At 35.0% G+C, this 72,089-nt stretch overlaps 5 protein-coding genes across 5 annotated transcripts in view; 1 reads left to right on the top strand and 4 right to left on the bottom strand.

Moving 5' to 3' along the window:
- LOC112031852 (uncharacterized) overlaps positions 1-631 on the top strand; it is a 1,841-nt gene extending 1,210 nt beyond the window's left edge. Inside the window, exon 3 of the mRNA XM_065762311.1 lies at positions 1-631. This exon is cut by the window's left edge and continues 167 nt beyond it. Coding sequence (XP_065618383.1) covers positions 1-424 — 424 coding nt within the window. The 3' untranslated portion in view covers positions 425-631.
- A 419-nt stretch (positions 632-1,050) lies between these two features.
- Positions 1,051-9,946, bottom strand: LOC112008793 (putative GTP diphosphokinase RSH1, chloroplastic). The gene is made up of 24 exons (XM_065762312.1): positions 9,577-9,946; positions 9,063-9,253; positions 8,021-8,200; positions 7,847-7,912; positions 7,657-7,749; positions 7,438-7,569; positions 7,220-7,321; positions 7,067-7,135; positions 6,906-6,977; positions 5,992-6,099; positions 5,722-5,819; positions 5,208-5,268; positions 5,038-5,100; positions 4,887-4,943; positions 4,695-4,796; positions 4,314-4,472; positions 4,054-4,185; positions 3,818-3,904; positions 3,616-3,687; positions 2,772-2,858; positions 2,249-2,681; positions 1,859-1,920; positions 1,684-1,752; positions 1,051-1,579 (listed from the first exon to the last, which is right to left on the bottom strand). The coding sequence occupies exons 1-24, from the start codon at positions 9,599-9,601 to the stop codon at positions 1,475-1,477; spliced, it is 2,625 nt and encodes an 874-aa protein (XP_065618384.1). The 5' UTR covers positions 9,602-9,946; the 3' UTR covers positions 1,051-1,474.
- Positions 9,947-16,549: 6,603 nt separating this feature from the next.
- On the bottom strand, positions 16,550-18,366 carry LOC112018940 (uncharacterized). Its single transcript, XM_065762303.1, has 5 exons — positions 17,733-18,366; positions 17,501-17,623; positions 17,294-17,358; positions 16,767-16,850; positions 16,550-16,612 (listed from the first exon to the last, which is right to left on the bottom strand). The coding sequence occupies exons 1-5, from the start codon at positions 18,364-18,366 to the stop codon at positions 16,550-16,552; spliced, it is 969 nt and encodes a 322-aa protein (XP_065618375.1).
- Positions 18,367-23,424: 5,058 nt separating this feature from the next.
- On the bottom strand, positions 23,425-27,205 carry LOC112018938 (exopolygalacturonase clone GBGE184). The gene is made up of 5 exons (XM_024051474.2): positions 26,984-27,205; positions 24,858-25,169; positions 24,402-24,691; positions 24,047-24,263; positions 23,425-23,943 (listed from the first exon to the last, which is right to left on the bottom strand). Exons 1-5 carry the CDS (start codon positions 27,155-27,157, stop codon positions 23,713-23,715), a joined length of 1,224 nt encoding a protein of 407 aa, XP_023907242.1. The 5' UTR covers positions 27,158-27,205; the 3' UTR covers positions 23,425-23,712.
- Positions 27,206-58,460: 31,255 nt separating this feature from the next.
- Positions 58,461-59,182, bottom strand: LOC112025499 (succinate dehydrogenase [ubiquinone] iron-sulfur subunit 2, mitochondrial; the record flags this gene model as incomplete). Its single annotated transcript, XM_065762302.1, has 1 exon — positions 58,461-59,182. A coding segment is annotated over one exon (621 nt), but the record flags the coding sequence as incomplete, so codon positions are not given.
- Positions 59,183-72,089: the final 12,907 nt, after the last annotated feature.

The following is a 72,089-nucleotide window of genomic DNA, read 5'->3' as shown; positions in this document are numbered from 1 at the left end:
ATGTGCCATGGAGAAAGGCGAGGAAAGCTTCAAAGGTACAGGAGACTCTTCCATGGAATCAAATGATGAAGTTTGGCCAGCAGAGTTGATAATAGAAGAATTAAACAAAGCAAATAGGAGTATAATTTTTCAAAATCGTAAAGAGACTAATGAGGAAGAAGATAACACAGCCAAAACAGAAGAATATAGCTCCTCTTGTAGCTGCGATGACTGTGATATCTTCGACGATAGTTGTGACGAGAATGAAACCACTGAAGAACTAGTTATGGTGAACAAGCAGCCACCACGCTCATCAAAGATGAGATTTTGGATTTTCTCAATGTTATTGCTCGTGCTGCTGATGCTGTTACTTTCTCTCAACCATCATAAAGCCATTTCTTATTATCGGCTTTATCTTGATTCTTCCGTTATCCGTGGAGTTTAGAAAAGCACTAAATATTGCTTTTAGTTTTTTACCATTAAACTAAAAAAACTGCAGTATGTAAAGTCTGTCAAGTGTGGCATGAAACACAATCAAGCCAGAGAGCATTAAAAAAAATTCCATATATAGTATTACACATCACTGAAGAACTAGTTATGGTGAACAAGCAACCCCCACGCTCATCAAAGATGAGATTTTGGATTTTCTCAATGTTATTGCTCGTGCTGCTGATGCTGTTACTTTCTCTCAACCATCATAAAGCCATTTCTTATTATCGGCTTTATCTTGATTCTTCCATTATCCGTGGAGTTTAGAAGAGCACTAAATATTGTTTTTAGTTTTTTACCATTAAACTAAAAAAACTGCAGTATGTAAAGTCTGTCAAGTGTGGCACGAAACACAATCAAGCCAGAGAGCATTAAAAAAAAAAATTCTATATATAGTATAACACATCACATGAGACGAAGCAGCACCCCATATCACCAATGGATGTCTCAGGGCTTTGGTTAAAGATTTGAAGGAAACAGGTTTATCTCAGGTCATAGAAGATAAACAGAAAGCTATCAGTTGATGTATGAAATTTAGTTGTTTCAATTACTGCTTTCTGCTTTTGCATAAAAAATTATATATTAAAAGAAAAAGAAAAACTATTTATTTTTCCAGTAACACATTAAAAAAAATAGAATATATCCATAGGAGAAGAAACTAGAGTCGTAGATCAAGGAGAAAGAATTTACATCGCAAGATATTCTTACAGATCTTCCTATAATTGTTTTACTGTCCTGTCCTGTCCTCTCAATTATCTTTACAAAGTGTATAATTTCTTAACCTATCACTCTTGTTTCTATATACAGTGCCCTCAATCCACAGACTAAGCTCTTTGGCTGCTGCTGGTTTATTTGGTAATACGTGTCGAACAAATAGATGAGAACTAAGGAATTAAATGCCCAAAATCTAGGATGTAATACCCTGAATCAGAACTTTCTGAGGACAAAACTTCGTACCCAGGCCTGTATAACCGGGTGAACCAGGCTTGTTTGCGTCGCTTATCATTTAGCACTCAAGAAATTGGCTGGTTTCTATTGAGCTTGGCCAGCTGCAACCCGTAGACCATCCCAAAACACCAAGAATTAGATCTATGCTTGAGCAAGCATTTACCTGAGGGAGAAGCAATATCTTACATCAGGAATACATAAATTTAACAACAAAATAGAAACTAGACAGAGAAATATGTAGTGATAATATCAGGTTTGGTTCACTACCAAACATTCCAGGTTCCCTTCAACATGAAATAACATGACAGCCATTCCCCTTCCTCCATCAATCTCAGCCTAGTCAACAAAAGTTAAAGGATTAGAGTTGCATAATAAAATAGCATTGTTTATAGACATCAAGATATGAATTCAACCATCCATTGAATTAGTTTCAACCACTTACCACACAAGAACATATAGTAATGCCTGCAACTGACAATACTGTTGTGACCTCGGCCAGCATGCCTGAAATAATTGTTTAACCATGCAATCTAGGTTAAGCAATATATTCATGACAGGAAATCTAAACTTATTGATCAAAATAGTGGCTAGAAATTTAGGTGGCTGGTGGAGTCACCACAAGATGTCAGACTAAAAATTAACAGGAGAATTTCACTTTATAGCATGATCTCCATCAGATCTACTTGATGGCATGGCAAGTATAAATAGGAAAGAGTTGAGAAGGAGCCATGCATGCCTACTCTGCTACTCACATCATATGCTACCAATGTTTCAAAGCTACTGAAAGGAAAAAGAAAAGTTAACATGGTTTTATTTACAAAGTAGAACTTACCTTTTCGATCTATACACACCACACAAAACCATTGGACTGAGTGCCCTTCATGATTGTGCCAAGAGGCAATCTTGCTGGCTTGCCAACTTTCCAATCCAGGCAAGACTTCTTTGTACATTGGAATGTTCGCTTGTATTATCTTGGCAACACCATTTCCCTCTGAGAATAACTCCCCTTTAACCTTCAAACTTGCATGCTGCACATGCTTACTATGTTTTCCATTGACCTTGGGGACCCAAATACTTCCATTTTTTCCCTCTGGGGATGACACTCCCACAACATTCATAAGGATTTTCTCCCACATTGGTTTGCTTGCCTTGGAAGGAACTGGGAGCTCTTCTGCTTCACTCTCCTCTTCAGAATCAGCAATGAAATCAATTACAGTATCTGCTGTTATCTCAGCAGCAGATAGTGCAGCTTGCTCCCTTAAAAACTACACACAAGATAAATTTATAATTATTCAAGTAAAGGTTAGTATAAATAGGAACCAAGAGCCATCCATATTCCACACAACAATGCCTACTTTCATAATTTTGTGTCTGGCACTACGTGTCTTAGCATGCTGCAACCATTGCTTATGCCTCTGGAAAGCTGATTTGCTCGAGAGCGCCTGGAAAATCAAAAAAAAATTGAGCCTTTAAAAAGCAGTTTCTCTAACTGAGTATTGCACGTACTGCTCCAAATAGGTCAGCATGCTACTTGTTATGCATTTGAGATTTCTCTACTGGACAAGTTACATAATACACAATACAAGACTGGAAAAATTTACCAATATATTTCAAAATAAAGAATCATACAATAATGATGAAAGCATATGTTCATAATAAAGGAAAACTACTGAGCTAGCGCTTGACATTGGTTTATCCAGCATACACATGGACATTTGTTGATAGTTTCAAACATCTATTCACAAACAGTGACACTCACAACAGATTCATTATTTTTATTGGTAATTACACTGAACCCACAACCTCACCCTCTCCACCTTGCTCTTGCAAAGGGAGGAGGTGCGGTGCTATTTGAGTTACTCTCATAGGTTCTCTTGATGACTCCAGCAAAGGCAATGCCTTGCCAACTTTGCTTGACCAGACAATGCACAAACTATTTGGATGACAAAATTCTGATTATGGTGATATTAATCGTAAATTTAAGTGAAAAATCATGGCATCTTTACACTTACTGCAAAGTAAATAATTAAAATAACAGTTAGCTAAATCATATTGAAGGAACTCTCTCTCTCTCTCTCTCTCCCTTTCTCCCCCTCCTAATTTCTTTCTGAAAGTAATGATACTAAAGGAATTACGCACATCCCATAAGTTATGTTCAATGAAAAGGAAATTGCAATAAGAGAATTTATAAATACTTACATCATATGTGATTATCTCCACAACTTCCGCATTTGCAAGCACATGCATAGGAGAAACAAGATTACCATTGACCTGCACAAAGTCATGCACCACAACTCAGATTGCCAAGTTTAGTTTTTGTTTTCTTATTGCTTTGTTTTTTTCAGGAGTAATACTCAAATTGACAGAAGAATATCATACTAATCAAAATTGAGAAAAATACCTTTGCAGCCACCATCTTGTTGCCAATATCAGTGTGTATCATATAAGCATAGTCAATAACAGTTGCCCCCTTAGGCAGGTTTTTAATCTGCACATAATGTCAACTGTCAAGAAACTTGAGCACTATGATCTCCTATTTGAATATATATTCTGTCTTTTCTCATCAATATTCAAAAGATGAAACCAAAATAATAATCAGGAAAAAAAACTAGTATGTTAAAGAATCCACTGTGTTACCTCTCCCCTTGGTGTAAACACAAAGACACGGCTACCTAACAGATCTCTAGTGATAGTGTCAACAAATTCCCTAGAGCTCATGTTGCCCACAAACTCCTCTTGCCATTCTCTGATTGCATTGAGCCAGCCAATCTGGAGGAAACAGAGGACTTCATATTTGAAATTAGCATTGAAATCAGGGACTTGAAAGGATTTTCCCTGAAATCCCTTCAGGAAGGATTGCTAATTATCACAGATTTTAAAAGAAATTAATAAATTACCCTGAGAGCAATGTTTGCATTGGAAAGAGAGACAGTCTTTCCTCTAGAGCTTCTACCATTAGGCATCGCTCGTCCAACTAAACCATTAACAAATACTCTCCCACTATAATGAGCAGCAATGCCTCTTTCAGCTATAAGGTTCATCTCTTCGGTTCTTATCTGCCAAAAATAGGTAACCCCAAAGATTAGGAAACATCCCACAAGAAATTATATAAATAATTATAAAGATAAAAATTAGAACTGAGACTTCTGGGTAATAATAAAATCTTAGAAAGGTTTTTGAAAAGAGACTCAAATAAAAGAAATTAACAACTTCTTAAAAGCCTTATTTCCAACTACGCAGAAAAAGGGAACTAGTCAATAATGATCATCCAAGACTACCTGAACTTCTATCCTAAACATGCTCTCATACAGAAAAGGAATCACTGTTGTGTGGAGACTTTGATAACCATTAGGTTTTGGGGTTGCTATATAGTCTTTGACCTGTTACCAAAAAAAAAAAAAATGTCATATATAATAGATTTTTAAACTCTTATCAATTACTCTTCACAGTGAAGGCAGCAGCATACGCACAGCTCGAGGAATAGGGGTCCAGACTCCATGGACCAACCCAAGAACATGGTAGCAAATCTGTGGGAAATACAACAATCAGAAAAATCAGTGGCAAACCAAGTACTGAGTGCAGCAAAGACACCTGGATCCTTTGGCATGGTTGAGGATTTACCTGCTGTGGACTGCATAAAGGCCCAACTCCAACACACGACTTTGGTTTTATGATAATACGAAGCTGGTTATGACAGAGTTAGAAATATGTGAATATGAAGATATCAAACATCATGTAAATTTTCTCGTCACAGTTTCAATTCAGTGTACAGATAAGATATCACAACAAACCTGTGCAATTTGATTAATCTCATTGATAGAGCCTTTAGATTTGAGGACAGCTCTATAGATACTGCAATTTAAGAATGAAAATCCCATTTTCAGGGCTTGTAAGAGAACGCTTTACAACAAACTTAAAATAGGCCATCAGAAAAGATAGTAAATTCATCTCAAACGGGAAATGCTTTATCCCATAGTAAATAAGGGCAAAACATCTACACAAGTCAGAGGCCATCTCCTTTAAACCTCTTAAACACCCAATAGGGATCTTGTGTAATACATCCACGCGTATAACTAATATTACAGCCGATAAGGCATTAGTTGAAGTATGTGATTAATTTGCATGTTGAGATTCTCCACGTAGAAATAGACCACCTAATCAGCTACTTGATCACAAATGATAGATATAAAACTTGCCAACTTAAAGCATATAATGATATCAGACATGACACGGATAATGGATTAAAAATATAACAAGAAGGCAACTAAGTAAACTAACAAATGGAAGTAAGATTCATGGTCTGACCTGTATGGCTCCTTACACACAGAACGAACTTCAGTTTTCACAGTCATAAGGTTTAAGAACTGATCATCCTCAATCTTCTCCATCAAAATTTTGTTGGCCTGATTCAAAGAGAGAAGGCTTGATAAGTAAATCCCTTCAAGACAAGAACACCTGAAAGCTCCTGACTTGAGATTATCCACGAGTTAAATTCTAACATCATATGTTATCAAAGACATGATGCAGTTAAATTCTCTAATCAAGAAATTTCGTTTAAAAAGAGAGGAGCATTACCTCCACAAGTTCTTTCTCGTGATCTTTATAGAGGTCTGCAACTCTTCTCTTAACTTTAGCATAATCTTCAGCATTTGTGTACATGAAGGATAGATTTTCAAGTTCTGACTGCAACACATTACCATTATGTTATTGGAATAAGCAGTAACTGGGCCAACAATTGCCAAAGAGACAAAAAATGGGACATGAATTTTCACTTTAACACAAAAAAGGTTGAGACATTGCGTAAGAAAGGCATGCAGGGATCATCATTGCTAGTTAACTACACTTAATCAAGCATAGGTAAAACAGCCCAAACACCCCCTGAGAATCTATCCTTCATGATTTTTTTTTTTTTTTTGGAGGGGGGGGGGGGGGGGGGGGTTGGGGGTTGTACATAACAAAACAAAAAAAGGTTGGCGTATTTCCAACTTCAGACAAAAGATCATGCATCTTCAGTTGAATACCACACCTCAAAATCAAGATAGCACAAATTAGCTCTTGGTGAAAATGAGATAATTAAATGTCCTTCTCAAAGATGCCTTAGCAATGGTATGTTAGCTTAGGGACCATAAAATATGCTATGTCTCAGTCACTGTGAAATAGATTTGTGGAACTTTCAACCCATATAACCAGATTTTTTTGGTCTCACCTCAAACCAACCTTCAGCAAATTAAGATATCACTTGGTTCAAAGAACCAAACCTACCTGGCTACCCGTACAACTTTATCATATTTCATCATTTTAAACTTTGACAACATATATAGACAGAAAATTATGAGAGAAATTGGCCATAAAAAATAAATAAAATAAAATAAAAAAACTAATGCCAGCATTATAATGTAATGGAAGAATGTGAAGTGTGAACAGAAAAGTGTCTAGAACTCCAAAGCATTAACAGAAATAAAAGTGTGTAATGAAACATAAGGATCTACCTTGATTTGGTACATCCCAAGCAACTTCGCTAGAGGAGCAAAGACCTGCAAAGTTTCCACTGCGATGCTGGACTGCATGCAAAATTACAATGTCAATAAGAATATAAACAACAGGGTCAACAGCCAACTAATATAACACCAACGACACACTACCTGCTTACGTGGGGCATGTGAGAAAGAGTTCGCATGTTATGTAATCTGTCAGCTAGTTTGACAATGATAACACGGACCTGAAATAGCAGTTCTTTCATTCTCAAATGGATTTAACTATAGGCAAGACAGAGCATTGACAAACATTATAAAGAATATGTCACCTCCTCTGTCATGGCAAGAAACATCTGATGCAGGTCATCAGCTTTCACATCTTGTACGGAATCACTTTCATTCTTGTACTTCAGTTTTCCCAATTTAGATACCTAATTAGGAAAAGAAAAGAATGAAACCAATGCTCAACCAATGTAATCTGGAGTTTTGTCAAAATGACAGAAGAACAAAGGTTTCCAAAGTTAGCACCCACAAATATATGAAGTACCTTAGTCTCTCCTTCTACAATGCGACGCACGGTAGTACCAAACTCCTCCTCTATCCTTTCAAAAGTAACAACATTTGTATCCTCAACTGTGTCATGCAATAATCCAGCAGCAACAGACTCCCAATCCAATTCCTAAAAGACCAATTCGAGTAAATTTTTATTTCAGATTGCAACAAAGATATCATTCTAAAAGAGGGCCTTTAACTTTGTATGACTCACAAGTTCTCCTAGTATACGAGCAACTTCAACGGGATGAATGATGAAGGGCTCTCCACTGCGTCTTTTTTGGCCATCATGAGCCTCAAAAGCCAGCTGCACCAACAGGAAGGCTTCATTTAGATATGAACACCACTTCAAAAGGATTACTTTGCAAGAACGAGAATGCTAGGATTGCATGCAGAGAGCTAACCTTGAGAGCCTTATGGACCAATTCTAGTTCTTTAGGTGAAAGGTATGAAATACTAGGTTTAAGATCCTGAGGCATTAACAGGATCAGGTTAAGTCTATAACTAAAAACATGAGAAACAATATTTTATATAAAATAATATCATCGTTCTCATTACTGCGAGATGTTGGACTATACCTCCCACAACCTTTCTGGAGAAAACTCACTGAACGCATCTGAAGAGTGGGGTGAAGAACAACACATGTGCCACCTTTTACAAGCAGTATGAAGCATGCTTGGTTTTATGAGTTTTCGAAGAAGAACAAATTCCGAAGCTTCACTAGAATAACAACCTCTAGTATCACAGAATTCACATCTCTGGAAGAGGAAGATTGAACAGGTTTTGTGATTACTAATTATGCAAGCTAGTTTGGACAACCAATGGCCAGTAAATACAAATTACAAACTAAAGTTTCATCAAACCTTGAGCAAGTCACACTTCCAATGTATTTTCCATTTGATACTTTTGTATTTTTTGTAACACTTTGTGTTCATCATCGTGAACATAAAGCATTATTCTTTATCAATAAATTTGTACTACTTTCTTATAAAAAATGTCACACTTTCAATGTGAAACATTGCAAATTTGTTGTGATATAACCATGAACTTACTTGTGAGAATTTGTGCTCCACAAAACAGAAATCTTATTACAAATTAATAAAAAAAATTGTAAACATATTTTGCATTTTGACAAGGCACCAAGTGGTTTTGGGGGGGGGGGGGGGGAGTGTCCGAAAGTTATAGTAAGAAAGGGGGGTAAGTATAACGATCCTTGTTTTCCTTAGTTGCTCAATGCTCAAATCTTGAAAGTACATGTGATATCTAATACAAAATCAACTACACTTCTCATTCTCATTGATGATTATTGATTAAGATTTCTAATCGTGTTCCAATTTTGTTATAATCCTATATTAATACACTGCAAAAACTTTAACCAAATATAAGCATAAGATAATTGGATGCTTCCTACACATTAAACCACCATCTCAACTTTAACTTAAATTCTAACATCAGTTAAAATTTCAAACTTGCATATAGAAATAATCGTCTTGCAACAAAATCCATATGGTTCCAAAGCTATGAACACCATAACATATAATAGATAAAATGATAAATATCTGGGTTGCAGAAACCAAATTCAAATGCTAAATATCCTTAAGAAAAATCAAGAAACTTTACAGAATTATTCCGGCTTCTTCTTCCATTTCGACAGTGAGACAACAAGGAACACTGAGGTGGATGAGCTGTACTTGCAAGGAACCCGGTCAAGACCCTTGGCGCTTTCCACGCACACGATAGAAAGCTACAATCATATCTTCCACTCCCATCCCACTTTGAAAACTTACACAAGTTTACGCATTCTACTGAAACTACAAGATTCACAACAAGTACACATTTATTCCAATATCAAAACCCCAAATTCACCAACAAAAACAATCAATCAAAAACCCAAAATCGAAAAATTGTAAAAGACTGTCTCTTCATGCTCCGTTTGGTTGCTAAGAAAACTATAAGGTTAGCTAAAAACAAAAATTCAACTCAACCAAGTAACATAGCAGTACTAAAGTTTACATCTTCTGCATCGTTTAGTGCTTCAAAGTACCAAACAATGAAAACCCAATACTCAAAATTTCAAATTTAATTCAATTTTCCCACATTTTCTCAGCAACCAAACAGAGTAGGCTTAACATACCTGACATGGAAGAAGCAGAGGCCATTTATAAAGGGCCAGAGCAATCTCATTGAATCAAGCTCAGCATTAAACAAAGCCCACAAAATACACACACCCAGAAAGGCAAAAGCTCTTCCAATGAAATTTTCACCAAGACAAAACCATCAAAAGCTCATTGCTTATTAGAGCTTCAAGAGCTGAGCTTAGAAGAAATCAGCAAATAAAGGGCGTTTCGTGTGGTAACCGAAACGTTGGGTTTTGGACAAGTATGTATGAGAGGGATTGAAACCAAAGAAGAGGGCGAAGAGATAATTTAGAGAGAGAGAAAGCTGAGCCAAAGCCACACAAATACAGTTTGATAAAGATTTTTCTGTTTCGTTTTTATTTTTATTTTTTTAATTTTCTCTTTGGGGGCTATTTATATTTGAGAACGTAGAAAATTTGGGAAATTTGTGTGAGGTTGATTTTTTTTTTTTTTTTTTTTTTTGGGTGTGTGTGTGTGGAGTGGGTTATTGTAGAGAGTGTCCAAAATGGAACTTTGTACACCGTCAGTAACAAATAATGACACGTAGGCAAATTTGTAAATTGGGGTGTTATTATACTTTATAGGGCAAAAAAAAAAAAAAAAAAGAAGAAAAACAGTTTTTCTTATTGTTGATGAATATGTTTTCTGTTTTCTTTTTTCTTATTTTTGTTTGTATATATTCCTATAAAATAGGATTTTGCTTTTAGTTAACTTGTCTTAAAAAGTGCCACAATCAAGAGTATTAAACAATGTAAGTAAAATGATGTTTTAATATGGAGCCCAAAAATAAATAAATAAATAAATAAATAAAGAGAGAAAATTATTGGACATAACAAAATTTCATAATACTTACACACCTTATTTTGAATTGCTGAGTTTGTGTATAATTTTATTTTATTTTGACTTATGTTCGGCTAACAACTTAGCTTGTTGTAGTGTGTTCATTGAAGAACTCAAAAAACAAAAACAAAAAACAAAAAAAGTTTCAATGATGTTTGCCAAATCAATAAAGCTATGAATGCAACGAAAATTAACAACCATTTCATAATATTCATAAATTAATCTACCACCTTGCTAATGGGTTCACCATAATATGTAGTTAATATTTTTTAATAGTCAATATGTGAGGTGGTAAAATAATTTGAAAATATTATAAAATTGTTGAGATTTTTTATTTTGTCTCTTCTAAAAGGATTCTTGCCAAATATTGTGTTTGTACAACATCATAAATTGCGGATTTTTTTTTTTTTGGGGATAATTTCATAGTAAGAAGTGAGAGAATTTAAACTTTTGATGTCTTTGATTAGATACACTAGATGATACTTAAATAATTGAACTACAAGGATGAAGGGAAAAAATTTGTTATCCTTATTTTAATGAAAAAAAAAAAAGGTTTACTTTGTCGAATATCCATAGTTCATCAAAAAAAATTTGGAAGTTATTGTTGTTGCTGTATTTTTTTATTCAACTTAATTAACTAATTAATTAGACCTTTCTCCCTCCGTTTGAAGACATAAGTAGATTCTTATTTATTGTCTAATTAAACAATACTTTTTTTTGAGATTGTTACAAGGAAGCCAAAAGCCAAATCTAGTTTATGGAAGCTAAAAGATACCAAATCCCAAAAAAAGACAAAAAATTAAGTTGACAGCGTGGAGTCGTTGGAGCTTAATAAGGAAGTCTGGGTGGATTCAATTAAAAACCAAGGCACATTGAGCACACTGAAAGGGGCTTAATAAGAGTTAGGATTACGAGCTTTACCAAGATTGAGAAAATGATGTTAGGTAGGAGAGACGAGGGTCCCATTTAGATATTATCATTGAGCTTGTGTCCCAAATCTCAGTAGGGTCCTGTATTATTTTCTTTCATCTTTTCAAGTCTTTTCGCTTGAAAATCTATGGTTAATTAATGATTATATATCGAACAAAAGATTATTTATACACAAATAGTATGAAAGCACTGGCAAGGTGTGACTAGGTAGTAAGAATTCTCGTATTGTTTCATGTGATATTTGGCAGAAGTTTACACAGTGATGTTTCAATAAATATGTTATGCCCATAACAATAGTCTCATTAAGTCTCTGACGGTACACGTGGTATTATCCTTATCACGTGACATGAGTTAATGAATCCACGCCGAAGACCATTTTTTTCATTCATTTAAAAAAAAAAAAAAAAAAAAAAAAAAACAACCACAACAAGAAGTAGTATAAAAGCGTTGCTTTAATTTTTGTTGGGAAAATATCACGTCAGTGATCACGTAAGACTAAAGAGCGCTTAATTTGGAATGCCATGCGCTGCATTCTTTATGTTAGTACATATCTTTTAATGCCTATTCAGTAATGTCCTAAGGCTAAATAACCCATGATCCAGAAAAATCATACATATATTAGCACTGACATAATTTTGTCATCTTCAGCAATGTTCCAATAGCAATGCATGACCAAACAAAGTGCACAGCGGCAGCTAATTTGTATTTTTGGTTGTGGTTGGAATTTTGAGAGTCTAGATTATAATAAAATTGTTGAATAATGGGAAAGTGTAAAATGGAAAAAGTGTAATAAACGATAATGCTGCACTTTTATTTTTGTAGCTGGCCGGGGTAGGCACAAACACAATATTAACCTTTGGTTGCACTTGGGGAAAAAGTCCACCAAAAAGGAAAGGAACAAGGTTCAGCACTGGTCACCTTTCAATTCATTTTCTGGCTGCTACAGTATCAGTAGGTATATGCCTTTGTGCAAAAAAAGCATCTGAGGTCTTTTCTGTCTGCTGGGAAATGGAATATATCAGTTTCTCAATGTGCAATGTCAAATGGGATTTGTGCTACTATTCATTTAGAAAATTTTGTCATCTTTATCATCTATGTGTGGCTCTTGGGGCTTCAAGTGAGTCGTAACGGCAACAAAGACCAGCCACTACTTCTTCGCAGGGACTCGGCAAAGTCGAGAAAAGAAAGAGATAAACTAGGATTGAATTTTATTAAGTGCTTATGTAAACGTGTCAAACAAAGTCTGATTGAAATCCATGCTGAAACCGAAGACGGTTTCCTAGAAAATGATTCCTAAGAGTTTCCTAGAAAATGTTTCCCAAGGAATACGTATGCACAGCGTAAACACGTTATGGCTTTGGGGGTAATGAGCTATCTATGGCTATTTCCATCGTTGATTTTTTTAAATGTCCCAATTCTTTTATATTCTAAAAGGACAAATTGTTAGCAAAGCATGTTGGTGATCCCTTATTTATCTCACATTGGTATGCTCCTCTCAAATCTAAAGTATGTACAATCTCCAATGCTTAGATTAACTTAGATTATCACCCCCCACCCCCATCTCTTCCCAAAAAAAAAAAAACCCTCCAATGCTAAAACCAAAAATTATATATAGTTTCACCCGTACATACTTTCAATTAAGTTTTTTTTTTTTTAATAATAATTCAAGAGTAATAAAAATGGGGAGGGAGACTTAGAACTTGATTCTCTTTATAAGAAAACAAAAAAAGGAAAAAAAATCAATATTACTAATTTACAAGACTCTAGACAAACGAGTAATCTAGACCTACGGTACTAAACTATTAGTAATTCATTGTTTATATCAATGATGTTATAATAAACATGGCACATGTGCAAAGTGGGGGAAATTATATGGTAAAAGCATTTCAATTCTTTCAAAGGGGTGATAAGCTTGAATCTTACAATGCATTTAATGTCTGGAGAAATGATTTTCACAATTCACCAGTCATAGACTTGTGGTATGCGCAGAAAAATTTTGACAATATTTTTTTTTGGTTTAGTGAAAAATGAAAATAATAGATAAGACTTATAAGTGATTATTTTTTAACAAAGTATAGTTGATACAATACATTAGATTCTATAAATTAAACTATTTATATTTGTTATTTGAAAGTGTCTTAAATTTTGTAAGTTTTTTTTTTTTTTTAAGGAAACATAATGCATTTTACATTCGATTATTATGTAAAGCGAGATATTTTGTAAATAATGTAATATGTGGTTAGAATTTGTTTCTAGTACTCCTTATAAATAGTTCATCCTCTATATGTTTTGAATAATCTAAACAGGAAGCATATATAAGTAAATCCATCACTTATATTAGGAAAAAAATTTAAGACTTTAATAATATAATAAAAATATAATTTTATCAAAAACTTACAAACATTATGCTAAAAATGTGACATAATTGTCAATGAAACAATTCTTCTTTCTACACAAACCTCTCCTCCCAAAGTATCTCCAAAGTGGACTGAATTGGATTAAAATAGACCGATGTGGACCAAAATGAACTAGAAGGATCAAATTGACTAAACTAACCGAAGTGGAATGGAATGGACTGAAGTACCAGGGGTGGAGCCAGGGGGGTCGAGGGGGGGCAGCTGCCCCCCTTGGCTTGCCTAAAAAAAACCCTTAGTTCTTAGTTAATACTTATTAAAAACCCAAGTGTACTTTTTTCTTTTGATAGAAATAGCAATCTAGATCAAAATAATATATCAACTTGGATTATCTTTCTTAAGCTGGGAGGCATATCATCTAACCAAAAGCTTTACTTAGTCACATTTAATGATAATTAAGCCAACTAAAACTCCACTTTGTTTCTTTGATCTTGAAATAGAGCATAACTCTACCTTCTAAATGAACCAATAAGCAACTACAAGTCCTCCACTAGCTAACATGCCTTACAAATATATCATATACAAAATTTGCCCCCCTTCAACTCAAATCCTAACTTCGCCCCGAGCAAACCGAAGTTAACTAAATAGATAGAAATTGACTGAATTGGACCGATTTGGACCAAAAATTTAACAAAGCTGATAGGTTTCTAGGCTCCTTAAAACACAACAATTGAATTAACCTAGTTTATTAGCCAAGTGATTAACTTAGTGAAATAATCATATCAAGATATAAAGCAGCGGAAATATAAAGAACACAAAGATATGATCACTCAAGAAAACCAAACCAGTAAAAAACCTGGGGAGGATTTAACTTAACTATCTAGGTTAACACAATCAAATAATCATATCAAGATATAAAACAGCGGAAATATAAAGAACACAAAGATATGATCACCCAGGAAAACCAAACTAGTAAAAAACTTGGAGAGGATTTAACCTAGCTATCCTCAAGATAAACTTGAATCCACTATATGAAAGAATCGAAGTTTATACAAAAGGACTTACAAGCACCCACGCTCGACTTCCTAATGCTACCCCACCAGTAGAACTTACTGACATGACCACGTGCAAGTTCCGAATCCACGGACTCTTTCTTTCTTGGATTCTCCACAAGATACAAACACTCCCGCTTGTGTTTCTTTAAGCTCCAATGGCAGCAATTGAGTTGATCATCAAGGTGTTGATAATATCTCTACCTTGAAAACCCTAAGTTTATGTGAAGGAAAGTTCCTTAAGGATCTCACAAGAGATTCACACAAACCGCAAATATGAGCAACAAGAGCATCCAGAGCTACTCTCAAAACGTGGCTAGGGTTTCCTTTATATAGTGGGAGAAGTAGATCTGAAACCCTAATCCTTAATGGGCTTGGGTTGAGTTGAAAATTCTGCAGAAAAAACATTCTGGCCATCTTTCGATCGATCGAGTCTATCCTTCGATTGATCGAGCCAGACCAAAATGTACCAATACATCTGCAGCCACTCGATTCCAACTTTACATGAATTACACAACTTTGAGCAAGCCTAAATAAAACTAAACATATTATTTTGATCATAGTTTGCCAATATTACAATCATAGTTCTAAATAAATCAAATCCTAAGTCTTTAGAACCTAACAAAAGCGGACCATGACCGAATGGACCGAAGTAGACTAAAATGGACTAAATAGACCAAAGTAGACCGAAAGACAGAAATTGACTGAATTAGACCAAAATAGATCGATGTAGACCGAAATTGACCGAAGGCACCAAATGGACTAAAATAGACTGAACAAACAGAAATGGACTGAAGTGGATTAGACAAAAATGTTATGTGATTCAACCGGAACTTAACAACAATAAATATTACATGTCAACTTTTAGATATTACATAGATTATGAAATCACCCAATACCCTCCAAATGATGAATTCATAATTAGGACTCAGTAAAATTTCTCTCTTTCTCTTGCATATTTACAAGTGACAATTATGGGGATATATAGGGGAGATAGATGCCTCGTAGACTACAGACTGGTACACGACTTGTACCCATGACTTGTACCCAGGGTGCTTTACAATTTATTGAGGTAAATAGAAGCTTTGAAGAAATTGATCATTTCATTTATGCAGAATTACAAGCACTCATAGTAAAATAAATCTTTTATATATATATATATATATTCAAGTGTAAATTATGGGGATTTAGATGCACTGCGCTCTTGATTTGTACCTAAGGTGCTTAACAAACAGTTGAGGAAAATAGAAGCATCCAAGAAAATGATCATTTCATGGCTTAAGGTGGAAAAACCTAAAAGGCATATCAGCATCAGAGACTAGATATTAACGTGAGTGAGGCAATGGCCAATGGATAGTCCTTGCTCTACCCCAGTCCCATTCCTCCCCTCCTAATCGACAGAGAGATAGGTTACTGAAGTTGACATACTTTGGAAATCCATTGCAATTGGCTATGAGAAAGATAATTTCGACAAAATCACAAAAGATAGTCTCAACGTTTTGAATAATGAAAACGTGTCACAAATTAGCATTATCTGCTTCTTTGGCTTAAGCAAAGCAAGTACATGATGCATTTTTGTTGTTCTCTATGTGTTTCTTCTGCCTAGCAATATTAAATATTACATGATCTCTGAGATGCTTTCTACTTTTACTCTTTTCTATAATTTATTCCTCAAATCCGCTTGATACTTCTATTTTCCATCGTAGCATGATGGCATCCTCATTAAGGTTGACGTCATGAATGTAAAGAGAGTTGAGCTAGGGGTGCAAGCATTTCAGCTTCCTTTTTGTAGACTATTCTGATATTGGAGATGATTGCATATCACAAAATTTTTCTTCTTTAAGGATGGCACTTACCTGAATACAAAGAAAAAAAAATTGACTTTACCATATAGCCCCAAAGCAGGAAGGTTCATATTGGCTAGGCATGGCTAGGCAAGTTAACTACCTCACTCATACATGGTCTTGAATCTGGACAAGTCCTTGTGCATATATATGCAGAATACATTACCCTATAAATTCCGCGTACATCAGCATCCACCGAGCCCTCATCCAGTAACTCAGGCAATGCTCTTTCCAGCAACAATGGCTGAGCCTGCCACAAATACATGCAGACAAATAGGCATGTGAAACAAGAATGGTCTACTTGAAGTTTATGAATAGAGAGACCATGTCACATTGATGATCAAGAGAAATAAAAAAAATAAAAAAAAAACTCATCAGGCATATCATGATAGTAATAGACTAATAGTATACTAACCCACTTAATCAAAGTTCTATCATCATCTGGTGCAGATCTTCGGAAAAATAGCCTTAACAGCAAAACTCCAAAAGATAAGACGTCAGATTTTACTAGTTTCATAGTTTCTTGGTCTAAGAAATCCTAAAGCCGGCAACTTTTGTCACCAAAAATAACTAGTGAACAAAAATACTTTATTTGGAACTTATAACAAAGACCTGCAATGTTCAAGATGTAGACCTCTTCCATGCATTATTAACTGAAACTTCAAAAACATAGTTTGTAGGTTAGATGCAAACCTGTTGTGGGTTATGTGCAATGGTTTTCATAGATGAAGCCATTGAGCTTGTCCAAAACCAGAGATCTAGTAAATTAAACAGCAAATAAGAAAGAGAGACACATAATTAGCTTATAAACCTGAAATCCCCAATTGACTTTTGATTTTGAGATTTTCACCAATAGTCGTAAGTCGTATCTCAGAAAAATGTTGCTTGGCACTAATTCACCATGAACCACAGGGCCTCTTGGACATTCTTCATGCATATATCTAACACCTTCAACAATTCCTATGGCAATCTTTAGTTTATCTTGAAATGTAAGTTCCAACTGTTTCCCCCTAGAGCCTGTTCCTGTAATACATAAACAGCAGCCAGTATGGTCCATATAAATCAATATAGAAATGAAAAATAGAGAGAAGCCAAAAAAGATCCACCAAGAGTAGATATATCGTCATCTAACCCAGAGAGAGCTTGAAATTACTGCAAAGAAGTTCGTCCAGGCTCCCTCTTTCCACAGAGGGAAAAACCAGAATCATAGTATTTTCAGTCTTGTGACATCCTATCAACCTTAGTATATTTTTATGGTACATAGAAATGGCTGATGTTTTTTCTGCTTTGAGTAGGCCACTCGAAATTCTTGTGAATTTCTTTACCAATACTCGGGACTGACGACATCTGTCACATGGAAAGTTACATCTCCCAAATGTCATGTCTTTAATTTCTTCCTGGATTAACTGCAATGGTGATGTTAGCATGTAATTGGCCGGACAAGATTTTATTGAAGACGCATTATCATGTAGAGAAGTCTCCTTCTTGGCTAGCTTCACTTCTTTAGGATTTTTACTTTCTTTGCTTGTAGTTGCAACAAGTGATGCAGGAAAAGGTTGAGAAACTGGCAATAAACTATATATAGGCACATCCGCTAAGGATATTGATTCGGGAATGAGCGTCGGAATTTTTGGATTTGGCTTTACTTCCATGATAATTGAAATCTCCGATTGATTATTTATAAACCAGGAACGTCTGAAAGTGACTTCCTGATCACTAGTCACCAAATTAACCTTGAAACCTGTTTTGCTCTCTTGAAATGACATGTTTTTTAGCAAATCACTTATAGCCTGCAACAACTAGAAAGTTTCTTCAATATAAACTATAGCCCCTATAAAAAAAAATAAAAAAAAAAAAAATTATTGAGAGTAAGCAATTCTAGTTGTTTAGACCGTTCATTTCTAGACTCCTGTTAAGTGTCCTCGTAGCTTCTTTTGATTACTCTTATGAAATTTAAAATGATCTCATTTTGCCAGCTATTGTTACTTAATTCTCTTTTACTTGTAATTCTCAAGAAACAGAAAAAGTTTGTTGATATATCAAACAAATATACCATAGGGCTTATAACAGTTTTTTTTTTTTTCCGGGTAAGTCATAGACTCATAGCATCCACAAGAGAAAGAAGAGAAAAAGAGACCTTTATCCACTAGAATCCCAAGTGGCCTAAGTTTTGTTTGTCTTGTGAAAGTATGATATTTTTTTTGACTCTGGCTTAAACTTCACCTGTAAATTTACAAGTCACAAGAGTTGGTGGTTGTGATTAAAAAACTGAGTCAAATTTTGCTCCGATTACATAAAACATTGATTTATCTTTCTTAACAAAAGGGAAACGTATTACAGCCTATTGACTTGCCAAGCCAAGCAGCTCAACTTAGTCACCGGTTTTTGTATTGGTGGGAATAGTATCAACTAACAAGAATTACTCCATAGCTTTTGCATCCAAATAGCTAGAAAGACTTAAAAAATATGGATGTACCTTTTTTCTTTGACTGATCACTTGGTGTATGAACTTGATCTGCGGATTCTCTTCTCATGGATTATTATCCACACAACAAAGGGAACAAACACCAGCATATTAGATTAGTAACAGAGAAGGGTAAGAACCATAACCATGTTCCAACCACATCATACAGCCTTGAAAAGAGGTCCAATACCTGTCTTCTACATATATGCAAAGGCCTTTTATAGTTTATATTCCCTCCAAAACATCAAACTATGGCGGCTTTCCCCGCAGTTTCCTAATCAGGAAATGAGCTTTTTATTGATTGGTTTGCTATTGGGCGCTCGATACATATCTATTTCATTGTATATTGTTTTATACATGTAGAAAGGGTAGCTCTGCCTTGCGTATTGCTCCTTGCTTTAACCATAGTGACTAACATCTAACTTTGATTGGACCGATGAAATTGCTGTTTTTTTTCTACCACGATTTGCCACTTCGCAGGGCATTCAGATTTTCAACCATGATTCCATATGAATATTCTCTACTTCTGTCAGAAATATATTCAAGAACAATCTTGGTGTACAAGCAAAGTCTTATACTTGTAATGCAACTCTGTTAACCTTAATTAATGTATGATTAGTCTATGGTTTAGCCTTCTATAATACTCACAACGGGTTCAATGTGATATAAAAATTGAGTTTATTGTAAAGATGTAACCCTAAAAGTTTTTCTCTAAGAATGTAGGTCACATAATTCTTCATAAACATGTTCTGGTGTTACTTTTTTAAACTTCCATATCTATTGTCAATATCCTCCAATTTATTTAACATAATATCAAAGCGAACGTAAATCCAAAATCCACCGGTGGCGGTACCACGCCCTCTCTCTGTAAAAAAAAAAAAAAAAAAAACCCTTGAATTATTAACTTTCTTCTTTGTACTCTCAAAGACATTCAGCTAATTAAATTTTCTGTGCCAAGATCTGTCTACAAATTCAAGCTTGGATTTTACAAAGCAGACAACATACATGGGAGGAAACGTTTAGCTAATGGTGAAACAGAAAATACAAATTTAAGAAGACTAAATGCTTACTCTTGAGTCTTGACTGAATTAAATCAACGAGGCTGGCATTTACTGAGCCTATAAATGACTTCTTCTCTTTACCTTTTTTGACAATGAATTTACACCATATATGAGGCAAGTTCAAAGATATTTACATACTAGATCATTTCTTTGGTTAAATACATGATTCCAGTTCATGGGTTGTGACTTGTGAGGAAGTACATATCTTTGATTCTTCTTTATGCTTGCAGATCCCTGTTCATACTAACTTCATGCATATAATAACATTGATACATTTGGCTAGTCCCAATTCCCAAGGCCAAGGGTGCTTTGCTTACGCATTAAAAAAATCACGTGGTGATATTCTCCAATAAAAATGGGGATAGAGGCCTTATTTGTGATTCAAACTAATATTTTTATGAGTACAGTAAGGGCACACATTAAGCCATTCATTTTGGAAAATATTTTTTCAAAAATTAAAAAAGTTGTCAATACTTTTTTAATTCTCGAGAAAAACTTTTCCAAAAATAAAAAATAATGTGTGCCCTTCAGGCACACATTAACAAAATCCTATTTTTATTTAGATGAGGAATTACAGTACTAAATGTTAAAACTGCTGACTAGCTGCTGGGCTCAGACGTTCAATGAGTCCACCTCCAAAAAAAAAATATATATATATATATATATATATATAGCTTTTCCATTTTCAAACAAAAAAAAAATTGTTATTTCAATTTATTTTGTTTTAAATTGAAATTGTGATTTCAAGTCATAATTTCAATTAAATATAAGTTTTTTTTATATAGAAAATTTTAATTTATGGTTTTGCTTATAATAATTATTTTTTATTATCAAATTTAAAATACCAATACGCTTCAAAATAAGTTGTACATGGTCCGTGTGTAAAATAACCATTGCAATTTGTCATATTCTGGCCACTGTAGCCTGTAGGCAATACCTTGGCAAGGCCACAGGGGAATAGTGTACGGCATGAGAAAGTGTGTTGGCATTGGGCCTTTCTTGGGCCCAATGTTGGCATCCCATTATGAAGACCCTAACCCTAAAAGCACATTATATAACTTCAATAATTTATTCAACAATAATATATTGTGTGTGTATAAAAGCACAATATATTTTATTCAATAATAAACTCCCAAGAAAAACCTAGCATAGTGTTCCTGTCTTTAAATTTCAAAATACAAAATAAGAAAGGAGTTTTGTGTTTGGAAAAGAAATGAGACTTCTAATAAGAAATTGATCTATTACTCATTTTTGTAAATGTATTTTTTTAATAATAATAAATCTAGGGGCCATTATTTAAATTTTGACTAGAATATACTTTTGGCTCCTAAAGTTTGGGATTTTTAATTTTAATATTTTTTTTTAATTCTGGTTGTTTCTGTTTCAAAATTTTCATTTTAATTAACTCTTTATATTTGATTTCATTTTCATATCGACCCTATCGTCTATTATTATTAGTATTATAACTGTTAACTGATAAGTGGCATCTATTAAAACAGGATACCTAGGCTCACTCGAATCTATAATATAATCCATTAAGTGGCATCCATTATTCAAAGGCTTTCCAACTTCTATTATGGATTTTTTTTTTGGATCAAAATGCGTGAAAGAAGAGTGTAAATATCTTTTCCCCCATAGGCCATAGGCTAGTGTTTTTAAATGGTGCCATCGTTTATGGTCAATTATTTATGAATATAATCAGCTAATTAGTCCCATATATATACTATACTAAGTTTACATTTGGATTTTTTTTTTTTAATCTTATTTTCTTATTTGAAAAAAATTAGTAAAAGTATATTTATATCTATAAAAAAAAATGAGGCTTAAAAAAAAACTTTATATAAGAAAATAAACTAATTAAAAATTTAGAAGGAAAATCTAATCCAAAATCAGCTTAGGTATCATCACTTTTAAGTAATGAAAGTGTACATTAATTAGTTTAACAAAGTTTCCAAACTTTTGGTGGAGGTTTCTTAATCATAATGATAATCAACAATTAATCAATTAATTCACCACCATGCATTTGGCTGATAACAAACGCTTACCTCTCTTTATATGATGAACATGATCAAGAACACACACACACACTGCAGCGATTCCAGAGAATTAATTTTTTTCAAGGTTGGCTGAAGGCAGGGGCGGCGCCATGCCACCCTAACCTGATTTATATATGTATATATATATATATACACCTTAAAAAAATTGAATTTTAAATTAATATGGGTTAATGACCACCCTAGAAAACAAACTTGACCACCCTAAAAAAAATTAAACACTCTAAATAAAAATTGGACCTCTCCAAAATTTTAATCCATTAAAGGTCGAACCAAAAAAAATTGTAAAAAAATGCTATGTTCACACTATTGTTACAAGTAGACAAAAAAGAAATTTTAGTAGTATGATTAAATTAGAACCTATAACAACTTGTCATTTAGACTTCATTATGAAAGCGTTGCAAAAATGTAGTGGATGTAACACTTATAAAAAAAATTAGCCAAACAAACAAATTAGCCTAAAAGCCCAAATTAAATGTTTAATTTTGATTTTTTAAATTGTGTTTTCTAAAGGCATATTTTAAAATCAATATTTTTTTAAAATGAATATTTCAAATAGCTAGTCTATTAATGCATGTTTTATTCTTTAGTTGAGTTTGTTGGATTTATGTGATACATTTTGTACATATGCATATGCATTAAAACAAATACTTGGATACGATATTGAACAATATAATGGTCGAATGCCTAAATTGAATATGTTGAACAGATTTATAGTTTATCATTTATTCTTTTGCTAGTACTATGACAAATTTCTTATAAAGAAATCACTTATATTGCAAGATTTATCTTCTAAGCAAATTCGTATTTACTTAAATAATTTTTTTTTAGATCTTAGGCTATAAGAAAATGTCTCATTTTTTCATATTAATGATTAGGATGAAATAAAAATAGTATATTTACAAAGAGACTTAATTTTTTCAACCTTTTGACCATAATTTCCCTAAAAAAGAAATTAGTGGAGTATTGCATTGACTTAATCCTGAACATTATGTATTTACACTTTTTTTGTGTGAAGTCAATATATTCAAGTTTTATTTTATTAAATTTTGTTTAATTTAAGACTTCTAATGACCACTTTGGATAAATTTCCTAAAGCTACCACTACCTGAAGGTGCACCATTTTACCCAAGTCTTTCAATAGAGCTTTACAATCCACATATTAGATTTCATACTTTCATAGATTATTAATGTTTTTCTTCCGCAATATAAATTCTTGTGCAAAAAAAATTAAATTTTCTCCGTTTAATGAAAGCTAATCTTAAAAAAATCCAGAGCAGCTTGAGCAGCTTACTACACGGGGTATGCTACATTTCCCATTACATATATGTGTGCAACTTACAAGTTTCAAGGGATCAAGATGTCTCCTAAAAGAAGCGCCAATTCTTTAACTCAGGCTCTTCTATTACAATGACAACTAGTTCCCTGCTAGCTGTAACACGAAAATAAGCTTACTTGTACACATAAAATACTGTGACAGTAAGCTAAGCTCAATCGTTAAAAAAAAAAAAATTTTGTTGGTGCATGAAGAAGCTATCGACAAGCCGGTGGATTCAGTTTGCCTCCGGTCTTAACCTTTGCATTCAAGCATGAGGATGAAGCTGATTTTCCTTTGTTACTACTGCCCTGGAACTTCAAATCAATGTCTACCAATTCAACTTCACAAGGCACTTGTGAACTGCATAATAATGACACTGCAACATCTGAAGTCGAGGTGCCAACAATGTTCTTGAAATGAACGTTGCTAATCTGCACTTTGGATGCCTATGCAAAGCAAAGCCGAGTTCAAATCAAGCTTCTTGACAAGCAAGCAAGTTGTGCTAGTAAATGGATTAGCAAAAAATAGTAAGAAATTTAGATGAATTACCGCACTCTTATGTGAACCATATTTCTGATCAATGATGATGGGATTTTTAACCACATCCATAATTATATCTCGAAAAGTGATGCCTGAAGCTTTGCTTGGGGGTGAACCTGAATAGGTTTTGATCCTCACACCATTGGCTGTGTTTCTTAATGTGCAATTACTCACAACAACCCCACTCACATCTTTCTCATCATCATACTTGCCAAGGCTGCCAACACTGCAGGTATAGAATTTTGTGGATGAATTGAAGAACAGTAACAAAATCATTGCCTTAACTATATATGCGTCTTTAAATTTTTAATATTATTTAATCTGAACTATGAAATATATTCATTTTAACTGCAGAAAAATGTACCTTATGCCGTGTCCTGGGCCACAGATAATATTAGTGACACCGAGATTGGTAACCCCTTGTCCAATAGAAATGCAATCATCACCGGTTCCAATTACGCTGTTTGATACATTGACGAGATTGGACGAGCTTATATGCATGCCATCGGTGTTGGGGCTATTAGATGGAGCAGTTATGGTGAGATCGTAGGCTTTAAAGTTTTGGCACATATAAACATGCGTGTGGAACGATTTGCTATTTAGAGAAGTGATCCCATGAACTACGGTATTGGTCAGTTTGGAAAATTTGATTGACTGCACAAAATCAAGAAATTAATCGTGCACATAATCATTTCAATACATGCAGTACCATGTTCAAACATGATAACTGAAAATTTGAAAAATTAAATTGTAATAAGATAAAACGAAGCAGGTAAAATGTAATTTTTTTCTCCAAACTTAAAATATAGTGGATGCTTACAGATGGGAGGAGTTGGCAACCGGAATTCTGATCACAGTCATTGTACTTCCAGACAGTCTCACCTCGACCATCAAAAGTACCACCGGTAAGTGTCAAACCGCTGATCGATTCGAACAAAATCCACTCAGGAGAGGTATATTCACTAATATCAGTTGTAGCTTTAATAGTTCCCTGAACTTCAACAGTTATTTTTGAGGCCTTGCATGGCCCTGCAAACACGAGAGGCCCTGTCACATACGTCCCTTTGGGAAAGACAAGCCTTGCCGGACTACCACCAGATTTACATGCAGCAACCCACGCTTTCATAAATGCCTGTATGAAACCATAGCAGCAAAAATTATAATAGAGGTTATTTGGATCCAATATTGTGAAACCTTGTTTACGAGTTACTATTTGAAATTTGATCTATTCTATTCATTGCCACGTAGTTTAAAATATAAACGGAATAGCAGTACGTGAATCGCAAAATAAAATCTTAATAATGGAAAGGACTTTCTCTATTTTAAGAAAAATCTGATTGATAGTTGCCTATTTATAGGTTTTCTGGGATTGGTTATGACCAGGGGCGGAGTCAGAAATTTTGGTTTGGGGGGGCCAAATTGTGATGCAAATATGTTAGTTAAGACAAACCTTTACACACACATATATAAATTAATTTACTAAGGAAATTTATCATCTTCTAAATTTTAATGAGTATATAAAAGTTATGTATTTTTTCTATTATACATGTACAAAAATTTATCATTTTCTACATAGCTTAATTTGTTAAACCTCTTAAATTATATGATTTTAGTATACTTTCTCTTTCTTTTAAGAGCACCATTAAAATGACTCAAAATTTAGGGGGCTAACTTCAATTTTTACATGCTACATTTTTTAAAATGTAAATAATATACATACTATAAATTAATTTTTTAAAATTTTGGGAGGGCCTTGGCCCCCCCCACCCTTGTGTGTGGCTCCGCCACTGGTTATGACCCACTGGAATTGGTTACAAGAACACCCTGACTTGCAAAAAAATGTATATATACACTTACCAAAAAAATATTATATGTTAAACTAATTTATTGTGACCACCTTAATAAAAATGTTAAATATCCTAACTTGAGAATTACAAAAAATTGGGTTCAACAAAAATAAGAGTAATGCTACATTCACATTATTTTCACAATAATTTTACAACAAATCCAATGTGGTAAACTGTTACTAATTCTGATTTGGGTCCTATAATGATATTATTTTTTTTTACTTACCAATAATAATTTTTTATATAAGATTTATTGTAAAAATGTTATAAACATAGCATTACTCCAAAATTAATTTTGCCCCCCCCCCCCCAAAAAACATAATCCTTAATCCCATACATACATACATACATACATACATATATACACGCACACACACATATATAAGATTAAATATCATCAATAAATATTACCAAAATAAAAATAAAAAAATAAACTAAACAAAAACAAGACAAGACCAAACAACAAGTGAATAGATTATTCAATAAAAAAACCTATTATAAAACAAAAAGATAAAAGTCACTAATAATTCAAATTTGTAGCTCATTTAATTTGTTCAATAAAAATAATCTTTGATTTCATTTTTCCTTAAAAAAAATGGTATTAAGAAAAATATTGTAATTGTGAGTTCTCCTTGATAATGACGACAATTATAACTTTTTTGGCTTTGCAGTCACAACAATTTTGCTTTCCTTATCAACTCCCAGTTGTAGCAAATATTCAAATATCACTTTATTATATTTTGTATAATTTAAATTTCTTAGTGACCACCTTAAAAAAACTTTTTAGAGCCACCACTATAATGACCTCCATAGTGTTCCTACACAATTATACATGTGCTTACAATATCCATAGTGTTTCCAGCTCTTACCAAAAAAATGAAGCACATTTGTTATAACAATGAGTTTTGTTATGTGAACGTTTGCATGCATGCAAAAGATAAAAGTAGAAGTTAAAGAATTGGTTTAAGAAATATTTCTAGAAACTTATTATGAAAAAAAAAAAGACTTCTTTTATGGTTTTTAAAATTTTTCATAAAAGTGATATTAAATTTTTTTTAAAATGGTCTATTAACAAGCGTGCACTTGTCTCTTAACTCACCTCTACATTATCGGTCTTGCCATCGGCCTTAGCACCATAAGAGTTAACATTGAAATCTGTAGGACCAGCAGCATCGACAAGGCCACGACGGAGTGTAGATTCGGCTACACAACAGGAAAATGCTAAGCCTAGAACAAGAACGGCTCTTACTTCAAATCTTCCTGCAATTGTCATGATGGCCTTAGGAATTGGTCTTACAGATTTTTTTTTTTTTTTTTGGTTTTCGTTTTAAATTGAAGAAACTAAAGCTGATGGCTTTCGAATTTATAACACAAGTTAGTTTAGTTAGTTGCCTGAAATTTGTGACCACTTAACTATCTTTAGTAGCCTTTAACAGAAACGAGAATCAAGAAATAACAATTTGGTTAATTATCTCTGATTTAGTAATAATTTTCCAATATTAGTGCTGCGTAAATCTCCTGAATGGGGATCACCTAGCTTATAGGAATTCTATCACCACTAAATAAAGAATGGCGACTCCTGAACCTTCCGTTCGCCCTCATTCGGGTGGAGTTCCTCACCCAAAGATTTAAAGGGGAAAAAATTGATGATGTAGAATTGAAATTTGTTATAAACTTATATATTTAGCAATAATAAAACTAGGGACACAATTTTTCTGAAAATATTTTTCTTTAAATATTAATGTTGTAAGTTGTGATTGACACTCCACTTTCACTTAGACTTACTTTTATTATCTATAAATTATAACGTACTATGTTAGAAGTTAAAGTATTTTTAATCCAACTTTCATTAATAAATATGAATTTTATAAATTAAAATAGATTGGAGAATACATGAAAGGAATTAATTTCTTGAAGTTTTAGGTGGTAGTTTAGAAAATAAATGAGGTTGCATGGTATAGTATGTACTAGACAATAGCCCAAGCTATGTATTTGGATTAACAATTAAATAATTCTGAAAAATTCTACTTAGTGTAATTTTAAATAAAAAAAAATCATGTCACTATATATACTAAATGCAATTATATTATGCCATGATAAACAATGTCAAAATTGGTAATTAAGGCGTTGCACAATTGTGTTCAAATTAAGTCCCACATCAATAGTTTAGAATATTACAACAAAGAAAAAAATAAGGTTTGGATATTGACTTGGAAACTACCAAGTTTTAAATTATCCTAAGTTATCGGGATCTTATATTCTACTTTTCGTGTTCTACTTTATATTTTACAAATCATTACATACTACATATAGTTGATTTTTTCCCCATTTTAAACTGAGAAATAGTACCATATCCAAAATATTGATAAGAACTCATCAACTTCAGAATATTACGACCAAAAAAGAAAAAGAAAAAAAGAGGTTTGGATATACTGACTTCGAAACTACTAAGTTCTAAATTATCTTGAGTTACCAGAATCTTATATTCCACTTTTTGTGTTTCACTTTATATTTTACCAATTATGATATGCTATATATAGTTAATTTGTCCCATTTTAAATTGAGAAATGCTATGTCTATGAAATTTTCTCAGCACTTTCATAATAAATCATAAGTAGCAGGTCATTGTAAGTTGTTAGTGAAATGTTCAAATTATAACTAATAACAACTAACCACTGATAATTTGTTGTGAAAATATTATGAATGTAACACTTCTCTTTAAATATTGGTTATTTTATAATAAAAGAAGTCAAATGGATACATGACAACTACTTTCTCAAAAAAATAAAATAAAATAATACATGACAACTTATAATTGGAGTATAAGAAGAATACGAAAAATAAAACAGAGAATTTGTACCATTCAGTTATTGGTTCCAATACTTTAAAATTTAAGGACTATAAATATTCTTCTAATAAAAAAAAAGAAAAAAAAAAAAGAGGATTATTTGAGCTTTGGCTAATTTGTAATGGTTATTAATGAAGTGATTTTTCATCTCTATTGGAAAAGTAATTAAGAACCAATAACAATGTGAGATGCATTATTTATACAAAAGAAAAAACTCCTTCAGAGAAGGTTGTGTAAGGTTTTAGATCCCTGTAAACTAGATTGTTTAACATAATTAATTAACCAAGTGAATGCTTAGACTTATTATTCAAATCTAGATTAAAACAAAAGAATCATATCATGCAAGAGCAGCGGAAAAATAAATAATAAAATGATATAATGACTCAGGAAAACTAAACCGGTAAAAAACCTGGAGAAGATTTAACATAATTATTCTCAAGGTAAAAAGCAAATTCACTATAGAGAATCAAAGTTTACAATAAGATTTAGACCACTAACATCCTATTGCTATCACATGTAGAACTTACTGACACGACCACATGCAAACTCCGAATCTACGGACTGTTTCTCTATTATGCCTTTGCAACACTAGCACCCACACTTGTGACTTTAAAACTCCATTAAAAGGTTTTGGATCTCCTTAGACGTTGATCTCGTATGCATCAACTTCTACAACACCAGATCTTGAGATTCTTCAAGGAATAACACCAGTAGAAGACTTTAGAGAGTTTTTGGGTACAAAACCCTAAATCTATAAAAGAGACACAATATGCACTCTAATCTCTCTAAAAAACTTTGAAAAACCTCCCTAAGAATAGCTTATAATGTCCTTTAAATACTGGAAAAGCGGCTTGCAATTAGGGCTTTAAACGGTCAAGTTATGGGTTTTTTCCGTTTGCTGATTTTTTGCTGATATGTGACTTTCGATCAATCGAGTACCAATCGAACGAAATAGATTATAACTCTTTTTTTTTTCATCCCGAACTTGAGTTTTTTGTCTTGGACTTCAATGTAGACCATTCTAAACCAATAAGACTTAGTTTTTGTCATGATTTGCCAACATTACAAACTCAAAACCTAACAGGTTGTATTGAATTTGATACATATATGGATCAAATTCAATGCAACCTTCTCTAAATGAGTATAAATATATATTTATACTCTACTTCTTTTTCTTTTCTTTTCTTTTTCTTTTTTTTTTTTTTTTTTTTTTTTAAGAAGAAAGACTAAACCTTTTTATTAAACTGAATTCGGAAAATCAAATAGAACAAAAGAAAAAATATATGGTGGAATAGACTCCATCCAGACCTCTAAAGGAAAAAATAATCTTGCTCTCTGAGCTAAGGCGTGTGCAACTACATTACCTTTCTTAATAACAAGTTAGCGTAAGACACAATGTCTTTTATGATATGACCTCCTTGAGAGTTTGACATGTCCCTATCCTTCAAGGAATTAATAACAGATGCGGAGTCACCCTCAAAAACTGAGTTTTAGAAACCAATTTCAAGAGAGAAAGCCACTGGACCACGAGCTGCCAATAACTCCACGGTCTCCACAACTGGTGGTTTCATAATTTTCTCGGAGAGAGTAGCCATAACCTCCCCTTATGAGTTACGAATCACCACTCTAAGCCCCGCTTCATCAGACTCTCCAAACAATGCACCATCAAAATTAATCTTCACAAAATCCACACTAGGCGGCCTCCATTTTCTGCAACTACTCTATGATGTTTTTGCTTTTGCCGAAGCCTGGCTAAATAACCCTGAAGATATTCTTCAGCAAAAACATTCTATCTAAAGGTATTGAATGCTCCTACATACGTGACTTATTACGATAATGTCAGACTGACCAAGTCGTGAATGCAAAAAGAGGAAATAAATTTGGTTTCTTCTGAACTAGTTGCACTAGATTCGAAAAAGAACCTGAAGCAACTTGATTACTGTCTAGCCAACCAAACTTCCTTTACCAAACCTAATGGACCTTCTCACACCCCCACAAAGCATGGAGAACATCTTCTAAATTTTTGGAACAAAGGTGACAAACATCTTCTTGTTGAATGGTTCTCTTCAACAGATTAACTTTTGTGGGCAAAGAGTTTGTACAAGATTTCCATAGAAAATGTTTAATCTTACCTAGAACCTTTAGCTTCCAAAAATTTATATGTGCCTCTAAATTATTCATTTCATCCTCAACAACCTGCGGTTCTTCACAGAAAGCTTTGTAATAGGGGTGTGTAGCCAACCCACCAACTCGCCAAAATCAACCCAACCTAACCCAACCAGCCAGGTTGGGTCCGTTTTTAGGGCTTGGTGGGTTGGGTTGGGTTACAAAATTTTTTTTGATAACGGGTCATGTTGGATTTGGGTCATAAAATTCCAAACCTGCCAAACCTAACCTAACCCACCCATATATTTAATATATATATATTTAAAATATATTAAATAATTAATAAATTTTTTTAAAATAACTATCTCTTCCTATCATATATAAAAGTCAATTAGTTTACAAAAACTCTAGTAAATTATTATTGTTATTTAGTCATTAGTGTTGTTTGCCTTTAAGGAGTCACATTGATACTAATTTTGGGGTTTTTTTAATATATTTATATTTATATTTTTTTTCTACTCAATTTATTATTATTAATAATAATAATAATAAATTTGTCTAACCCATGGGTTCAACCCAACCCAACCCGACCCATATGGGTTGGGTTGAGTTGGGTTGGACTTATGTGATGAGCTAGGTTGGGTTGAGTTTTTTTTTGACCCACCATGATGGGTTGGGTCAAAAAATCCTCTTAACCTGACCCAACCCGACACCCCCACTTTGTAACCCATCTTGACCGAGTAATGACCATTCCTCTCAGCAGGCCAAATCAGGGAATTGGGTTGGGGAGTGGTGCATAGAGGAAGGGGTTTTATGAGGTGAGCATCAAGGGGGTAAAAACATTGGCCAATCAAACTCATGTTCCAACAAGTTGACTGATTAATTAGCACATCAACAGTGGCATCAAATGCTAGTAAACCTCAATGAAAGATAATTATACCATCATTTAAATTTGGTAACCAAGCATCCTGAAAAATCCGAGTATTCTTTCCATCCCTTACTCTCCATCGAGCACCCCTTGCAATCAGATTCTAGAACGAAAAATACTTTTCCAAGCAAATGAGCCTGGGGCTGACTTTGCTTTAAATACACTGCCATTTGGGAAGTATTTCACCTTAAGAAATTTGTAAAAAAGGGAATCCGTGTCATGAATCATTCTCCATACTTGCTTTCCTAGCATTGCATGTTGACTTCACCAAAATTTTTGAAAAAGCATCTCAATAGCTTGGCATAGATCCACCGGTAAGCGGAAACAACTCATTGCAAAGGTAGGGATGGCTTGAACCACTGCCTTCAACAAAACTTCTTTACCCGCTTGAGAAAGCAACTTCTCTTTCCACCCTTGTAGTTTCCCCCACACCCTATCTTTAATATAATTTAGGCTAGCTTTCTTATTTCTACCTACCACAGCAAGCAAGCCCAAATACTTCTCATTTTCTTTAATCTCAAGTACTCCCAACAAATTTTGTATTACCTCCTTTGGAGAATCCAAGACATTCTTGCTAAAGAAAGGAGTAGTTTTTGCAGAATTTATTTTTTTGTCCCGATGCCTTTTCATAGATAATCAAGAGATCTTGAATGGCTTCCACATCCTTCACCCGTGCCCGGCAAAAAAGGAGACCGTCATCTGCAAAAAACAAGTGAGAAATTTTTGAACCGGTTCTACAAAGAGAAAAGCCCTTAATCAGCCCACCATCCATTGCATGTTGAATAAACCCATTTAGTCCCCTTGAACATAGTAAGAAGAGATATGGAGACAAAGGGTCCCCTTGGCGAATACCTCTAGATGAAATAATATGACCCTTGGGCTCTCCACTAACCAAAATAAAATATGTAACAAATTGAATACACTCCAAAATCCACCCTATCCAAGTGGGATGAAAACCCATTTACTCTACTTCTTATTTAAAAGTTAAAAATCTCAAGTATTTTATCTCATTTATTGATAAGTAGTTTAGAGTCGCACCTGAGAGCAAGTATTAGATTATTAATGCATTTATTTACGTGAAAAATACTATGTTCACAATATTTTCACAATATTTTCATAATAAATCATTTGTGGTAAGTTGTTACGGGTTGTTATCAATGGGGCAAAAAAGTAATTTTAGTGATATGTTCAAATTAGAACCAATAACAACTAACCACCTATGATTTATTGTGAAAGTACTATAAAATGTTGTGGACATAAAACTTCTTTGTTTACACAAAATTGATCACCATTGATATTTAATGCATTAAGATGTGGCAAGTTTCTCCTTTGAAATCATTGAGGAATAATCTTAGGCAATGCCTTCCTCTAGAATCATGGAAGGAGTGATGTGCTAATAGGTTTTGTACCTGATTGTTGAGGAATAATTCATCTACCACTACTCATAGAAGACTATAGAAGCCCTTTTCTCGCTAAAAGAAGAGGTATGTAGCAAGACACAAGGAAAGGTCTTCCCTTGGAATTCATGGGAGGGGTAATATGTTGACACTTTGTAAAGTTGTGATTTTTAATTATATTTTGTTGGTTTTAATTCCGTGTCCAATTTAATTGTAATTAGTCAATCATTTCCCTATATGTTTATGGGATTTATTGTAAGGGTTGATAGTGGCGGCTCCAGGAATTTTTCTCAGGATATTCCTTAAGAAGTTCATTTGAAATATTAATAAAATTATTAATTATTGTTATTTAGTTGTTTTATTAATTTGTTTGTCTTTTATAAACTATAATTTGTTATGTTGTTGTTTCATTAATTATAAAATTATTAATTGTTGTTTAGCTTAACATAATTTAAGTTGTTTGTCTTTTATAATGTATTGGTTAGTTAAATTATTAATTATTTCATTAGTTGCTTTCCCCAATTAATTATTGGTTAATTAATATCCCAAACAAATAAAATTAATTAGTTCAACTAATTACTATGGTTGTTTGATACTTGGAATATCACACTATTACTTAACAAAAAAAAAAAAGGAAAGTCAATAAATTGTGCAACACAAAAATATATAGGCCATATAGCTTAAGTCCAAGTCTAAAAAAGAGTGATTTATTACATATTTTATGACCATTAGTTGAACTAATCAACTAGCACACAACACACAGCCATATTTATTAATTATTAGTTGCACACTTGCACTAGCACTAGCACACAACACACTTGCACTACCTCGGCCCCATGCCCCCATCCACCCCCCAATTCAACAGACAAGCCCCAATGCCCCATGGCCCCCAATCACAGGACTAGAGCCAATTAGATAAAGTTAATTTATTGTATCTCACCAAAAGATACCAACACCAACACTAAAAGACAATTAATAATCTCACCAACACCAACATCTTACACCAACACCAACACTAGATAAAGCCAAAAACAGTTATAAATAAAGCTCAGCAAAAGGCCAAAAGCAACAAACAAAGTGAGAGAGTGATTATCTGATAGAGAATCAGATAAAGAGAGAGAGAGAGAGAGAGAGAGAGAGACTGAGACACAAAGAGACTGAGATAGAGATGAAATACCTTGAGGTTGATGGAGCAGGAAGGCCTAAGGCTGAGGGGCGGCACCGACCGGACTTGGGTAGCACGTCGAGGTGAGGAAGACCAATCCGATCTCCGATTCGATGTGTTCTGCTATTCTAGAGCTCGAGTTTGAGGCCTGATCTGGCGATCTCCTTCTCTGATCTGACGATCTGTTGGTTCTAGCATTCTGGAGCTCAGTATATTGGGTTTATGGGTTAGGTTTCTTTCTTTCTTTCAAGTGTTATCCGTTGGTTTCTAAATTTAGTATATTGGGTTTTGGTTTTTTTTTTTTTTTTTAGAATTTGTGGGTTTGCTATTGTAATCTGTTGGGTTTGCTTTACCGATTGATGTTGGGCCTTTTTTTCCTTGTGGGCTTGCTCTGTTACAATTTTTTTTTTTTTTTTTTTTCAGATTTTTGTCCAAATTTTTTTGGGCTTTTTTTTTTTTTTTGGCTTGAAAGTAGAACAAATTTTTTTTCTTATTTAGGGTGTTCCTAATTTTGATTGAAGGTGTTCCTAATTTTTTTTAAAGGGTAAACAAATAAAAAAATTAATTATTATATATATATATATATATTTTTTTTTTTTAAGTTCAGGGTGTTCTCAGGAACACCCTAGGCTCAACGTGGTGCCACCACTAAGGGTTGAGTGTGAGATTTTGGTGAATAATTGTGAAGAACAGAGAACTTCGCAACTGGCTTGCGAGTGGACAATCCGTAAAAGGCCATATGAGAAGTACATGCTGGAAGCTGAAGAGTCAAGTGCTAGAAGGCATCTCGCAACTCATCTTGCAACTAGGCCAACTCACGAGATGACCCGCGAGATGCACTGCCAAGTTGTTTTAATGTGCTTTCCTAATTTCTTTACCCATACTATAAAAGCCCACATTACCTATGAAATTGTAAGGAAACTTTCAGAAAGAAAACCCTAAAAATACACTCAAGAATTAGAGATTGTAAATCCACAATCATCTACACATTTCTCTGTGTTGAGAGTTGTTTTGGTGCATATGAGAAGCATTGGAATAAGTCATTCTATGGTGGGTGCAATTTGGAACTAATTGCAGGATCCAGATAACTAGTGAAAACATGACTCAGTGAAATCTGTTGAGAGCTGGAACTCAAAGTATAGTGGGAAGATTAGGCTTGGAGGGTCTTTTTGATATCCTTGTACTCCAACTTTATTCATTAGTGGATTATTTCGGCTAGGAAGGCCGCAGAGAGGTTTTTCGCCAAATACTTCGATTTTCTCTTCGATAACACGTCTCGGTGTTATATTGTATTTGCATCTCTCTTTCTTTACTCTTTGTACTTTACATTTATTGTTTATTGTATATTCTTATGCACTAGAGAGTAGTTCCACTTTATTGTGTTTTATTTACTCTTATTCCGCATTTAGTTGAGTAATGTAAAGACAATTTAGCTATAAGTTTAAAATTGAGGGTCTAAACAAATTATAGAATTTTGCACTATTGAGCTTTCATAGTCCTAATGCCTAAATTGCAAGTTCATCAACCTTCGCTCATAGAAAACTATTCAACACAGACCTTGCTATACCTAATCATGCTAGTTCATCATCCTTAGAAGATTGGCGACACTTTAGAGCTCTGTTTTCAAATCAAAATGACAAGCTCTTAAATCTCATCCCTTGAATTGACCTTTTTTACGAGAAAAATATATATCTAGCGAAGTCCTATGAGTCTATGACCCTTTGAGCTAGCACATCCATCTCCATTTCTCCGTCTCTGTGTGTATTTGATTTGATGTGTTGTAGTGAAACTAGCAGTCTATTCGGTTCCATCTTTATCATCAACTAGTCGCGGACTCGCGCGTTGCGCGTGATAATTATTTTTATAGTGATTTTATTATTATTTTTTTTACAATTTAAACTAATCTAATAATGAGTAATGCATTTCGTAATTATATTTTTATTTATTATAGGAACAATCATATATGTAACATAGGAACAATCTAAAACACCAAAAAAATGTAAACTAAAAAAAATTAATAAAACTTAACAATGATTAATTGAACCAATATTAGGATAAGATTTTGTTTTTGATAATCTATTAAGGTTATTTTCTTTGTAGAAATTATAATTTCGGCCACCCAAAACATATTATCAAATAAACAATTATTGTATATATACAAATTTTGACTTTTGCAATTTGTCACATATTCAATTATTTTCGTTTGGCTAACCTTTGCTTTTCTTTAAATAAATGGCATTATAGAGTACTTCTAATACAACTATTAAAAGTACTTTGTCCACCACAAAGGATTAGAAAATAAATAAAAATTAGTAAAGTCTCATAGTTTAACATCCTAATTGAGTACTATAAAAAATCATGCTATGTAACAAAATAAATACCAAATTATCCAAATCATGCTATGTAATAGAATAATATTATATTTTTATATGCTATATTTAATTCTTTAGATCGCAATAGGATAACATTTAACAATCAAAGAGAATAAAAAATAAAATAAACAACAACAACAATTTAAAAAACAAAACTAAATTGCATTAACCCAAAATAGAGTTTTAAAGAATATAAAAAATTATCAACCTAAAGTAGAGATGCAATAAAAATAAAAATAAAAATCCACCAAAAAATTTAGAGAGAGAGAGAGAGAGAGAGTACCTTTTTTTTTGTGAGGAAAAACTATGCATAGAATAGAAGAGATAGCGACATGTGAGGGATTTCACAATTCGCTCCAATACCAATGGGTTTGGTCTGCGATCGAATGCTATAAAAGATTTGTGCCCTCTCATCCTTCACCAATTGGTGGTTGGATGGATTGGTAAGGCACACGGTCCGACAAGTGGTATCAGAGCCAAGGTCATAGGTTCGAGTCGTTGGAGCCGTATTGTGAGGGAGGGATTGTGAGGGATTTCACAATTCGCTCCAATACCAATGGGCTTGGTCTACGATCGAATGCTATAAAAGATTTGTGCCCCCTCATCCTTCACCAATTGGTGGTTGGATGGATTGGTAAGGCACACGGTCCGACACGACAAATTTATAGATAGAGGGTGTGAATAAGAAGAGGCAAAAGTAAAGGAAGATGAAGGGAAAAAGGAAGAATGATATTAATGTAGAGGGTAATGGGGAGATGAAAAGGTAAGGGAAGGAAAAAGATTGAAGAAGTAGTGGGGAGATGAAATGGTAAGAAGAGAGAAAGGTTGGAGAAATGTAAATATTTTAAAAAAAAATGTTAAAAACAATTATAGGAAAATTGGAAAAAAAAAAAAAAAAAACCTAAAGCTTGAAAGGCTTCAACGTTTTTTTATTTTATTTATTTTATTTTATTTTTTCCTTTAAGCTAAAAAAGCTCACACAAAATCCTAAAGCTGAACTGAAAAAGTTTTGGGTTAGACTTGATAATGGAACTAAATAAATAAGAGGTGGCTAGATTAATTATACAGATTTATTATATGGTGATAGTGGAAGTAAATAAATAAGTAGTGGGCTGGATTTATTATAGAGTGATAGTGGAAGTGAATAAATAAATAATGGATTGTATTTAAAAGGCTGAAAATTGTAAAAATCATTTTAAAATTGTAGGGCAAATTATATATTTTTTTAAAAATGACGTGGCAGCTGATGTGGCGCAACACGAGAGCAGCAACATTAAACGCTACGCTTCAGCTTTTAGTAATATATTGATATAGATGCGTGGGTTTTATTACTTATGTTCACAATATAATTGTCAATTCATTCTATTTCACATTGCATGCATAGGTCATGGGAGTTAATTATACCTTACATCCATATTATCGAGTATATAATACTACTACCTAGTTAGATCTCAAAAAAAAAAAAAAAAATTAACCTAGTTACCAATGGAGATTTCGCATATTGCCATACATGTTTCATCGTGGTATTCTTAGTACAAGTTCACAGCGTTTAGCTATCCTTAATTAGCTATACGATGTGGTAGTAGTGGCTTCTTGTTGCGATAGTCCACAATCAAAACACCACTATACTTTTGGGCTATGTGGTAGCTGTCAATGGCTTCTTTTGACTGATTACTTGTAGTAGCAGTAGATGGAAGTTGATGTGGATGACGATGATGAAGAGGGGGCCTTGTCTTTTGCTTCAAGCTCTCCTCCAGCAACGTAAATGCTTCAATTCCAACTTCCACAAGGCGAGTCGAAGGCGCCATTTCACCCAAGTCTCTCTGCACTAAGAATCTTAAGAAACTTTCTAGCTAGCTTGTTACCAAAAGGCTAAGAACTCCACCTTTTTATAGCACTGTTTTTCCTCTACTTTTTGCATTATTATGCAACCTGGTTGATCACTTTTATTCTATCCGTATTATTGGAAGGAAAGTGAAGATGTTGATATGATTTGGTTAGCTTTCGGTGGCCAATGTATGTGGTGTTGCAAAATATAGATTCTTATCTATCTCTACAGGCAAGGCGCATTTCTTGTTAGGAAACATCAAACCCAGCTCATATCCTTGAGCAAGGACGGAGCCAGCTAGGACTTAGAGTTTGGGGGCAACTCTGTTGCTGTCTTTTGGCTCTATTGATGCTTAGCCGCTGGGAGAGTGAGTTTTTTTTTTTTTTTTTTTTTTTTTTTTTTTTTTTTTTTTTTTTAAATGGGTAAAAATTTGGTTGATTGGGCTTAATTTTTTTTTAGTTTTGTTATTGGTAATTTTTGTTGTTAGGCTAATTTTTTTAGGCTTGTATATTTTGCTTTAGATTTTATATTTATAAATTTTTTATGGCCTTTAAAAGGAAGAAAAATGTTAGAATTACAAATTTTTTTTTTTTTTTACAAATTACTAATATGTAGGGTTGTCCACATGTCAGGCCAGGTCGATTTTGGACACAGCCTAGACCCAACCCGTTGGCGTCAAGTGGAGGGACCTAAAACCGACCACCACGTCAATCAGTCGAATCGGTTTCGGGTTTGGGTGGAGCTCGGGTCGGTTTGGTTGGTTCTAAAGTTCACTAGAAATTGGAAATCGTCACCAGAAATTGGAAATTGTTGCTAGAAACTAGAAACCATGGCCAAAATATGCAAAACTTTGCCAGAATCTACAAATTTTTCATTGAAATGTGTAAATTTTCATTGAAATTTGCTATGATTTGGCTGGATCTAGCTAAATCCCACCAAATTTGGTCAAGATCTCGCCGAATTTGGTCAAGATCTTGCCAAATCTAGTTGGATTTGGTCGAACTTCGTATATAACTCCTGTCGGGTTTGGGTGGCTCAAGTTTTGGAAAAGGAAGCCTGCCACTCAACCCATCAGTGTTGGTTCTTGAAAACGGAGACCCACCGTCGATCGACTAGACCTTCGGTTCGTGTCGGAATCAAGCGGTTTGGCCGGGTTGTCGGGCTCTAGTCGGGTTTGGATAGCTCTACTAATATGGTGAGCAAGGACAGACCCATGATTTTATGTTAGCGGAGGCCTGAGTGTAAAGAAAAGAAAAAAAAAAACTCCAAATACGCATCCATATAGTATTGAAAAATTATAAACACATAAAATCTTTGTTTTTAAATACCTTAAGATGCAAATATACCAACAAGGACAAAAACAGAAACAAAATAATGTTTTTTTTTTTAATACTAGGTTGGTTAGTTTTTTTTTTTTTTGGAAGTCAGAACATTCACAATGGTGATACTAAAAATTTTAGCTTTTAGCACCTCAAAACACTGTTTTATCTATTTTACCACCCCACTTTACAATACACCCAATATCAAATGTTTTTTTTTATTATCACTTCATTTAATATAATATAAACAACTCATTAAAATAATAAAGGAAAAGAAAAAATTTGAGTTTTTTAATTGAAGGAAGAGATATAATTTTAAGAAAATATTTTATTTTATTTTTAACAACTTGCTACAGTAAACTAGTATTTATACCAATTTACTGTAATTGCAAAAAATTTATCTTTAGTTTCTCTAATAAGACATGATTTTTGGTTCTTTGATGGTAAAATAGTTTTTTTTTTTTTTTTTGCTAAAATACAATCACCATTGTGAATGTTTTTATTGTTTTTGTTAAGTTTTTAGGTTGGATAGTTGCTATTTAGATGAGGCTAGCTAAACTTATTGAAGAGGAGTCTAAGGTTTTGGAAAGAGGCCAACTACCAAATAAAATATATAATAACTATTAAAAAAAAAATTGGACCTAGGGGGGCCCGACCCCCTTAGGCCCCCACCTGGGTCCGTCCTTAATGGTGAGTGACTATTGATAAGTAAAAAAGAGATATAAGTGGTGAGCCCATATGTACAGTTTATAAAAATGTTATAAAAAAGCTTGTGGTTATAACATTACTCTTAAAAGAATTAATGATGTTGAGAAATTTAGACTCTGATTGATAGAATTAACAAGTTTTAAACCCAAGTTGTTAATTAAATTTATTATAAATAAATCTTGTTAAAACAAACAAACATTAATATCATGTCAATATCATACACAATGGAATAGTAAATAAGACAAGATATAATGATCCAAGAAAACCAATGAAACAAACTAGTTTCATAGTAAAAATCTAGAGGGAAACTTTCTCGAAAAGCAATTCACTATAGTAAAGAGAAGTTTTAGATCTAGTATAAAACTTTTGTTCCTAGACTCTACAAACCCCGTAGATGAACTTACAACAGAAACTTTCTACTGTTTCAGAACCTCTGAATTCTCTAGTATATGAACGCCACCAATGATGCACGGATCTCAATACATGACTAACTCTTTTGCACTACTCCCAATACGTGACTAACTCCAACAACTTGAAAATACTATTGGCTGTAAAATTCTTCATTTCATCAATAATAAAGATTAAGAAGTACTTGGTTACAAAACCCTAAAGCGCAAAAGATGCAGTAACTTCTTGCAAAGAGAATAAAGCACTAAGTCACTTTATGCATATGTTCTCTATATATGACAGCCTTTAAAATAAGCCTTATATATGTCTAAAGTTGTGAGAAAAGAAACCCTACACATACATGTCAACTAGAACCAAAAATCATATCTGGAAATTCTAATTTTGTAGATCTCGTCAAATTCAGCTTCTGTCGAGCTTCGTTCTTAAATCTTGATAGATATTGTTTCTGTCAAGGTATCTGTCGAGGTATTTGTCGAAATTTAATGAACATTTTTTCTTTACTTGTTTCTTGGTCAGATCTTCATGGTTTTAACACTTGACTTGAACTCTTGTTTCTTGAAGTACTACTTTTGTTTCTTGAAGTACTACCTCTTTTGCATGAATCCTAATACGTGACTAACTCCAGCAACTTGAAAATATTGTTGGCTGCAAAGTTCTTCACTTCATCAATAATAAAGATCAAGAAGTACTTGGTTACAAAACCCTAAGGCGTAAAAGACAAAGTAATTTCTTGCAAAGAGAATAAGGCACTAGGTCACTTTATGCATATGTTCTCTATATATGACGGCCTTTAAAATAAGCCTTATATATGTCTAGGGTTGTGAGAAAAAAAAAAAACCCTACACATACATGTCAACTAGAACCAAAAATCATATTTGAAAATTCTAATTTCATACATCTCGACAGATTCAACTTCTGTCAAGTTTCATTCTTAAATCTTGATAGATATTGTTTCTGTCAAGGTATCTGTCGAGCTTTAATAAAAGTTTTTCTTCACTTGTTTCTTGGTCAAATCTTCATGGTTTTAACACTTAACTTAAACTCTTGTTTCTTGAAGTACTACTCTTGTTTCTTGGAGTACTAAATCCATCCTAAATCTACCAAATTACAAGTAAAGTGCATTTTGTCAAATGATTAGCTAATTACATAAAACATATCCTTAACAAATGATATTGTTTAAGGGGGTCAAAGTGTAATTTATAGAACAAAATTGCTAAAAGTAATACCTATATATACTAGTAATTTAAAAAAAAAAAAATGGGGGGAGGGGGGTTTGAGGAATTGCCCCAAAGCCTAATGTGCCTTGTCCTTGTCTATGAGAGATGTGACAAACATAAAAGGTCAACACGCACACTCATACGCACAAGTTTACCCTGTTCACAGAAAACTAAAGGGTTGCTGTAATTTTTTTACAAAGCTGAGGCTATAGTATTTATTAGCATTTTTCCTCCACTAATGCAAAAAAAAAAATCATTTTTCCTCATTAGAAAACCACTTTATTTATTTTACATTTTCACTTTTACAACATGCTTTGTATCTTATGACATGGCTTGTGTCTAGTACATTAGACTACTGGACACGTTAGGATACAGACTCGTGTACATAACTGGACATGTATCTGCATCCTCACGTGTTTAGTAAAACTGATGCACTGGTCACAATCCCAACCATGTATCTTATTATCTATTTTGTAATACACCATATTAAAATAATATATTTGTCACAAAAAAACCATTATGCCCAAAAAAATCAAAAACAAACAACTCAGCAAATTGCTCAACCCACCCTCTAGCCACCGCAAGCCCACAATCAATCCCATTGCCATGACAAAACCCTTCATGTAACAAGATTCACAAGTCGTAACACAAAAACAAAAAACAAAAAAAAAATACCCAAGTCATTGCCACCGTTGATAAGACATAGAACAATCCCAAAACTTATAAATAATATATATAAATAGTCTTATAAACTATCATATAATAAATGGGAAGAGATTATTCATAAAACTTTTTCCATCAAAATAATGATATGTATTCTTTCAATACTTTTTCACACACTCACACCCACAATATTAATAGATATGTGTTTATGGAAAAAAATTTAGATGCTCTCAAAGTACAGAGAAATAGTGTCCTCTCTTTTCACATTTATGATAAACTCCACTGTAAATATGAGAGGAAAAATACTATTTTTTGTACATCAAGAGTAACTAAAAATTACCCACGTTGATGTACGGATTTTAAAATGTGAAAAGATGAAGCCTATGAACGTAAAAAAATGAATGCGAATGGAATCATTACCCTACAAATAATGGCGCAGGCACATGGGGCAATTCATAATGGAGAAAAAAGGTTCGGGAACAGGTAAAGAAGGGTCAGGATGCAAAGAATAATTGAGGAATTATCCAATTCTGTGGTTTTTTAATTGAGCACTACTGTCTTTCTCGAAGCACGTCTGAACTTTTGTGGTTGACTGTCCAAGAAATGGATAAGGATTAAGGACTCCTTGGGGGGAGAATGTGCAAAATAACTATGCAAAGTCTTTGTATATAGTTAGTTAGACAACGTTTGAAACTATAAGGAAAACTAGACATCTCGAGTTTCTAAAACTCGAGATTGATATTCATAGATCTCGAGTTTTAGAAACTCGAGTTCTATGCAAAAAAAAAAAATTAGTTTTATCGCCCCTATAGAGGCGTTTTTAAGTTCTATAGTGACGTTTTAAAGCCCTATAACGGCGTTTTCCTACAAAATATTTTCATAAGTGTTCAATACTAAGTTCAGGGAGCCCTATAGTGGCGTTTTTAAGTCCTATAGTGACATTTTAAAGCCCTATAGCAGCGTTTTTCTGCTAAATTTTTTTATAACTCCATTTTTAAGCCCTATAGTGACGTTTTTAAGTCCCTATAGCAGCGTTTTTTGGAACTCGAGTCTTTAAAATTCGATTTTTACTTGAATTTTTTTCCGCCTCAGAGCAATCCGCTTACAAAACGAGACTTAAAAACTCGAGTTTTATCATGGAACTCGAGTTTTAGACACTCGAGACGCTACTTTTCAACATTGTTTTGAAACGTGACAACTATCTAAATTTTTTTATATTTATTGTTAAATGGAAATAAAATTCCTCCTTGGGCATAGGAATTAATTTGTTAAGAAATTATCATTTTATAATTCTATTTTTCTTTTTCGTCCTTTTTTTTTTTTTTTTGGTAAAATAGGATATTGTAAATTTCAGTGTTTAAGACTGGAAAGTTACTTTTGAGTCTTTTGGATAAATATTGCTAAATTTGAAACATATTTGCGTTATAGGTATTATTACAAGTTAATTAGGAAAATGAGGAGATAGATTGAATTTCGGCAACAGTCGGCAACACTGTTGCCGAAATTCAAGAAAAAGTGTTGCTGAAATTCAAGAAAAAGTAGGAGAGAGAATCAGAAAAAGGGAGCAGAGATAAAAGCTTGAATTACGGCAATGGCATTGCCGTAATTCATTCTGCCCAATTTTCCTCAGCTGCCCGGATGTGTGAGTGTGAGAAATGCCCTGACCGGTTGAGTGCCCAAAAAAAAGTAATTGGGGCAATGGTATTGCTGAAAATGGTAGGAAAAAAAAAGTGAATGCCAAAATCTGGAGAAGAATTAAAGAAAAATATAATATGCTACATACACAATATTTTTACAATAAATCACAGGTAACTAGTTATTATTAGTTCAAATTTAAATTTAACATTGAGATTACTATTTTAATCTAACAATAATAACAAGTAATAACCTGATACTTAGAATTTGTTGTAAAAATATTGTAAAAATTGTGTACACTTATTATTTCTTAAAAAAAAAAAGTGTAATGGATTTGCCGAAAATTTTGTGACAATTGTGGCTTGCCAAAAATGGGAGGAAAAAAAAAAGTTTCAATGGGTTTGTGGCATTGGCAAAATTTTTTTTTTTAGGCAATTATGGCAATGCCATTGCTGAAAATAGAAGAATTTTTTTTTTCTCCAATTGTGGCAATGGCATTGCCGAAATTGTGGGGAAAAAATTTTCCCCACAATTTCGATAATGCCATTGCCACAACTGGAAAAAAAGTTTTTTTTTTTTTTTTTTTTTGGCCAATGCCACAAACCCATTGAAACTTTTTTTTTCCTCCCATTTTCGGCAAGCCACAATTGCCACAAAATTTTCGGCAAATCCATTACACTTTTTTTTTTTTTTTAAGAAATAATAAATGTACACAATTTTTACAACAAATTCTAAGTATCATGTTGTTACTTGTTGTTATTGTTAGATTAAAATAGTAATCTCAATGTTAAATTTAAATTTGAACTAATAATAACTAGTTACCTGTGATTTATTGTGAAAATATTGTAAAAATATTGTGTACGTAGCACATTATATTTTTCTTTAATTCTTCTCCAGATTTTAGCATTCACTTCTTTTTTTTCTCCTACCATTTTTGGCAATACCATTGCCACAATTACATTTTTTTTTTTTTGGCACTCAACCGGTCAGGGCACTTCTCACACTCACACATACGGGCAGCTGAGAAAAATTGGGCAGAATGAATTATGGCAATGCCATTACCGTAATTCAAGCTTTTCTCTCTCCTCCCTTTTTCTCATTCTCTCTCCTACTTTTTCTTGAATTTCGGCAACACTGTTGCCGAAATTCAATCTCTCTCCTCATTTCCCTAATTAACTTGTAATAGTATCTATAACGCAAATATGTTTCAAATTTAGCTATATTTACCCAAAAGACTCGCTACTTTTGGCTCAAATAGATAATACTAATAATTATATATATATATATATATGGTCAAGATTTGTAGCATAAGTCTAAAAGGTATGGAATATAAGCCCAACAAGCCAAATACAATGAATTGTTAAAGAATGGGTGAAAGAGCTGAGCTGATTATGAATTAAACAACGTTTAAGAAAGGTTTAAAAGATGAACAAATGCTAAAACAAACTTGAAACTTGAATAAATTGATGTCCGAGGAGATAAACTTTTGTTTTACAAGTTAATACAATTCTTAGAACTATAGTAAATCTTCCTTCTTTCTCCTTCTCTCTTTTTTCCCATCCCCCTCTCATGAGAGGTCTCTTACATTTATATAGTTTTCTTTCAGACTATCTTGCTCATCCACTTGTTCTTCATCTAAGCATTCACTTAAGTATATGTCCCATCAGGTACCTTCTTTGGTTCTCCATGAGTGGTGGCAGCTGAAACTGCACTGTTCAGGGGTCTTCTCCACATAAATGCGACCAGAAAAGTTGCTGCAGTGCATATAATACGGTGGTAGCCACTTTTCCTTTAGATATTTCTCTATTCTTATCATCTTTATACATGTTTGAAGTCCATCCTTATCGTTGGAACTGCCAGGAAGGTCACCTAAACTGCCCAGGTATTTGCTTTGACTGATAATTCTCATATCCGAGGAGGACAAACTCCTCGGACTATATTCCCTTATCATTTCCTTGCGTGGTTCTCCAGTATAGGGCATTTCCCAATCATTTACCTTAAATCCCAATCCGACATTGTTAGACTCATTTCCTGTCTTCCTAAGTCTAACAAGGGGATGAAAGACGACTATTTGATTGTCTCGGGTGCGTGGCATGACAGTCTTTGTTGCCCAACCCAACCTAGAGAGCTAGATGGGATATCCTATACTTAGGTTTCCTAACAATAGATTTGGGGTCCTCGTCATTTAGCATTGTTTTTCTTCTCTTTGTATTAGTGCTCTTAAGTTTTTGATTATGCTTAATTATGTTGTGGTGTTAACAGATAAAAGGCACATAGCTCCTCAGCTCAGCTTGATTAACGTTGCCGCGCTCAACTATCTGCTGAGATCAGAGGTTTTTGTAAGTGAAGACAGGCAACTTCGGGTTGCCCATCTTATTCTCGATTTCAAGCCATTCTCGGACACATTTCAACCGGTCGGCAACGCTATAAGGCAAGGAAACCATCGGATAAACCGAATAGACGTCTCTCGGCCTAATTTTTTAACGCCGTTCGATCTTTCTCCCGTACCACATCCGAACCCGTAAGGTGTGCTACTACTCATCCAGGCAGTTCAACAGATTCCCTTTGAAGGAGTCGCAGTAGGGAAAAGAGTTGCTTCCTCGACCTCTTCACTTGAGGAACAGATTGATAAGTTCTAGTTTGAAGAAAAGGCACCAAGAGGGGTTCAGGTGATTCCTCTTTAGGACACCAGGGAAGAGACTGACAAACAGTTTGCGTCCACGCTCCTGTTTTAATAATTGCCCTTCTAGATGATTCTTCAGAAGAAGAAGAAGAAATGGCTTTGAGCCTAAAAGATCTTATGAAGATGAGAAATAAAACAATCGTGCCTAAAGAAGCTGCCAAGTCCTAGCCTACTGTTAATCTTCCTCCACCCCCTCCTCAACTCCCTGCTAACCTCAGCCTAATGCCAATCCCTGAGCCGAAGAAGAAAAGGCCTAATACAGCTCTTAAGGAAGGTAAGGTGGAGCCTTCAAAAAGAAATAAACAATACAGAGTGGCTAAGGACCAACGGGGAAAAAGGGATTCGTCTGTTGAAAGCCGAAAAGACACTCTCACTATTGATGTGCACCGAGGATAGTGCATCTAATCCCCCAAGCTAGAGTTGGATGGTGTTCCTTTCCCTTAGGACATCGCAGTCAGAAATTTTCAAGAGGGGAAGGCAAGTCTCATTGCTGAGGCCCTGGAGCAACCTCTTCTCCTGCCAAAGGATATGGATGCTTACAGGAGTTTCAGCCAGCATGAACTCTTCGTATCCCTTAAAAGGGACTTGACCATGGTAAGTGAATTGATCCACTTCTCCAATTAAGATGTTGGTCATTTTTATTCACTTATTTTCTATATTTTATACTAAAATTTTCCATTCTGTTATATAGATTATCCAGCAAATTTATGTGGCCGACGAATGGAATAAAGACGCCCGCAATGAAGCCCAGGTGAAGGCCCATTCTCAGTTCGAGGTAGAAAAATCTCCGGGTAATCTAAAGGAAGATTATGCTAAGCTGTCCGAGCAGCTAAAAGAAGTGATTAAAGAAAGGAACAGTCTTGATGCAGGCCTTAAGACTACTGAAAAGCATGCCAAAGATCAACGAAAGAAATTGCACATAACTGAGATTAATCTGGAGACAGAGAGACAAATGGTGATGGATCTTCGAGCTAAGCTTCAGAAAGCCAAGGACGCTGCCTAATTGGTCAAGGAGGCAGCCGAAGCTGAAAAGCAGGTAGCATACAAGCTTGGGGTGGAGGAGACTCAAGTCAGACTCACAAAGAAGTTCTCCACAGTTTGCAGAGATTATTGCGATATAACTTGGGGTAAACCCTTGATGCTGCAGGGGTCCCTGCAGAATCTGACTTGAGGCAACCTGGGAGCATCTACTACGATCCTGAAATTTGCAAACTCCCAAATTCTGAATCCTCTCCCCCTAAACAACTCTCAGAGGTCTTAGAACAGCCCTTAGTCGGTCAAGTCCCTCCTGTCCTTCCTGAGACTCCCAAAGAGTCTGATTAAGCTAGTGGTCAAGGCAAACAAGCTGAGAATCTTCAAAATAAGGGTAAGGACTTGGGTAAGAAGAAAAGTCCTTCTGAACCCAAGGGCCAAGCCCCAAATATTGCTGCCACCCAGTCCAGCAAGGCTTAGATATTTAGGACTTTTATTTTATATCTGTATTATTATTATTTTAGTTAACATTGTAAGGGACTGAAAAGTATTTTCCTTTTTATCAATGACATTGTTCTTCTTTTATTTTCTATATTTTCCTTGCACATATTATAAGCTTTATTGTTATTGCAAATAACGCTAACCTGTAGCTACTGTAACCTAAACAGACTTAACAACAATATTCTGCTAATGATGCAAATAACTTATACAAATACTGAAAGAAATGGGTCGTATAAGAATTGTTAATAAACATAGGAAGTGATGAATGGTATGAAGGTCTTATATATTTTCTGGTACTTAAGTGAATAATTAGATGTTTTACCTGAATTGGTTTTTGTATAACACTTACAAAGGATACTACTGAACACTGATTTTGAACTAAGTACATGACCATAGAGGTCAATCATAAGTTAGAGTCTATTTAAATACCTCCGAGGACTTCAGGCATAATTGAATTTAAGTTTAAACACATAGAAATTGTAAGGGAGCGTTAACTAACTCATATCATCTAGTCTGAAGACTTCAGGCATGATTGGATTTAAGTTTAAATATTTATAAGAATTGTAAAATAGTGCTAACTAACCAATATCATCTGGTCCAAGGACTTCAAGCATGATTGGATTTAAGTTTAAACACTTATAAAAATTGTAAAATAGTGTTAACTAACCCATATCATCTAGTCCGAGAACTTTAGACATGATTGGATTTAAGTTTAAATACTTATAAGAATTGTAAAATAGTGTTAACTAACTTATATCATCTGGTCCAAGGACTTCAGGCATGATCGGATTTAAGTTTAAATACTTATAAGAATTGTAAAATGGTGTTAACTAACCCATATTGTCTGGTCTGAGGACTTCAGACATGATTAGATTTAAGTTTAAACACGTATAAGAATTGTAAAATGGTGTTAACTAACTCATATCATCTGGTCCGAGAACTTCAGGCTTGATTGGATTTAAGTTTAAACATTTTTCCTGAAACCTTCATGTAATAAATAAACATATTGATCAAAGAAAGAACTTGATTAATAATAATACCTTTTAAGGTTGTTTACATTCTAGGGGCGTGATATTACATGACCATCTAAGTCTTCCAAAAAATATGCCCCAATGCCAACCCCTGAGGTAATACGATATGGCCCTTCTCAATTAGGTCCTAACTTTCCCCAAGCTTGATTCTTTGCAGCGCTCACAACTTTCCTGAGCACTAGATCACCAGGTTCTAAAAGCCTTAGCCTTACATTAGTATCATAACCCTGCCTGAGTTTTTATTGGTAATATGCCAATTGGACCATTGCATTTTCCCTCCTTTCCTCAATCAAATCCAAACTCTTTTCTAACTGTTCATTATTGCTAATTGGATTGAATAAACTAGTCTTCAATGTTGGGAACCCAGTTTCCAGAGGGATAACAACTTCAGCTCCATAAGTCATTGAAAAGGAGGTTTCCCCAGTAGACCTACAAGGCGTAATTCTGTATGTCCAGAATACATGGGATAGTTCTTCCACCCATTTACCCTTCGCGTCATCTAGTTTTTTCTTCAATCCATTTAGTATGACATTGTTAACAGCTTCTGCTTGCCCATTCCCTTAAGGATAAGCAAGAGTGGAATATCTATTTGTAATCCCCAATTCACAACAATAACTTCTGAACATTTTGCTATCAAACTAAAGACCGTTATCCGAAATGAGGGTGTGAAGGATCCCAAACCAAGTGACAATGTTTTTCTAGACAAATTTCTTCGCGTCTATGTCCCTGATATTAGCTAGGAGTTCAGTTTCAACCCATTTGGTAAAATAATCTATGCCAACCAAAATATACTTCTTGCTTCCTACTGCTTTAGGGAATAGGCTCACGATATCTAAGCTCTATTGAGCAAATGGCCATGGGCTAGATAATAGATTAAGGATTCCACCTGGCTGGTGTATGTTTGGTGCAAACCGTTGACATTGATTGCACTTTTTAACATATTCATGAACCTCCTTTTACATATTTAGCCACCAATAGTCTTGGGTAATGGCTCTGTGTGCCAAAGATCTACCTTTAGTATGGCTTCCACAGATTCCTTCATGTAACTTCTCGATGAGTGATTCAGCTGCTTCAGGATGCATGCACAACAAATATGGCCCTGAATAAGAACGTTTATATAATTTCTAGTTCTCAGATAGCCAGAATTTAGTAGCCTTCCTCTAAACTTTGTCAGCTTCCAACCTTTCTTCAAGCAAAGTATCCTCCTTCAAGAATTGAATTATAGGGTCCATCCAGCTGGGCTCAGATCTGATTTGATGAACCCGGACTACCTCTCTTCTTATCTTCGTGGGATTATGCAAGTCTTCGTCGAGGATAACCCGAGGCAGATCCTGTGCCGAGGAGGTTGCGAGTGTGGCCAGAGAATCGGCATGTGCATTACCATTTCTAGAGATGTGTAGCAAATTAAAAGATTCAAACTCTGACTGTAGACACTTAACTTGGCTCAAGTACCCTTGCATTCTTTCATCTTTCGCCTTAAATTCCCCTTGTACTTGACTGACGACTAGCCTTGAATCCGAGAACATTTCCACTGATTTTACTCCCATTCTTTGAACCATTGCCATTTCCATCAGTAGAGCTTCATATTCAGCCTTATTATTTATGGGTGTGAAGCTTAGTTTAGTCTCAGTGATTTTTCAATAACGATCTTCTCTGGAGATATTAACACTAGCCTCATCATGTCAACCGATTTTTCATCCATATTCTATGTTTGTTCCAATTCTTCTAACGAGGGTTCAGTGAACTCGGCTACTAGATCCGTGAGGACTTGTCCCTTTGTGGAGGTAAGGGGCATATACTTGATGTCAAAAACCCCTAGGACAGTACCCTATTTAGCTATTCTCCCTATTTAATCAGCACTTTTGAGTATGGTTTTAAGCGGGAGTTAGGTAAGAACAACAACCGTATGTGCTTGGAAATAATGAGGCAACTTCCATGTACCAAGCACTACTGCTAGGATGGCTTTCTCCAGTGGCAAATAACGACTCTCGACCTCATGCAATGACTTACTCACTTAGTAAACTAGCCTTTGCACACCTCAATCTACTCGTATCAACACAAAACCTACAGCATAAGGAGCCACAGCAATGTAGGCAAACAAGACTTCGTCCGGCTCAGGGCTAGACATAATTGGTGGCCAAGCTAGATAGTCTTTGAGTTACTGGAAAGTTAAAGCACATTCTTCAGTCCACTCAAATTATTTCCATTTATTGATCAGTGAGAAGAAAGGTCTACACCTATCCACTGATCAAGAGATGAATCGGTTCAGAGCGGCAGCCATTCCAGTCAATTTCTGGACTTCTTTGGGATTCCGAGGAGGTTGTAAATTGTTAATGGCATTTATCTGATCGGGGTTGACATCAATTCCCCTATGAGTTACCATGTAACCCAAGAATTTCCCTAATCCCACACCAAACGAGCATTTTGATGCATTTGAATGCAACTTGTATCTTCTGAGAACTTCAAAAATGTTTCCAAGATCTTTCACATGCTCAGAAACAATCTTGCTCTTCACCACCATGTCATCTATGTAAATTTCAATACTCTTACCCAACTATGGTTCAAACATTCTCGTCATCATTCTTTGGTAGGTGGATCCTACGTTTTTCAAACCAAATAGCATCACTTTGTAGTGGTAGTTCCTAATAGGGGTGACAAAAGCAGTCTTCTCTTGATCATCCTAGGCTCATGGTATTTGGTGATAACTTTGGAAAGTGTCCAAGAAACTCATCCGAGGATGGCCAACAGTGACATCCACTAGCTGGTCTATTTTAGGTATAGGGAATGGATCCCTAGGGCAAGCCTTATTTAAGTCAATAAAATCTACACACACTCATCATTTCCCATTCTTCTTCTTCACCACAACAGTATTCGCTAGCCATTCAAGATAAAAAAATTTCTTTAATAGCTCCAGCTTATTTAAACTTTGTTACTTCCTCTCGCACTGCATCAGCGTGCTCTCTGGATAGGCCCCGAGGAGGCTGTTTCCTAGGGGTGATCAATGGGTTGACCTTCAGATGGTGACATATGAATTTTAGATCCACCCCCGAGACTTTTCCAGGCAAATACATCGATGTTTCTTTTAAGGAATTCTATCAGCTCTTCTTTCTCCTAGAGAGGTAACTGAGATCCAACTTGAAAAAACTTCTCTGGATCTTCTCCGATAACAACTTTTATCAAATTTTCACACCTCGCACCCTCGGCTGAATCCTCGACGGACAATGCTAGAGGTTTTAACTGCTATAAATACTTTCCAGCATGGGCCGAGGACTCAGCTTCGGGCTTATGCTGAATGGCAACTACTAAGCATTGTCTTGCCATAAATTGGTCTCTCAAAATTTCATTAACTTAACTTTCAGATGGGTACTTAACCTTCTGATGCAGAGTAGAGAAAACAGCCCCTAGCGTATAAAGTCAAGGTCTAGCCACGATTGTAGTATAGGGCGAATACGCATCTATAACAATGAAATCTACCTCTACTACCTTTGGACCAGTCTACACAGGTAGTCGTATTTGGCCCTTTAGGATTACAACTCTTCCTTCGAAACTTACTAGGGAAGAACTGTAGGGCGTTAAGTCATCAGGTTTTAAGTTCAGCCCCTTATAGAGATCAGGGTACATAATCACAGCTCCACTGCCCTAGTCCACCATTACCCTCTTCACGTCATACCCCCCAATTCTGAGGGTGATTACCAAAGCGTCATCATGGGGTTGGATGGTTCCAATCTTATCTTTGTCTGAGAATCCTAAAACTGGTAGAATATCCGTTTTATCCCTCTTCGAATCTTGATTAACGTCTCTTGTGGATAAATGGGCTACGGACATTACCCTGGATGGGTAGGATCCTGTTCTCCCAGGTACAGCGAAGATGACATTGATAGTTCCCAAATGGGGTCTTGAAGAAACATTTCTTCAAGATTCTGAGCTTACTTGACTTCCCTGACCACTGGAATGATGCAGGAGTTGCTTTAATTTACCCTTGTGAACAAGCTATTCCAAATGATCCCAGAGACTCCTACAATCTTCTATGGTATGCCTATGATCCTGGTGATACTGGCAATAGAGGTTATGATTACGTCTTTCAGGATTTCCTACCATCTTGTTCGGTCGTTTAAAGAATGGTTCATTTTTAATCTTCTCCAAAACTTAATGCACTGGCTCTCAGAATACTGCGTTAACTGCTTGAGGATTCGCCGACCCTGACTGTCCAACGAAATCTTTCCATGGTTTATTGCTACTGTAACGATCCTACTTGAAATCCCTCCTCTCTTGAGGGATAACCTTATCCTTCCCTTTTCCTTGCTGTTGATCCTCTTCAACTCCTTTATACTTATCAATCTTGTCCATCAGTTGACGCATATTGTTGACAAGTTTTCCGGTTAGAGATTTCCTTAAACCATGGTTAGTGGGGAGGCCGAGCTTAAATGTATTAAGGGCCACTTCATCAAAATCGCCTTTCATCTCATAAACATCTCTCAGTACTTATCTGAGTACGTTTTCAGGGTCTCACCCTCTTGCATGTTCAAGGATAGCAAGGAAGCTAAGGGCCAAATGACTCTTCGGCAAGTGACAAAATGGGAACCAAATGCTTGAGTGAGTTCTTTGAAGGAACTGATGGAATCTACTTTCAGGCTATCAAACCATCTCATTGCAACTGATCCCAAACTGGAGGGAAAAACTTTGCACATCAAAGCTTTATCCTTGGAATGGATAGCCATCCTTTGGTTGAAATGGCTCATATGTTCCACAGGGTCTGTTCTACCATTATAAATAGTGAACGTTGGCTGATGAAAATAACGAGGGAGTCTTGCCTCTTCAATCCTCCGTGTGAAAGGCGATCTGGAGATTTGGTTCAAGGCTTTACTCATAGCATCGTTCCCTATGCCTCCACGTGATGGACTTCGAGATTGCCGTTTACAATAATGTTCTTCTTCATAGGAAAAAGATTCACTAACTGGTGTTCGAGACCTCCGTCTATAAGTAACATCTTGTTCGTCATCAGAATTATCATCAGAGTTTGAAGAAGTCTGCTTCCTCTTTGCATGGCGCAACTCCCTTTTTAAATGATCAATCTCTAGTTGCATGTTCTTGTTATTCTCTGCATGAGACACGTGACTTCCACCTCGTGGTTGGTTTCGGTCAGTGTGTGTGGTATGTACACTACCTTCATGATCACCTCTCTGCTTTAAGTTGAGGAAAGGATTAATGTGTTGGGATGCCCTGGATCTGCTGGTCATTGACCTGGTTCAACCGTCGCCAAGCGTTGCTTTCACTCTTGCTCAAGCTCTCCCCACAAACTGCGCCAATTGTAGGATCAAGATTTGTAACCCAAGTCCAAAAGGTATGGAATATGAGCCCAACAAGCCCAATACAATGAATTTGTAAAGAGTGGGTGAAAGAGCTTAACTAATTATGAATTAAACAATGTTTAAGAAAGGTTTAAAAGATTAACAAGTGCTAAAACAAACTTGAAACTTGAATAAATTGATGTCCGAGGAGATAAAATTTTGTTTTACAAATTAATACAATTCTTAGAACTACAGTAAATCTTTCTTCTTTCTCCTTCTCTCTTTTTTCCCATCCCCCTCTCATGAGAGGTCTCTTACATTTATATAGTTTTCTTTCAGACTATCTTAATTTTCCACTTGTTCTTCATTTAAGCATTCACCTAAGTATATGTCCCATCAGGTACCTTCTTTGATTCTCCATGAGTGGTGGCAGCTGAGACTGCACTGTTCAGAGGTCTTCTCCACATAAATGAGACCAGAAAAGTTGCTGCAGTACATTTAATGCTGTGGTAACAGGTTTTCCTTTAGATATTTCCCTATTCTTATCATATTTATACGTGTTTGAAGTTTATCCTTATCGTTAAAACTGTCAGGAAGGTCACCTAAACCGCCCAGATATTTGCTTTGACCGATATTTCTCATATCCGAGAAGGACAAACTCCTCGGACTATATTCCTTTATCATTTCCTTGCGTGGTTCTCCAATCTGAGGCCTTTCCCAATCATTTACTCCTCCTCGGACATACCCAAATCTTCAAATAAGGCCCAAGGCCCAATATATAAATTTGGGCTTTTATCCCCACAATATATATATTGGGTTTAAATTACACCTATTATAACTCTAAGCACCACCCAATAACTTGTTATAAAATTCATATTTTAAAAATCTTACCATTGAATTACATGATCTATATATTATTAACATTCATGTCAATTAAATGTTATTTACCATTTGATCCATAAACTCATCTTTTATGCATTATTTTGCAAGCATGAAGAATATATGAAGATAATGTAATTTAACGGTGGATTTGTCAAAATTCACATTTAATTAAAAAATATTGAGTGGTGTAATATTGTTTAGAGTTACACCAACTTGAACTCAACCCTATATATATATATATATATATATATTAAATCAATCTTATTAATCTTATTCTCATTTGGGACTAACATGTCATTAAAAAACATTTCATTTTTTATTTTTGTTAAGTATACACGTGTAAGTGAAGTATCATATTAAATAAAGATGAAAAGAATAAGTAGTGTTAAAATAACATAGTTGAACTCATAGCCATTGGGCTTAGATCATTTGGATTAAGTGTGTCTTTAATCTCTATATGTTATATTAATTATTTAAGAAGTCTCTCTAAGGTGTTTAATTCCCCAACAAATGGGTATAAAAGCCTATGGTTGTGTGTGGTATGATTATCAATATCCTGATCTGGTAGGATCTTAAAATCTTAATATATATATCTGACATCCTTAACATTTTTCATTTATTATATTTTTTAAATTCACAAATCACATTTACTGATATATCAATTTGTAAATATTATATTATAAATTTGTAGTAACTTTAGCATTTTCCTCCAAAAAAAAAAATGAAACTTCATTTACATGTACGCCATCACGAGTCACGACCACCCCCACTAACTTTAATACTATTATGTAGTTGCCAATGGAGCATCTGCAAATTGCTGATGTTCAAGTTCAGAGAGATTTTCTAACTTACATAACATTATATTATATGCTACGTGACACTTTTACAGAATGGCATCTTGCCATGTTTCATCATAGTATTCTTCAAGTTTACAAGTTAACAGCGTTTAGCTATAGCCTATAGCTTAATTAACCATACGATGCGGTAGTAGTGGCTTCTTGTTGCGATAGTCCACGATCAAAACACCACCTTACGTTTGAGCTACTTGATAGCTATCAATGGCTTCTTTTGCATGATTACTCGGAGTAGCAGCAGATGGAAATTGACGTGGATGACGATGATGAAGAGGGGGCCTCGTCTTTTGCTTCAAGCACTCCTCCAGCAACGTAAATGCTTCAATTCCGACCTGCACAATGTCATTAGGAGGCGCCATTTCACCTATAAGTCGCTCTGTACTAAAGAGTCTGAATTAAGAAACTGTCAAGCAAGCTTGTTACACTAAGGCTAAGGACTGTACCTTTTTATAGCACTGTGTTTTTCCTCTCCTTTTTGAATAATGCAACTTGGTTGATCGATCATTTTTATTCTATCCGTATCATTGGAAGCAAGTGAAGATGTTGATTTGGTTAGCTTTCGGTGGCCAAAGTCTGTGGCGTTGCAAAATGTAAATTCTTATGATCTAAAAAATGAGTAAATTCAGTACCATAAAAAAATCCGGCCATTGGTACACATGGCGGCCTTTGAGCGATGAAATTGTAAATTTACCAATTTTTTCAACCACTCACAACTTAGGCAATTTGTGGAAATTATTGTAGAGTAGACTTACTCTTTAAAAATTGTAAGATCATAATTTTTATCACAACTTATCCATGTAATAAACTATAACTGATGTTTCTCAAAAAAAAAAACTATAACTGATAAAATAAAAATAATAAGCCCATATAAATTTATAATAAATAGTGGCAAAATTATGTCAAAAATTATGGTCATAGTCTAATTGTTCTTATCTTTCTCTACCGGGTAAGGTTCGTTTCTCTTACTGGCCCACTTGGTCCGTAGGGAACAATAAACATTATTAAGCAAAAAAAAAGAAAAAAAAAAAAAAGAAAACAGATTAGGTTACTACAAAATGTAGAAACTTTCGTAATTATCTGACTAATACTCTAAACTTTGGATCAACATTTCTTTAATAATTTTTTTGTTTGTTAGTTAATGATTTTAGATTTTAAAAATAAACTCTTCCAAATTTTAGTATTTAAAATTAGGGGTGCTATTTCAACACGGCACCTAAAATATTTAAAATTGATCTATCTAACTGTCACACATAGGGGTAGGGGTATTAAAGCAGCAATCTAGGAAGTGAAAATAAAACTATACTTAAATTTTAGAGTATAAGAAAATTCCTCCAATCTTTTTTGATAATCAAATTCCTCCAATCTAATATGACAAAAAGTCTCATGCCTTATAATTGATGAAAAAGAAGATATAAAGCTTCAAACAATAGAAGCATGCCATTTCAGATAGTTTCGTCTTACCATATCTATTTTCCTTTCCAATATTAGGTCTTTTTTTTTAGGTGAAAAGCACATTTTAGTCCCTACAATTTTAGGCGATTTTTATTTTAGTCCCTACATTTTATTTTTACCGCTTTTAGTCCCTATCCTGAAAAACGGTTCTCGTTTTGGTCCTTACTGTTACATCAGAAACGGATATTGCTGACGTGACAAATGACAATAATAAATAATATTTGTTTAATGTCCACGTGGCCGAATTAATAATAAAAAAATATTTTTTGACATTAAAAAATACCACGTCACCATATAAATTAAAAAAATAATTTATTAATTTTAACTAAATAAAAAAAATTAAAAACAGAATAAAAAATTAAAAATTTTATGAATTGAGATCTAAGTGTGTCTTGAACAAGAACACAAACTTAAATCCAATTACATAAACCCAGAAATTATTAAAAAAAAAGAAAAAAAAGAAAGAAAAAAAAAAGAAAAAACACCCATATTCACACACTGCCAGTTCCAAATCCAAACCACCACTAACAATATACACTCGTACATCCCATCCAGCTTCGTCCTATCTTTCTTACTCTGCAAAACCTCTTTCCCTTTCGTCTCCAGCGGGTTCTTCCTCTTCAGCCACGGCTCGATGCTCTTGTACTGGTTGTAGAAGTTCGTCATATCCACCACCAAGTCCTTGATCATGAATATGTGCAGCAGCGGCGTGATCATCGAGGCCGACGATTCGGACTTGATCTTCATGAGGCACACGAGCCCGTTGCAGCCATCGATGTTCATGGCGCAGGACCCGCAGATCCCCTCATGGCGCGATCGCCGGAACGTGAGCGTGGGGTCCACCTCGTTCTTGATCTTGATTAGGGCGTCGAGGACCATGGGGCCGCAGTCCTTGAGGTCGATCTGGTAGTCTTGGAGCTCCAGCTTCGTCGGGTTTTCCGGGGTCCAGCGGTAGATCGAGAAGGTTTTGAGCGCCGTGGAGGCGCGTGCCTTTTGTTCGACTTGCAGAGCTTCGGCCTCGCTTGCGTGAGCTCGGGCGCATGTTCATTTTGATCTGGAATTTTGTTCATTTTGATCTTCTTCAAGGTATACTTTGATCTGGCTTTAGTTTTTTTTTTTTTTTTTTTTTTTTTTTTTTTTTTTTTAAATTTCTGGGTTTATGTAATTGGGTTTAAGTTTGTGTTCTTGTTGTTCTTGTTCAAGACATACTTAGATCACAATTCATAAAATTTTTAATTTTTTATTCTGTTTTTAATTTTTTTTATTTAGTTAAAATTAATAAATTATTATTTTTAATTTATATGCTGACGTGGCATTTTTTAATGTCAAAAAATATTTTTTTATTATTAATTAGGCCACGTGGACATTAAACAAATATTATTTATTATTGCCGTTTGTCACGTCAGCAATATCCGTTTCTGATGTAACGGCAAGGACCAAAACGGAACCGTTTTTCAGGATAGGGACTAAAAGCGGTAAAAATAAAATTTAGGGACTAAAATAGAAATAGCCTAAAAATGTAGGGACTAAAATGTGCTTTTCGCCTAAACATTATCTTCGAAATATCCAAACAAAATAATTGAGAAAAAGGTACAGGAAGATTGATGGGTGTAAATTGCAATTAAGAAAAAGGTATGGGAGCAGGTGGGACCGCGGGAGAGGGATCAGGATGAGAGGAATAATTGAGGAATATTCTATAAAATATCCAATTGATCTGTGGCTTTTTTAATTGGACACTAATAATAATACATCTCCATACATGTGGTCTCTATCCAAACCTTTTGGCTCAAAGTTTGTGGCATTATCCAAAGAAATAGATAAGAATTCCCTGATTTGGATATGGATAGGAAACAATAATGCAGTGCGAGTAATAATAAAGAAATAATGAAATATTGCCGGATTTCCTTAATATTGAATTATCCAAAAAAAAGTCAAGCTAAGCATAAGGTGTGTCCCACAATTGCCATTATATTAATACTTTAGTTTTTATATATATATATATATATATATTTCTCTTATCTGGTGTTAGTGTCACATTACATCATTAAATTAATCAATTAGCATTTCTTTATTCAGTGGGATGATATTGACATGATGTCATATAGACTTTTAAATTCATAAAACTTATGCAAAAATTACATAAACCAAATTTTGAGCATGAAATAAACATTTTTGGGTTGTTTAGTCACCAGTTATTTATTATGCTGCGGATTTTATAAATTAAGTTCAAATATGATAAATTACAGATTCTGGGTTAATTAATTATGTGTAAAAAGTTAAGACATATAAGACATATCAAGTAGATACCACCAATCGCATAAAATCAATCATAATGAGAGACAGAATATGGGGATGAAGTGAAAAACCCTAGGAAAACAATCTTATAAAAAAAAATAAAAAAAACCATTATGATGGAAACATATTCCAAAACAGAAAGGACAGTTCACTATGATAAGAGAAGTTTACAATTTGAGAAAAAATTTCTTAGGCTCTACAACTTGTAAACAATTTACAGGAAAAAAAAAATTAATGCTTTGGAACTTCTACACTCTTCAATCACATGGACATTTTCACAAGTGACACACCCACGCTTAACAATCGAAATCTTTGACCGACTCCAAAAACCTCTTGGAGATTTTCTTCATAATAGCAGTGTATGTGTTGTTACTAAAGTAGCTTCAACATGATCACCAAGAATATACCATGTAGCTCTTCAATCAGTTATCATCTACGGGGTTGATGATATAAGAGAATGGTTACAGAAATCCTAAATGAGGCACATGTGCTCTTTCTCTCTTGATTATCTATATCTTGACCTGTCTCTTAAGTTGTGTATTTATACTGATAGTCCTGATCATATTACCTTCATCCACAGAGAAAGCAATGGACGAAGATTACACCGAGCTTCGCCTCACCCCTGGTGACCACCTAGCGAGGACAAGGCCATCATCCCACAATCAATGACGAAGCGTTATAAGAACATTAATGAGCCTCCACACCATTGAAAAGATATCTCCCCATTAATGCCCCTCAGGGATGTTACATATTCGGGAATAATATCACCATTAAGACGGCACCAACGGCTAGAAGGAAGAAGGAAGCACCTATATATATATTCCCATTCATGAGACCGGAGGAAAGGTATAAAAATTTCTAGCTCATGCACATTACCATCTGAATACTTCTTTTTACTTCTAGCTATTCTGACTTTAGCATCGAAGGCTCTGTGGCGAGCACCACACCGGTGACCAAGCTCTTTCTTTTCACTGTTCATCTTGTCTCAAGATCTAGATTATCTGTGGATGACTCCACTCTAGACGAACATTTCTCCTGACGATTTGAGCATCATCATATACTATTTTGATTAGGTCATCATATGAGTCATGGGCAAATTGAAAAATCCTTTCTCAAAGTCTAATTTCTCGATTTTCAACTAATCAAACCAAGAATCGATCAAGTATCAACAATTGTAATTGAATTAAGAATTGGGGTGGAATCAAAGCATGCAAAAAACTTCATTTCTTGAGTTGAACTTGGGTTCACAGTCTTGAACAAAATTAAGAGAATTAAACTATGTATGACAAGACTTACATTGTTCATGGTTTGCCAACATTTCAAATATGTACCTAACAAATATTTTTTATTTCAAAACAGATGTGTTTATTTTTATGTAATTGCATCTATATTGAAAGAGAAAGTATCTCATGAAACAGTCTCATGAGACCACCCTCTTATAACTTGTTGGACGCACATAGATGAGATCCACATATACAATAAGGGAGAGGTCTCTCATTAAACCATCTAATAAGATACTTTTTAGTGATAAAGGGAAAAAAAAAAATCATAAATTATCTTCTTCTTCTTTTTTGGTAATAATGAAGTGATATCTTAGTCTTTGACTAAATTATTTCACTCATGTTCATAAACAGAACTTAAGAATCCTTCACGTTGTATACTTTAACTTTCCCGAAACATTACAAAAATATTCATGGCAAATGAAAAGAGCATGCTTTAAAATGTGATATTGAGTTTCTCTGTTGATGAAGAAATTCAATTTTCTGTTTTTTGGGCCTTACAGCGAAGGTGATCCAGAAATGGTTCTAGTCTGTGGATTAGAAAACAAATACTTCAACCGTTTCCTTCACCCCCAAAAAAAAAATGACGATACTATGGGAAGCATAACAAATTATTAAAATCTGATAAAATTGGACTCTGTTAATCATCCAAACCTGTAAAGAAAAATAAAAGGTGTGGATAACATAAATAGCAATTCATTTTAATTAGTTCGACTTGTACTAATTTTTTTTGACCCAACCCGACCAAGTAGTTTTTTTGTAAGTTTCATTAAATTGAGATTAATTTTCTTCTTAATCATTTATTTATTTTCTTTACCTAGCATATACTAGAATAAGCTTTATGTTATTAATTTTTATAGGTGATTTAACTTTATAGGTAAAAAACCCTTCTGATCTAATAATTTTCTGGCCAGTAACTTTTAAGATCAAACTTAAACCCGCCCAACCCAACCTATTTAACAAGTCCGCTACACTTTACACATAATCAATACAAATTAAGCTAAATATTACACATGTTATATAAGAATTATCTACTAAACTTGACAATGTACAAAGCTAAAAATATGACACGATATTATCATTAGGATTATAACATGCTATGGAGAAGCAGATTAATCTTTACATGTTACAGGCTAGCGATGTACAAATTTAACAAAGCTAAAATATTATTATACTACGCACAACACTACATTAGGCCAAAGTGGTTGCTATTAATGCTAAAAGAGCAGTGCATATATCAGAAGTGTTAACGAGCCTTCTGACTGCCTTTCCTGCTCAGACGATAATCTGTAATGGAAACTCCTTGTAACAGCTTCGCAGCCTGATTGCTGTCCATGACTTCCTCCATGGGGACCCATTTAGCCATGTTATCACCACCAGATTGGCTTGTGTTCCTCCTCTTCTCTAGTATTGGTTCTAGAATACCGAAACCTTCTCTAGCTATTTTCCTAAGATCAGCTTGAGTTGCCATTTTTAACAAACAAGAACTCTCTCTAATAACTACTCGAGGGCTTTCTTTTGATTTGGGTTGCACCAGGCTACTGTTTATCTTGGCTTTATATAGACCAGTGTGCAAACACAATAGATTCTTCTTTGAAGTCGCTTTTGTCTTTTGGCGATTCGTGCACATCTATTATATTATCTCAACATTTTCTAGATTCCCAAGTTATCTGGACCGAAAGATAGGTTAGAGACTGTCAACTATATTCTAAATAAGATTATAAGAAGGTAATATACATCTCTAGAACAGAGACCTATCAAGGCCGGTTTGAAAATATTTGAGGCTTAGGATGACAATTTTAAGTTGAGTATTTTCTTATATTTAGATATCAAATGAATAATATTTATTTTAGATTTTTTTTTTAACTTAAAATTCATTACTCTTGTTTTTTTTTATATACAAAAATATTCATTAAATTTTTGTATTCAAAATTTACTTAAATTTCTTATGTAATTAGAAGCATAGCTAATTCTCCTACTATTCTTTCTAGTAACATAATTGATTTTAGGTAAAAGAATAAGTTTACAAATAAGATAGAAAAAGAATAGTTTGATGGCGATTGATTACCAGAAAATATAAAGAAAGGAAAAATTTATGTGGTTTGATGATCACTTGATGAAAGAGGAAGGGAGAGGATATGTTTGATGGGAAGACGGAAAGACTTTGAAAAAAAAAAAAAAAAATGATGAAAGACATTTTACAAGATAAAGGGGAAAAAAATTGCATATGGGTCTCTTCAATTTTTAGCTAGGAATTGACACTCTCCCCATCCCTCCCCCACCCAAAAAAAAAAAAAAAAAGTAATCTTGCATATATATTCTCTTTGAACCATTTCGAAACTACACTTGTTGATCAATTGCACTCTTACTCGAGTGTCTGTCCCATCAGACACCCCCTTTGGCTCTTTGTGAGTTGTGGTAGTCAAGACAGCACTATTCAGGGGTCATCTCCATATAAATGCGATCAGAAAAGTAACTACAGTGCATTTAATGTGGTGGTAGCAGCTTTCCTTTAGATTCTTTTGGGTTTCCTTCCTTCTCGTATGTTCATGATGTTCGTCCCTATCACAGGAGCCTCTTGGAAGGTCACCTTGATCATTGGAATACATATTTGATCCGTATTTATCATAGCCGAGGAGGAATTCCTCCTCGGACTGCCTTTCACTCATTTCTTATTTATGAGACTCTAAACTGAAATCCCTCAACTTTTTATCCCTTCTCAGACATGTCAACGTTCTCAGATAAGGCCCAAGGCCCAATACATAATTTTGGGCCCTTATCCTACAACAGATATCAAAAGATTCTATATAGATACATATAATTAGATTAATGCTACTTAGCCGGTGGCCATGTATTAAGACTCCTATTAAGAATTAAATTTTATTGGAGTGGCATGGAAGTCTCCAAATCATGTTTGTATGCAATGCAAACTCCTTCACAATAAAGGAGGTGTCGACTTACTCTCCTATATACGTATAAACCTATGTGTGTTGACGCAAACTATTCTTTTGTTTCTACAAACACTTCTTTCTCAACCTCAAGGTATGCAAATTTCTCTTCATAGCTTTCTCTCTTTATTTTTGTATTCTTTCTTTAATAATAGTTTATGTATGTTTTTCCTTTAATGGTCTGTGTTTTTGTTTGTTTTTCCTTCAATAGTTTGTGTGAGTATATTTATTAATACTTATGCAAAATCTTTAAAGATGCCTTCATATTCTGTGTTTCCTTTTCGTTTGCTATTTCTTGGCTTATATTATATATTGTATTGTATATATTCATCAAACAATTTAGTTAATTGGTTTTTACATCCTTAAACATCACCCGTTCACGCATGGAGATCCCGTGCAATATACCACTAGGTTATTATAGAGTGAAATTCTCCCACAACAATTTTTACATTTTTACTCTTTTTTTTTTTTCAATTTTTTTCATTCAAGGGTTTAGATTCAAAGTTACAGAAGCAAGTTTCAATCCAAACCTTTCAAAAAAATTTCTATTGGTGAATTAAAAAGCTGGTGACTNCCCCCCAAAAAAAAAAAAAAAAAGTAAGTGTGATATATATATATATATATATAAAATACCGAAGCTTTTGACTTAGCTTTGACTTTTTTTTTAGAGTTCTCACATTTTTTACACATCAGCATTATTTAAATAAAAATAAAAAACAAAAATTATGAATTTGATGTATGGAATCTTGGCTCAATGAGCTCAGTACAATAAATTTGTAGAGAGTAGGTTGGAGAACTAGGTCCTAATAAATTTGACAACGGCTAGTATGGATTTAAAAGATGATCAAGTAAGAATAAGGAAAATAGAGCTTAATGAATTTATTTCATAAAGTCTTTTTTTTTTTTTTTTAATTCTTAAGTAGAAATGATAAGATTAAAAAAATACAAAATTATTTTATAAGCATGCTAATCACATGGAAACCTAATTCAATTAGGAGAGAAGTTCAATTAGAATTAGGAGAAGAAGTTGATGGGATAGCAAAAAATTACCATATATGGTTCATCCAGTGGAATCGTCCATGATCACCAGTTAGCCAAATGGCCAGACCATCTCTAATTCGTCCAGACGTGTCGTCCCTGAATATTGATCAATTGAATAAACCTCAGGCAATCAGGTTGGAAGAGTCGTCCATGTGCAAAGCTCATGGACAACCACACAACATCAATCTATATACAAAGAGTCATCCATGGGCAAAGCACATGGGTGACCATGTAACACTTGACAAAATTATGGAGTTCTGGAGTGGTTAATCAACCCGTGTTCATCACCAGCAATTTCTCCTAAGTATGTAATTTCCATCAGCAGTTACTACTTCAATAGCCGTTGGGGAAGTTATTTCTGTAATTTCAGACTTCCACGAATCTTGGGGAGGTTACTAAACCAATTAACTGACCTAAGGTTCCCTATATAAGGACCAGTCTGAATCAGGCAAATGTATGAGAACATTTTTCTGACATGATTCCTCCAAAACAGTTAGAACTCCAATTTTGTGGAAGAAGATACTAACTTAGTCATCAGGGGGTCTTAGGCCGGTCCACCCCGGTCTCCTTCTTTGATAGTGTGTTCCTTTTTCAGGCCTTCGATACCCCATTTAGCCCATCAAAGCCGAATTTATCCAGTTTATTGATTCTGTTCACCATCAGTTGGCACCGTCTGTGGGGAGGAGAAAACTTCAACTTTGGTAGTTTATCTTTCTCCGACAAAAGATTTTATGGTTCGGACTGGATCAAGGGCCACTAGCCCAGGCCACCAAGAGAGTAAGGATGCTTCCAGTCATCCTAACTGAGATCGCCAATTAGTGCCTATCACGCAACCTCCTTCCATCCAACAAATATAGTTCATGGCAGCCGCCATGGCGGAGTTAACTTATTAGAATCAAGAGTTGACTAGGGAGATAGAGAGGCAGCGCCGTGAAGGACATGCAGAAGAACAAGCCCAAAGTCAAGAAGATAGAAGGGGAAATGCTGAGTCCGAGAATCAATCAAGGGGCACCACTTCGCGAAGGGTGCCACACTTGGAGAAAGAGATGGATCAGATGAGGAAGGTTATGGACGAGATGAAGGAGAACATGAGAAGGACAAATCCCATAGAGGATTTGGTTCACTAAACAGATTCCCCTTTCATGGCTTCCATCAATAGTCATCCCTTACTTCTAAAGTTTAAAATGTCTTCCTTGGATTCATATGATGGAGCACATGATCATTTCGATCATATCGCTATTTTCAATACTACAATGCATCTCTATACAATGCATCTCTAAGGGGTTCCAGACGAGATTATGTGCAGAACCTTTCCTACCACCCTTAAGGGACCAGCGCGAGTGTGGTTCAGCAAAATACCCCTGAATTCAGTAAATTCTTTCGAGGAGCTAAGCAAATTATTTGTTAATAATTTCATTGGAAGACAAAGACACAAGCGTTCCTCGTCCAGCTTGTTAACCACAGAGCAAGGAGAGAATGAAAGCCTGAACCTTCCACAATGGGGTTAACTCGGACTTATTCATTCACAAGTTGTATGAAAAAGAGCCCCAGTCCGTGGCTAAACTTGTCCATTCAGCCTAAAACTTTATAAACGTAGAAGACGCGATCATAGCTAAGAAGAGGAAGAGAGCTGAGAGGATGGAAGTCAACCCCACGCGTCACTCCGAACAAGGGCCTCGTCCAAAGAAGGGCTGAATGGAAGATAAGAAGGATCGAGATAGAGATAACAAGAAGGTAGGCCCATTAGCAAGGAATTAGAACTACACACCCTTAAATGCCCCACTTGATCAGGTGCTCATGCAAATCAAGAATGATCCTTCCTTGAAGTGGCCAAAGAAGATGAAAGGAGATCCTAACAAGTGCAATAAGAATAAATATTGTCGCTTTCATAGAGACCATGGGCATGACACGGACGAGTGTTTTGACTTGAAGTAGCAGATCGAAAACCTTATTAGACAAGGAAAATTGAGGCACTTCATTGGAAGGGATCATAAAGATGAGAAATTAAAAGGGAAGATAAAAGAATCATCACAACCTCCACTAGGAGAAATAAGAGTTATCATAAGAGGGACTTCTGACGTACAATCCTCCAGATCAAAGAAGATGTAACTTAAAGTGGTGTAAAACGTCCAACTCTTTGGACGATCCCTAAGGACGAGGGAGACGGACGAGCCAACCATTTCGTTCACGGACGAAGAAGCTGAGAGAATTCATCATCCACATGATGATGCAATTGTCATTACCCTGCTCATAGCAGATTACAAAACTAGGAGGGTGTTGGTGGATAATGGAAGCTCAGCGGATATACTGTATTATCCCACCTTCCAGCAGATGAGGCTTGGATGCGATCAATTTCGTCCAGCATGTTCACCACTGATAAGATTTGGAGGAATGAAGGTGCAGCCCATAGGTACCATTACCTTGCCTGTAGTGATGGGGTCATACCTGCAGCAGATAACTAAGGAAGTGAATTTCCTTGTGGTGGATTGTTCATCCTTATACAATGCCATCATTGGAAGACCAACTTTAAATAGTTGGAAGGTAGTAACATCTACCTACCATCTATCAGTCAAATTTCCTATAGAGTGTGGGATTGGACAAGCACAAGGAGATCAGTTGGCAGCCAGAGAATGTTATCTAGCCATGTTGGCTATGGACGAGCAAATGCAGACTATGAGTATAGAGGAAAGAAGAATTGTTGCAGAACCAACTGAAGTATTGGAAGATGTTTTATTACAAGAAAATGATCCTGAGAAGTTCACTAGGATTGGAACAGGTATGAAGGAGAAAGTGAAAGAAGACCTTGTCCAGTTTCTAAGGAAGAATACCGATGTTTTTGCGTGGAGTCATGACAACATGCCTGGTATTGATCCAAGGGTAATTACTCATCGATTGAATGTGTTCCCCTCTTCTAAGCCTGTTCGACAAAAGAAGAGAGTCTTTGCTCTTGAAAAAGACAAAACTATCAAGGAAGAGGTTCAGAAACTGACTACAGCACATTTCATCCGGGAAGTCTATTACCTGGATTGGTTAACAAATGTAGTGATGGTAAAGAAGGCAAATGGTAAGTGAAGGATATGCATAGACTTCATTGACTTTAACAAAGCCTGCCCTAAGGATAGTTATCATTTGCCACGCATTGACCAATTGGTGGATTCCACAGCTGGCCATCAATTGTTAAGCTTCATGGACGCCTTCTCAGGATATAATCAGGTAAAGATGGACGAGCCTGACCAAGAGAATACCTCTTTTATTACTAGTTAATGTTTGTTTTGTTACAAGGTGATGCCCTTCGGTCTGAAGAATACAGGGGCAACTTATCAAAGGTTGGTGAATCACATTTTTCGTCCACAGATAGGACGGAATGTGGAGGTGTATGTGGATGACATACTTGTGAAGAGCTTAGACGGGGGAAGCCACTTGGACGATCTTCAAGAAACCTTTGAAACACTTAGGTGCAAGATGAAACTGAACCCAAGTAAATGTGCATTCAGAGTATCGTTCAGAAAGTTTCTAGATTCATGGTTTCACAGAGAGGAATTGAGGCAAATCCAGACAAGATCCAAGCCATCTTGAACATGGAGCCACCGAAGAACATTAAGGAAGTCCAATCCCTTACTGGACGAGTTGCAGCTCTGAACAGGTTTGTTTCAAAAGCCACATACAAGTGTTTGCCTTTCTTCAAAATTCTCAGGAAGGCATTTGAGTGGACGGACGAGTGTTAGAAGGCCTTCCAGGACCTAAAACACTATCTTACCACGGCTCCATTGTTAAGCCCATCCATGCTAGGAAATGAACTATATCTCTACTTAGCAGTGTCCTCGCATACCGTGAGTTCTGCGTTGATCAGGGAGGAAGAAAAGGTGCAAAAGTCTATGTATTACATTAGCTAAGCATTGAGATGAGCAGAAGGAAGGTACCCACTGATAGAGAAGTTAACTTTTGTACTGATAACAGTTTCTAAGAAGTTAAGGCACTACTTCCAAGTTCATGTCATCAATGTCATAACAGACCATCCACTCAAGAAGGCAATGAACAAACTAGAAACTGCAGGACAACTAATCCAATGGGCAATTGAGCTCAGTGAGTTTGACATTTGGTACCAACCGAGGAATGCAATAAAGGCTCAAGCCCTGGCAGATTTCATTGCAGAGTTCACTCCAAGTCATGAGGACTTGGAGGAGAAAGAAGACAATAGCAAGTGGGTCGTCCATGTAGATGGATCGTCTAAATTGCATGCAGGAGGTATAGAAGTTGTCTTGCAGTCACCAGAAAGGGATAAATTGAAGTACAAGGTTCGCTTGCAATACCAAACAACTAACAATGAAGTGGAGTATGAAACCCTTCTTAAAGGATTGGAGTTGGCTAAATCTGTAGAAGTGGGCTCAATACTCGTCTTAGGAGACTCACAGTTGGTCATAAGCTAAATAAATGGGACATGTGAAGCCAAGGAAGATAGAATAAGAAGATATTTGAAAAAAGTGGTACGCCTTGTGAAGAAATTCAAAGAAGCTAATTTCGTTCAAATCCTAAGGGAAGAGAACATAGCAGATACTCTGGCGAAGGAAGCCTCTACAAATGAAGCGATTGACAAGATTGATGAAATACAGTACATGCCAAGCATAGACCTCCTAGAAATGTTGCAGATAGAAGGTAAGGAGAATTAGATGACCCCAATAGTATCATATCTGAAGGACGGAATGCTTCCAAAAGGGAAGGACGAAGCTAGGAAGCTCAGAGTTAAATCAGCCAAATACGTCCTTGTGGACGAAGTGCTGTACAAAAGAGGTTTTTCACAACCATACCTGAGGTGCTTAGCCCCATATAAGGCAAATTACATACTGAGAGAAGTTCATGAAGGAGCGTGTGGTAACCATTCAGGAGCCAGATCACTCGTCCACAAGGTCATCCGTGCAGGGTACTATTGGCCAATCATCCAAGCTGATGCTAAGGCATATGTTAAAGTATGTGATCAATGTCAACGTTTCAATAATATTCCTAGACAACCATCAGAATACCTTACCCTAATGATGGCCCCTTGGCCTTTTGCACAGTGGGGTTTGGATATTTTAGGCCCTTTTCCAACTAGAACTAGGCAGATGAAGTTTTTAGTGGTAGGGATAGATTATTTCACTAAGTGGGTGAAAGCTGAACTCTTAGTGAAAATCACACAGCAAAATGTCAAAAACTTCGTTTCGAAAAGTATCGTATGTAGAAATGTTGCAGATAGAAGGTAAGGAGAATTAGATGACCCCAATAGTATCATATCTGAAGGACGGAAGGCTTCCAAAAGGGAAGGACGAAGCTAGGAAGCTCAGAGTTAAATTAGCCAAATACGTCCTTGTGGACGAAGTGCTATACAAAAGAGATTTTTCACAACCATACCTGAGGTGCTTAGCCCCATATAAGGCAAATTACATACTGAGAGAAGTTCATGAAGGAGCGTGTGGTAACCATTCAGGAGCCAGATCACTCGTCCACAAGGTCATCCGTGCAGGGTACTATTGGCCAATCATCCAAGCTGATGCTAAGGCATATGTTAAAGTATGTGATCAATGTCAACGTTTCAATAATATTCCTAGACAACCATCAGAATACCTTACCCTAATGATGGCCCCTTGGCCTTTTGCACAGTGGGGTTTGGATATTTTAGGCCCTTTTCCAACTAGAACTAGGCAGATGAAGTTTTTAGTGGTAGGGATAGATTATTTCACTAAGTGGGTGAAAACTGAACTCTTAGTGAAAATCACACAGCAAAATGTCAAAAACTTCGTTTCGAAAAGTATCGTATGTAGATTTGGAGTACCTAAGGTTCTAGTGTCTGACAATAGACGACAGTTCGACAACATACCTTTTAGGAAATTTTGTGAACAACTTGGAATAAAGAACCATTACTCCTCACCTTCCCACTCACAAGCCAATGGACAAGTAGAAGTGGCAAACCATTCCTTGTTGAAGATCATCAAGACTCGGCTTGAAGGAGCAAAGGGAGTATAGCCAGATGAATTATCAGGTGTTTTGTGGGCTTACAGAACAACAGCAAGGACCCCTACCGGGGAAACTCCTTTCAAACTAGCTTATGGGAGTGAAGCAGTCATACTTGCAGAAGTGCACATGGCCAGCCATAGGGTAATGAAGTATCAAGATAAAGAAAACAAAGAACAGATTTGTCTTAACCTTGATCTTATAGACGAGGTAAGGATAGAGGCGGAGTAAAGAGCAGCAAGGTACAAGAATCTCAAGGCAAGGCAGCACGATGCCATGGTGAAACCTAGGCGCTTCAACATTGGGGATCTCGTCTTGAAGAAGGTTTCTTTGGCTACCAAAAACCCGGCCCACGGGAAATTAGGACCAAATTGGGAAGGACCTTACAGGGTTATCAAC

The sequence above is a fragment of the Quercus suber genome, unplaced genomic scaffold, assembly GCF_002906115.3.
Source record: "Quercus suber isolate HL8 unplaced genomic scaffold, Cork oak 2.0 scaffold_451, whole genome shotgun sequence".
In the NCBI taxonomy this organism is placed as follows: domain Eukaryota; kingdom Viridiplantae; phylum Streptophyta; class Magnoliopsida; order Fagales; family Fagaceae; genus Quercus; species Quercus suber.
The sequence above is the reverse complement of the archived record's forward strand: the minus strand, read 5'-3'. Positions and strand labels throughout refer to the sequence as shown.

What these genes read in the sequence shown, in the direction of transcription:
- LOC112008793 (XM_065762312.1), bottom strand. Translation starts at nt 9,601, where the DNA reads ATGGCCTCTGCTTCTTCCATGTCAG. An exon ending in CTCGTATACTAGGAGAACTT is followed by an intron (nt 7,570 to 7,656) that starts GTGAGTCATACA and finishes TTGGTCTTTTAG; the next exon opens with GAATTGGATTGGGAGTCTGT. An exon ending in CTTTATGCAGTCCACAGCAG is followed by an intron (nt 4,944 to 5,037) that starts GTAAATCCTCAA and finishes TATTTCCCACAG; the next exon opens with ATTTGCTACCATGTTCTTGG.
- LOC112018940 (XM_065762303.1), bottom strand. Translation starts at nt 18,366, where the DNA reads ATGTCATTTCAAGAGAGCAAAACAGGTTTCAAGGTTAATTTGGTGACT. An exon ending in AAGAGGCCCTGTGGTTCATG is followed by an intron (nt 17,359 to 17,500) that starts GTGAATTAGTGC and finishes TTAATTTACTAG; the next exon opens with ATCTCTGGTTTTGGACAAGC. An exon ending in TTGCACATAACCCACAACAG is followed by an intron (nt 16,851 to 17,293) that starts GTTTGCATCTAA and finishes TATTTGTGGCAG; the next exon opens with GCTCAGCCATTGTTGCTGGA.
- LOC112018938 (XM_024051474.2), bottom strand. Translation starts at nt 27,157, where the DNA reads ATGACAATTGCAGGAAGATTTGAAGTAAGAGCCGTTCTTGTTCTAGGC. An exon ending in GCAAGACCGATAATGTAGAG is followed by an intron (nt 25,170 to 26,983) that starts GTGAGTTAAGAG and finishes GGTTTCATACAG; the next exon opens with GCATTTATGAAAGCGTGGGT. An exon ending in GGCCCAGGACACGGCATAAG is followed by an intron (nt 24,264 to 24,401) that starts GTACATTTTTCT and finishes CTATACCTGCAG; the next exon opens with TGTTGGCAGCCTTGGCAAGT.